At 40.2% G+C, this 72,089-nt stretch overlaps 1 protein-coding gene and 1 non-coding gene across 3 annotated transcripts; both read right to left on the bottom strand.

The window, feature by feature from the left end:
* Positions 1-16,034: 16,034 nt before the first annotated feature.
* On the bottom strand, positions 16,035-16,141 carry LOC122721413. The gene has a single exon (XR_006348092.1). It is a non-coding gene; the product is annotated as a small nucleolar RNA R71 (small nucleolar RNA).
* A 21,112-nt stretch (positions 16,142-37,253) lies between these two features.
* Positions 37,254-46,833, bottom strand: LOC110603029 (ATP-dependent RNA helicase fal1). 2 transcript variants are annotated; one of them, XM_021740676.2, is made up of 7 exons: positions 46,598-46,833; positions 46,418-46,466; positions 46,158-46,295; positions 45,544-45,804; positions 38,002-38,041; positions 37,817-37,914; positions 37,254-37,414 (listed from the first exon to the last, which is right to left on the bottom strand). In XM_021740676.2, exons 1-7 carry the CDS (start codon positions 46,657-46,659, stop codon positions 37,397-37,399), a joined length of 666 nt encoding a protein of 221 aa, XP_021596368.1. In that variant the 5' UTR covers positions 46,660-46,833; the 3' UTR covers positions 37,254-37,396. The 2 variants fall into 2 exon arrangements, with proteins under 2 accessions (XP_021596368.1, XP_021596369.1); XM_021740677.2 differs by having other exon boundaries at positions 45,544-45,777; positions 46,598-46,828.
* Between the last annotated feature and the right edge of the window lie 25,256 nt (positions 46,834-72,089).

Raw genomic sequence — 72,089 nt, 5'->3', positions numbered from 1 at the left:
AAGCAGTGCTAAAATCCAACCTAGTACCCATGGCATTCTGCAGACTCCGCCAAAACTTGGAGGTGAACTGGGGCCCTCTATCGGACACTATTGAAACAAGAACCCCATGTAGTCTGACTATCTCATCGACATACACCTGCGCCAACTTGTCCACAGAATAGCCACTCCTGACAGGGATGAAGTGAGCAGATTTGGTGAGTCTGTCCACAATCACCCATATGGAGTCCAATCTGTTGGACGTCGCCGGTAACCCCACTACGAAGTCCATAGCTATATTTTCCCATTTCCACTCTGGAATAGGTAGCGGGTTAAGCATTCCAGCCGGCTTCTGATGTTCCAGCTTCACCCTCTGACACACTTCGCAGGCTGACACAAACTGTGCCACTTCTTTCTTCATAGCTGGCCACCAATAAACCTTCTTCAGATCTTGATACATCTTGGTGGCTCCGGGGTGAACGCTGTATCTTGCATTATGAGCCTCTCTCATAATGTCTCCTTTTAGCCCTATGTCATCTGGTACACATAATCTGCTCCCATAGCAGAGGATCCCTTTGTTGTCAAATCTGAACTCACTATCTTTGCCTGACTGAACAGTCCTGGCAATCTTCACTAACTCTGGGTCCTCATGCTGTTTCTGAGCCACCTGCTCCAGAAACACGGGTGCTACTCTCATCTGGGCTACCAAAGCACCTGTACCAGACAACTCCAACTGAAGACCTTCCTCAACGAGCTTGTAAAACTCCTTCACCACTGGCCTCCTCTCTGCCGATATGTGGGATAAACTGCCGAGTGATTTTCGGCTTAAGGCGTCTGCCACAACATTCGCCTTACCCGGATGGTACTGAATCTCGAAATCATAGTCACTCAGCAGCTCTACCCATCGTCTCTGTCTCAAGTTCAAATCTCTTTGACTCAGGATGTACTGCAGGCTCTTATGATCTGTAAAGATCTCACATTTAACCCCATAGAGGTAGTGCCTCCACATCTTGAGTGCAAAGATTACTGCTGCCATCTCCAGGTCATGTGTGGGGTAATTCAACTCATGCTTCTTCAGCTGCCTAGAAGCATAAGCAATCACCCTTTCATTTTGCATTAACACACAACCCAAACCCACTCGGGATGCATCACAGAAGACCGTGAAGTCTTCACTGCTAGCTGGCAAAGCTAACACTGGTGCCGAAGTCAACCTCCTCTTAAGCTCTTCAAAACTCTCTTCGCACTGGTCGGTCCACACAAACTTCTGATTCTTCCTGGTTAACCTGGTCAGAGGAGCTGCAATCTTTGAGAAGTCCTAAATGAACCTCCTGTAGTAACCTGCCAAACCCAAGAAACTCCTGATTTCTGTCACTGTCGTGGGTCTAGGCCAGTTAGCCACAGCTTCTACCTTCTTGGGGTGCACCTCTATCCCATTCTCTGACACTACATACCCCAAGAATGAAATGCTCCTCAGCCAGAACTCATACTGTAATACCCGGCTAGACTCCGGTATCGGAATTCCTATCGTCCGGTGGAATCTCGGATGTCGGAGACCTCTAGAAGGGTAGAATCATGTTTTATAAAAAATGTTTTAAGGTGTTTTATGATTTTGAGTATGAAATTAAATGAGTTTTTACATGAAAAGTCCTTGGAGGAAAACCCAGGTTCGACCGCCGATAGTCAAGTTCGGCTGCCGAACATGCATGCGTTTTGGAGGCACGTTAGGCCCCCGAAAGCATGAGTGAGGGAAGTCCAGGTTCGGCCGCCGAACCTCATGTTCGGCCGCCGAACATGGCATGCATGCGGAGGCACATTCGGCCCCCGAACGTGGTCTGGCCAGCCACTATAAAAGGGTCCCTTAGCCGAAAACGGGCGAGCTTTTTCCCATTTTCGGCCAAGGTGAGCTCTCCGCCGTCTCTCACCCATTTTTGATGTTCTTCCTCTAAATCTTTCGAGATTTTCACTTGTTTTCACTTGGTTGTGAAGATTTAAGCTTTTGAAACAAGTTTTGGAGCTTTGGGAACTCAGGAGCTCATTTCCGTGGATCTCCAAGTTTAGGTCGTCTTCCTCTCGATCTTCAAGAGGTAAGAGCCGATCTTAAGCTCCTTATGTGTTTTAAGTAAGTTTATTGCAAGATCTATGGGTAGAAATGCATGTTAGGGGATATGTTGAACCTATGGGTTTTGATGACTTTTTGAACAATGTAGCTTGATTGTGTGTGATTGAAGTGTTGTAGATGGGGTATATGCATGTTTGAGGCCCCTAGGAACTTGTATGCATGCTTTGGTTGAAAAATATGCATGTTTGGAAGGTTTGGAGGCGAAAAGTGCAAAAGGGAGCCAAGTTTCTGCCATTCGGCAGCCGAAGGTACTTTCGGCCGCCGAACATGGCTGGGGAGGTAGGCCTTTCGGCTGCCGAAGTTGCCCCCGAAAAGAGACTTTCGTCTCTGTCTGGCACTTTCGGCCGCCGAAGGTGCCGCCGAACCTAGCTGAGTTTCGTCTCTGTCCAGGACTTTCGGCCGCCGAAGGTGCCGCCGAAAGTGCCCTATTCAGCCATTTCATGCATATTTTCTGTGATGTTTTCATGATGTTTTAGGGGGTTTTTGGGGGATATATTAGAGTCATGTTTATATATGTTGGTCCCTCATTGGAGTCCACCTGTGTAGGTTCGGACCCGAGGAACCAAGGACCCCAGCAGTGAGCCAGCTGCTATAGAGTTGTCAGAGTCAGCCAGAGGTGAGTGGGACTATACTTAACCTTTTAAATTAAGAAATTAAATGTTTTTATCATGCTTCATGCATCATGATTATATTATAGGTTGTTTGCATTAGAATCACGAATTATGTTGCATTGCACTATTATTTATTGTTGATGGGGGATGGACATTGCACGACTCACTAGCCCTTTGTACAAAGTCCTGTGGTGCCCATAATAGGGCCGGGCAATAGCTCCGATCTACGAAGTCCTGTGGTGCCCATAATAGGGCCGGGCAATACGAAGTCCTGTGGTGCCCATAATAGGGCCGGGCATGGAGCTGAGGGATTTTTGGGTCAGTCCGTCCATGATGTGAAATGTTTGTGCAGTGACGCATTCCATGATAACATGTTTTAAAGTATCCCTTTTTAGAGTTCTACTCACTGGGCATCTAGCTCACCCCTCTCCCCTAACCCCCAGGTTTGCAGGTACGGGATAGATAGAGAAGGCAAGAAGAGAAAAAGTCATATGTATGTAATAGTTAGTTTGTGGACATGACAAATGTAAAATGATGAAATGTAAAAATATTCAGTATGTTATGTAATGAGGTTATTGAGGATAGAGTTGTGCTTGACCACAGTATATTGTTAATCCCTTTTGTATGTACATGATCTTATGTTATGATGTTTATGTAAACTAACTCAACACAGGTTGTTTTGCCTTTAAGGCTTGATGAGATCCCACAGAGGGACTATGTTATGTATATGATCAGAGTATGCACAGGTTGAGTTAGTTGATGAGAGTATGTATGAAGAAAAGTTTTAATTTTTATGCATGTTGTTGATCATGTATGGGATTATACAGGTTTACAGGTTATATGTCAGGCTTGCTACGGGTCCCGGCGGCCTTAAGTCGACCCGGATCCTAGCGCCGGTAGCGGTCCGATTTTCGGGTCGTTACAGAATGGTATCAGAGCCTGGTTCATATGGTCGGACCTAGAGTGTCGGGCTCATAGAGGTTATAGAAGGTCAAGCACAATAGGAAAAGATCATGTCCACTAGGATAGGATGTGGAGTCCTGTCTTGCATGATGATGTGAAATGCCATGATAATATGCATGTGCATTAATGATATGCTATGATATGTGATGTATGTGATGAGGGTTCATGTGTGCCCACATGAACCATATGATGCTAACGTTGCTTGTGATGCGTACTGTTTTTCAGAAAACAGGATGAGAGGAACTCGTCGATCAGCAAGATTGACTGGAGTACCACCTGAGGATGAGGGCATGAGCGCTCGTCCTCCTACATTGCCTAGGGCAATGTCAAGCAGGTCCAACAGGGACAGAGCAGTAAGAGACCCTAGAAGGTCTTTGGATCTGGGTAGAAGCAGATCAGTCAGAGGAACAGTTCAGGGAGGAGCGTCAGAGGACATGGGGGATGATATGGACGTAGAACAGAGGAGGGATGGCAGTTTGGGAGTCAGTATGGCAGAAGAAGGAGTGGGAGAGTCCCAAGGAGGCACTCAGGCCTCGGGATTTGTTCAGCCACCTCACTACCCACATTTCTCACAACATCCCGGGTATTCGATGGGAGGTACATCGGATTACCCTAGTTTCACCCCTTATCCCACACAGATGCCATACCCACCATACTACCCACCATACTCTCAGTATCCAATGTATCCACCTCCACCCTACTATCCAAATCCAGCAAACCCTACCTCAGAAAATGTTGCACCACCTCCACCACCTGCAGAACCAGCAGCCCCAGTTGCTCAACCTCCTAGACCTAGCTCAGTCAGTGGGAGCAAGGTCAAGATGACAGACTATATGAAGCTGGGTGCTCCCCAGTTTGAGACCGGTGATGATCCGTTCGTGTACTTGGAGCGGGTCAAGGCAATTACAGATGAGATAGGGGCGAATGACAGTAGAGCCATTCAGATGGCCGGGTTCACGCTTAAGTGCAAGAAGGCACGGGAGTGGTACAAGAATTATGTGAACCCGAGAGTGGACAGCATGACTTGGGAAGAGTTTGCAAACGAGTTTGCAGGATGGGCATTCCCTGATAGTTCAAGGGAATTGAAGATGATAGAATTCGAGCAGTTGAGGCAGACTGATGACATGAGTGTAGACGAATATACCGACAGGTTTATGGAGTTGCTGCCATTTGCAGGGCAAGACCTTAATACAGACCAGAAGAAGTCAAGGAGGTATATCATGAAGCTCCATCCCAGGTATTCCTCCTTGGTACAGTCAGCAGATAGAGAGAGTTTTCACGCCATAGTAGACATGGCTAGGAGAATGGAGGCTAGTGCCATCATTCAGGGGACAGTTAAGCAGACAGTGGCACAAGCTTCTGGTTCTAAAACTCCGGGTGGGGGAAGGTTAGATCCCTCTACCCTGAGTGCAGCAGCTTCAGGCAGTAAAAGATGGAGTAAACCCAAGGGTAAGAAGAACAAGTTCCGGAGTAAAGTCAAGTCCAGTCTGGGATTTGGGAGTGGCTCAAGCTCTGGTGCGGATAATGCAATTTGTGCAAGGTGTGGTAGGCCACACAAGGGAGTATGTCGGTTTGGGACGAACGCCTGCTTCAGATGTGGTCAGGAGGGGCATATAGCTCGAGATTGTCCAAGAGCGGCCCCAATGGCTCAGTCCCAGCAGACAGCTTCAGGCAGTGTAGCGCAGCCAGCAGCTCCAGCAATGACTCAGGCCAGTGGCAGAGGCAGAGGGAGAGGGGCAGCCTCTTCTTCAGCGGGTTTCAGAGGTGAAGGTCCATCAGCTCCGGCACGGATCTTCACAATGACACAGCAAGAGGCAGATGCATCTAACACTGTGGTGGCAGGTAACTTAATTATTGGTTGTTCAGATGTATATGCCTTGATGGACCCTGGTGCATCTCATTCATTTATTGCTCCGAGAGCCGTCCAGAGGTTGGGGTTGATGATCTCTGAGTTAGAGTGTCCTCTCTGGGTCAGTGGACCCAAGTGTGATCCATCAGTGGCAGAGTCAGTCTGTCAGTGTAGTCCAGTTTTTGTTGAGGGGAGATGCATGTCCGCCGACCTTGTGGTTCTAGATTTGACAGACTTTGACGTCATTCTAGGGATGGACTGGTTATCTACCCATGGAGCTACCTTGGACTGCAGGGACAAGGTAGTCAGGTTCAGAGGTCAGGATGGATCAGAGGTTGTCTTCAAAGGAGACAGGAGGGGTACACCTAGAGGTATGATCTCAGCTCTTCAGGCTCGTAGGTTGCTTAGGAAGGGATGTCAGGGGTATTTGGCTCATGTGAGGGAGTTAGATAGTCATGTCAGAGAGCCCGCCTCAGTGCCTGTGGTGAGTGAGTTCTTAGATGTTTTCCCAGACGAGCTGCCAGGTTTACCACCTGTTAGGGAGATAGAGTTCGAGATTGAGTTAATGCCTGGTACCAGACCGATCTCTATCCCTCCCTACAGGATGGCACCAGCTGAATTGAAAGAACTGAAGGAACAGTTGCAAGAGCTGGTAGATAAGGGTTTCATCCGACCGAGTACTTCACCTTGGGGTGCTCCGGTTTTGTTTGTGAGGAAGAAGGATGGATCCCTTAGACTTTGTATCGACTACAGGCAGTTGAACAAAGTCACTACCAAGAACAAGTACCCTTTGCCGAGGATCGACGATCTATTCGACCAGCTAGCAGGAGCAGGTTGTTTCTCCAAAAAAGATCTGAGATCGGGGTACCATCAGTTGAGGATCAGGGAAGAGGATGTGCCAAAGACAGCTTTCAGGACCAGATATGGGCATTTTGAGTTCCTTGTGATGCCGTTCGGGTTAACTAACGCCCCTGCAGCATTCATGGATCTCATGAATAGAGTGTTTAGTCAGTACCTGGACCACTTTGTTATTGTCTTCATAGATGATATCTTAGTGTATTCCAGGAATGCAGAGGAGCATGCCCATCATCTGCGGTTGGTCTTGCAGACTGTGAGGGAACATGGCTTGTATGCCAAGTTCTCTAAATGTGAGTTCTGGCTAAGGAGCATTTCGTTCTTGGGGCATGTAGTGTCAGAGAATGGGATAGAGGTAGACCCCAAGAAGACAGAGACTGTGGTTAACTGGCCTAGACCCACTTCAGTGACGGAGATCAGGAGTTTCTTGGGTTTGGCAGGTTACTACAGGAGGTTCGTTCAGGACTTCTCAAAGATAGCAGCTCCTCTGACCAGACTGACCAGGAAGAATCAAAAGTTTCTATGGACCGACCAGTGCGAGGAGAGTTTTGAAGAGCTCAAGAAGAGATTGACTTCAGCACCAGTTTTAGCTCTGCCATCTAGTGGTGAAGACTTTACAGTCTTTTGTGATGCGTCCCGTGTGGGACTGGGTTGTGTGCTTATGCAGAATGAGAGGGTGATTGCTTATGCTTCTAGGCAGCTAAAGAAGCACGAGTTGAATTACCCCACGCATGACCTTGAGATGGCAGCAGTAATCTTTGCACTCAAGATGTGGAGGCATTACCTCTATGGGGTAAAATGTGAGATCTTCACCGATCATAAAAGCCTGCAGTACATCCTGAGTCAAAGAGATTTGAATTTGAGACAGAGGAGATGGGTAGAGTTGCTGAGTGACTATAATTGCAAGATTCAGTATCATCCGGGTAAGGCGAATGTCGTGGCAGACGCCCTAAGCCGGAAGTCACTAGGCAGTCTATCCCACATCACGGCAGAGAGGAGACCAGTGGTGAAGGAGTTTTACAAGCTCATTGAGAAAGGTCTACAGTTGGAGTTGTCTGGTACAGGTGCCTTGGTTGCTCAGATGAAAGTGACACCCGTGTTTCTGGAGCAAGTGGCTCAGAAACAGCATGAGGACCCAGAGTTAGTGAAGATTGCCAGGACTGTTCAGTCAGGCAAGGACAGTGAGTTCAGATTTGACAATAAGGGGATCCTCCGCTATGGGAGTCGTTTATGTGTACCAGATGACATAGGGCTAAAAGGAGACATTATGAGAGAGGCTCATAATGCAAGATACAGCATTCACCCCGGAGCCACCAAGATGTATCAAGATCTGAAGAAAGTTTATTGGTGGCCAGCTATGAAGAGAGAAGTGGCACAGTTTGTGTCAGCCTGCGAAGTATGTCAGAGGGTGAAGCTGGAACATCAGAAGCCGGCTGGAATGCTTAACCCGCTACCCATTCCAGAGTGGAAATGGGAGAATATAGCTATGGACTTCGTAGTGGGGTTACCGGCAACATCCAACAGACTAGACTCCATATGGGTGATAGTGGACAGACTCACTAAATCTGCTCACTTCATCCCTGTCAGGAGTGGCTATTCTGTGGACAAGTTGGCGCAGGTGTACGTTGATGAGATAGTCAGACTGCATGGGGTTCCTGTTTCCATAGTGTCAGATAGAGGGCCCCAGTTCACCTCCAGGTTTTGGCGGAGTCTGCAGAACGCCATGGGTACTAGATTGGATTTTAGCACTGCCTTCCATCCACAGACAGACGGACAGTCAGAGAGGACCATCCAGACCATAGAAGATATGCTGAGAATGTGTGTGCTGGACTTTGGCGGTTCTTGGAGGCAGCATCTACCTTTGGTGGAGTTTGCCTACAATAACAGCCATCATGCTAGCATCGGGATGGCTCCATATGAAGCTTTATATGGAAGGAAGTGCAGATCACCTGTTTGCTGGGAAGAGGTAGGAGAGAGGTCCTTAGCAGGACCCGAGCTAGTAGAGATCACCAGCAGGGTGGTGCCCATGATCAGAGAAAGAATCAAGACTACTACAAGCAGACAGAAGAGTTATGCAGACATCCGCAGAAGGCTAGTAGAGTTTCAGGAGGGGGATCTGGTATTGCTTAAGGTGTCTCCAATGAAAGGAGTGGTTCGCTTTGGGAAGAAAGGTAAGCTGGCTCCGCGGTACATCGGACCCTTTGAAGTCTTGCAAAAGATTGGGAATGTATCGTACAAGCTGGATTTACCTGCTTCAATGGAGAGAATCCATCCGGTTTTCCATGTTTCTATGTTGAGAAAGTTCGTGTCAGATCCGGGCAAGGTTCTTAGTGAGCCTGATGTGGAGATCCAAGAGGATCTCACCTATGTTGAGCAGCCAGTACGGATCCTAGACACCCAGATTAGGAAGCTGAGGAACAAGGAAATCCCGATGGTGAAAGTCCTGTGGAACCACCACAATATAGAAGAATGCACTTGGGAGACACGGGAGTCTATGCTCCGGCAATATCCTCATCTCTTTTAAGGTTAGTCTCTATGTGTTTTATGCGTACGAGATGTTGTATGCCTTGCATGTGCTAGTTGAGGAACATTCGGGGACGAATGTTCTTAAGGGGGGAGAATGTAATACCCGGCTAGACTCCGGTATCGGAATTCCTACCGTCCGGTGGAATCTCGGATGTCGGAGACCTCTAGAAGGGTAGAATCATGTTTTATAAAAAATGTTTTAAGGTGTTTTATGATTTTGAGTATGAAATTAAATGAGTTTTTACATGAAAAGTCCTTGGAGGAAAACCCAGGTTCGGCCGCCGAAAGTCAAGTTCGGCTGCCGAACATGCATGCGTTTTGGAGGCACGTTAGGCCCCCGAAAGCATGAGTGAGGGAAGTCCAGGTTCGGCCGCCGAACCTCATGTTCGGCCGCCGAACATGGCATGCATGCGGAGGCACATTCGGCCCCCGAACGTGGTCTGGCCAGCCACTATAAAAGGGTCCCTTAGCCGAAAACGGGCGAGCTTTTTCCCATTTTCGGCCAAGGTGAGCTCTCCGCCGTCTCTCACCCATTTTTGATGTTCTTCCTCTAAATCTTTCGAGATTTTCACTTGTTTTCACTTGGTTGTGAAGATTTAAGCTTTTGAAACAAGTTTTGGAGCTTTGGGAACTCAGGAGCTCATTTCCGTGGATCTCCAAGTTTAGGTCATCTTCCTCTCGATCTTCAAGAGGTAAGAGCCGATGTTAAGCTCCTTATGTGTTTTAAGTAAGTTTATTGCAAGATCTATGGGTAGAAATGCATGTTAGGGGATATGTTGAACCTATGGGTTTTGATGACTTTTTGAACAATGTAGCTTGATTGTGTGTGATTGAAGTGTTGTAGATGGGGTATATGCATGTTTGAGGCCCCTAGGAACTTGTATGCATGCTTTGGTTGAAAAATATGCATGTTTGGAAGGTTTGGAGGCGAAAAGTGCAAAAGGGAGCCAAGTTTCTGCCATTCGGCAGCCGAAGGTACTTTCGGCCGCCGAACATGGCTGGGGAGGCAGGCCTTTCGGCTGCCGAAGTTGCCCCCGAAAAGAGACTTTCGTCTCTGTCTGGCACTTTCGACCGCCGAAGGTGCCGCCGAACCTAGCTGAGTTTCGTCTCTGTCCAGGACTTTCGGCCGCCGAAGGTGCCGCCGAAAGTGCCCTGTTCAGCCATTTCATGCATATTTTCTGTGATGTTTTCATGATGTTTTAGGGGGTTTTTGGGGGATATATTAGAGTCATGTTTATATATGTTGGTCCCTCATTGGAGTCCACCTGTGTAGGTTCGGACCCGAGGAACCAAGGACCCCAGCAGTGAGCCAGCTGCTATAGAGTTGTCAGAGTCAGCCAGAGGTGAGTGGGACTATACTTAACCTTTTAAATTAAGAAATTAAATGTTTTTATCATGCTTCATGCATCATGATTATATTATAGGTTGTTTGCATTAGAATCACGAATTATGTTGCATTGCACTATTATTTATTGTTGATGGGGGATGGACATTGCACGACTCACTAGCCCTTTGTACGAAGTCCTGTGGTGCCCATAATAGGGCCGGGCAATAGCTCCGATCTACGAAGTCCTGTGGTGCCCATAATAGGGCCGGGCAATACGAAGTCCTGTGGTGCCCATAATAGGGCCGGGCATGGAGCTGAGGGATTTTTGGGTCAGTCCGTCCATGATGTGAAATGTTTGTGCAGTGACGCATTCCATGATAACATGTTTTAAAGTATCCCTTTTTAGAGTTCTACTCACTGGGCATCTAGCTCACCCCTCTCCCCTAACCCCCAGGTTTGCAGGTACGGGATAGATAGAGAAGGCAAGAAGAGAAAAAGTCATATGTATGTAATAGTTAGTTTGTGGACATGACAAATGTAAAATGATGAAATGTAAAAATATTCAGTATGTTATGTAATGAGGTTATTGAGGATAGAGTTGTGCTTGACCACAGTATATTGTTAATCCCTTTTGTATGTACATGATCTTATGTTATGATGTTTATGTAAACTAACTCAACACAGGTTGTTTTGCCTTTAAGGCTTGATGAGATCCCACAGAGGGACTATGTTATGTATATGATCAGAGTATGCACAGGTTGAGTTAGTTGATGAGAGTATGTATGAAGAAAAGTTTTAATTTTTATGCATGTTGTTGATCATGTATGGGATTATACAGGTTTACAGGTTATATGTCAGGCTTGCTACGGGTCCCGGCGGCCTTAAGTCGACCCGGATCCTAGCGCCGGTAGCGGTCCGATTTTCGGGTCGTTACACATACTTAGAGAACTTGGCATACAAGCCATGTTCCCTCAAGGTCTGCAGAACCAACCTCAGATGATGGGCATGCTCCTCTGCGTTCCTGGAATACACTAAGATATCATCTATGAAGACAATAACAAAGTGATCCAGGTATTGGCTAAATACTCTGTTCATCAGATCCATGAATGCTGCAGGGGCGTTGGTTAACCCGAACGGCATCACAAGGAACTCGAAATGCCCATATCTGGTCCTGAAAGCTGTCTTTGGCACATCTTCATCCCTTATCCTTAGCTGATGGTACCCCGATCTTAGATCTATTTTGGAGAAACAACCCGCTCCTGCTAGCTGGTCGAATAGATCATCGATCCTTGGCAGAGGGTACCTATTTTTGGTAGTGACTTTGTTCAACTGCCTGTAGTCGATACAAAGTCTAAGGGACCCATCCTTCTTCTTTACAAACAAGACTGGAGCACCCCAAGGTGAGGTACTCTGTCGGATGAAACCCTTTTCTACCAGCTCCTGCAACTGCTCTTTCAACTCCTTTAGCTCAGCTGGGGCCATCCTGTAGGGAGGGATAGAGATCGGTCTAGTTCCAGGCACTAACTCTATCTCGAACTCTATCTCCCTAGCAGGTGGTAAACCTGGAAGCTCGTCTGGAAAGACATCCTGAAACTCTCTAACAACTGGCACCGAGGCTGGCTCCCTGACCTGACTACTAAGCTCTCTCACATGAGCCAAATACCCCTGACATCCCTTCCTAAGCAACCTACGAGCCTGAAGAGCTGATATCAGACCTCTAGGTGTACCCCTCTTGTCTCCTCTGAAGACGACCTCTGACCCGTTCTGATCTCTGAACCTGACTACCTTGTCCCTGCAGTCCAAGGTAGCACCATGGGTAGATAGCCAATCCATCCCTAGAATGACGTCAAAGTCTGTCAAATCTAGAACCACAAGGTCGGCGGAGAGGCATCTTCCCTCAACAAAAACTGGACTGTACTGGCAGACTGACTCTGCCACTAACGGGTCACACTTGGGTCCACTGACCCGTAGGGGACACTCTAACCCAGAGACTATCAGACCCAACCTCTCAACGGCTCTCGGAGCAATAAATGAATGAGATGCACCCGGGTCCATTAATGCATACACATCAGAACACCCAATGACGAGATTACCTGACACCACGGTGTTGGATGTGTTAGCCTCCTGCTGAGTCATGGTGAAGATCCTGGCTGGAGCTGATGGACCTTCACCTCGGGAACCAGAAGAAGAGGCTGCCCCTCTCCCTCTACCTCTGCCACCGCCCTGAGTTGTGGCTGGAGCTGCTGGCTGTGCCACACTACCAGAAGCTGTCTGCTGGGGCTGGCCCATAAAAGGTGCTCTAGGGCACTCCCGAGCCATGTGTCCCTCCTGTCCACATCTGAAACATGAATTGGTCCCAGCTCGACACACTCCTCTGTGCGGCCTCCCACACTTTTAGCATTCTGTACCGTCTGAACCTGAGCTCGAGCCACCACCGAATCCCAAACCAGATTTCAACTTACTCCAAAACTTGTTCTTCTTCGGTTTCTTGGTGGTGTTATTCCACCTCTTGCTACTTGAGCCCTAAGAAGAGAGACCTGGCCCTCCTCTGCCTGGGGTCTTAACCCCTGAAGACTGGGTCACTGACTGCTTCACTGACCCCTCAACTATAGCACTCGCCTCCATCCTTCGAGCCATATCCACCACAGTGTGGAAACTTTCCCTATCAACTGACTGAATCAATGAGGAGTACCTGGAATGCAGCTTCATAACATATCTCTTGGCTTTCTTCGAATCGGTATCTAGAGCTTGCCCTGAAAAAGGCAATAGCTCTAAGAATTTATCCGTGAACTCCTCCACGCTCATGTGTTCTGTCTGCCTCAGCTGTTCAAACTCAATCATCTTCAGTTCTCTGGAACTGTCTGGAAAAGCCCATCCCGCGAACTCATTCGCAAATTCCTCCCATGTCATGCCGTCTAGTCTCGGGTCCACATAACACTTGAACCATTCCTGTGCCTTCTTGCACTTTAAGGTGAACCCTGCCATCTGAATGGCCCTGCTATCATCCGCCCCTAGCTCATCAGTTATTGTCTTCACTACTCTCAGATACTCAAAGGGGTCATCCCCTGACTTGTATTTGGGAGCATCCAGCTTAAGGTAATCTGTCATCTTTACCTTGCTCCCACCGGCTGAGCTAGGTCTGGGAGGTTGAGTAACTGGGGCTGCTGGTTCTGTAGATGGTGGAGGTGGGGGTGCAGCATTCCCCGAGGTGGGGTTTGCCGGGTTTGGATAGAAGGGTGAGGGTGGATAAGCTGGGTACTGTGTGTAAGGTGGATAGAAAGGTGGATAAGGCATGTAGGTAGGATAGGGGTTAAAGTTGGAATAATCCGACGTACCTCCCATCGGATACCCTGAACCCTGTGGGAAGGGTGGATAATGGGGTGGAAAACCATACCCCGAGGCCTGAACGCCTCCCTGCGACTCCCCTGTCCCCTCTTCCTCCATGCTAACTGATCAAGCATAATTTAGCCACATTTTTATCATATCTCTTACTGTTTATTTACACATTTTTCTAGCTTAATTTGTGTTTTTGTTATGTTTTTACAGAAAAGGAAGAAATTGAAAAGTTGGAGAAAAAGTGAAGAAAAAGCTGGAAAAGTGATTGGGTCAAAGTGATTTGCCCAAATCACTCGCAGGAACTGGCCAAGTCATTCGCAGAGTCAGAGGCAAAAACTGGACTGAATCCCAGAGAGCGATTGGGGCAGATTGAGCAAGTGACTTGCCCAAGTCACTCGCAGAAACTGCCCAAGTCACCTTGACAGCAGAAGTTGACAGCAGAGGCGGGAAAAGAGCAGAAAATCCAAATTCAAAGAAAAGAAGTCCAAGTCCACTTCAAACACCACAAGATCAGTCCCAAGAGCCACGCCCTTCACTTAGAGAGTTCCATTCTCAATCAAATACAAAATCCAAAGAGGAATCAAAGACTACAAAGAAGACCAAATCAAATTGAGATTCCAAAACCCTAATCAAATTGGAATTGGGATTCTCCAGCTATATAAGGGCAACATCCAAACCAGCATCCTATCATCATCTTTTTCAGCATCTGCCATCCTCGGAAATTCTCCAACAACACAGCAGAAACTTTCCTTTTTTCTTTTCTTCTTTATTTTTGTGTATTTTAGTCACCATGAGTGGCTAAATTCATTATGTTCTAGTTGAAGTTGGAAAATTCAGATTTGTGATGAATTGGGAGATTTAAATCTCCATTGTTAAACTTCTAGTTATTTTCAATATTTATGCAATTTGATCTTTCTATAATTGTTGCTTTGCTTTTAGAATCAATTTAGGCCTATTGCTTTTAATTGCTTGAGTAACAATTGTTTGAATAATTTAAATCCGTAATTGCTTATATTATTTGAACACAAATTTAATCAAGTTGCATGATCTAAACTTGACCACGCGGTTGGCAAGGTTAGAATTAGGTTTCTCTAAATCTTAATGCAGTTAACAGTTGTTCGATGCCAAAGGCCCCAAGGACGTTCCTTGGCAACTTGTTAACTAATGTTTGATTAGCGAACGTTTCCTAATCAAACTAGAACTAAGGAGGAATTTGGATTGTGAGAAGCGTCTTCCACATCCTAAACTAATTTATTGAGATAAATAGGAGTATTAAAGAATCAATGATCAATTCTAAACAATCTGAAATATATCCATACTTCAACTAGAAGCTTTTCTCTTATTGATTTACTCATCTTTAATTTATTGCTTTCTTTTGCTATTTAGTTTTAATTCATCAAATCAAACCCCCCTCTTTTAATTACTTGTTATTACTTGCCTTAGTCATCAATAGGAAAATTCGTAGTGTCAAATCCCTGTGGTTCGACCCTATTGCCACTATCTACAAGTTAATTGTTGATTGTTTAATAGGTTTATTTTTGACGGCTTCGACAACCGCGTATCAAAAATTGGCGCCGTTGCCGGGGATTTGATCTAACTAACGTATTTTCCTTTTATGACCAGGGCTGATCGTAAAGAAGCTCTTCTTTACGATTTAGAAATTGAACATACTGCCAAGAGCTTGAGAAAGCAAGCAAACTTGAGGAACCAAGCCTCAAAACCATCTACATCAGCATCGGCAACAAATCTGGTGTCCACCATTCAATCTGCTGCACAAGTTACTGAGGAACCTGCTGCTGCATTTGCTGAATAAAGTTGCTAAACCAATTGTTGAAACTGCTGTACATGCTGCACTTTTTGAATCTATTGCTGCACAAGCTGCTGCACTCAGAACCAGCCCCTAAAATTGCACCAAAACCAGCCCAAAAACCAGAAATTTTTGCCAACAAAATCCCAGAACCAGCCCCTAAAACAGCAACTGAACCAGCTGCTATAAAGACAGTCATAACAGCACCCGAAGAGGCAGAAAATGCAGCAGCTACTGCTCTTGAACCAGCTGCTGTCCTTGCTGAATTTGAAGCTAAAAATGTTGAGGCAAGAGCTCCAATGGCACAAGAAAGAACTCTTTGTGAACTAGCAACACCCTTGGATGATCAAGCACTATGGTGCATCACTTACCCACCTTTGGCAGCCCCTTTTGAGCTCAAAACCGGATTAATTCATCTTCTTCCAAAATTCAGAGGTCTTAAAAATGAGGATCCACACAAGCACCTCAAAGAACTTCACATTGTGTGCTCAACAATGCGGCCTCAAGGTATTTCCGAAGAGCATGTTAAATTAAGAGCTTTTCCCTTTTCTCTTGATGATTTTGCCAAAGAATGGTTGTTCTATTTACCACCTGGATCCATCACTTCATGGGATGGGATGGTGAGAGTCTTCTTGAGAAAATACTTCCCAACCTCAAAAGCTATTGGCATCAGAAGAGAGATTAGTTGCATCAAGCAAAAGGATTATGAAGAGCTATATGAATATTGGGAAAGATTCAATCGATTGTGCATAAGCTGCCCTCAACATGACATCTCTGATAAGTCACTCATTGAATACTTCTATGGAGGTTTGCTACCTTCAGAAAGAAAGTTCATAGACGCAGCATGTGGAGGATCAATTGAAGACAAGTCACCTCAAGCCATAAGGGATTTAATTTCCACCATGGCAGCAGCCTCACAGCAATTTGGAGACCAAGAACAGCCACCAAGAAGGGTGAATGAGGTGAGTACATCCACTTTAGCATCCCAAATTTCTGATCTCACCAATGTTGTCCATAGCCTTGTTGTGGGTCAAGCCCAACAAATTCAGCAGATTCAGCAGCCCAAACCATGTGGAATATGTGCAAACTTGAGCCACCCTACTGACCTATGTCCCTCCCTTCAAGAAGAGGACCAACAAGTAGGAGGATTTAATGGGCAAAGAAGTTATGCAAGGGCCAATCAATATCCAAGCTACCAGCAAAGGAACCAAGCTCAAACTGCACCTCAGAATCCCAATGCACCTCTTGAAGAGATTGTGCAGAATTTAGCAAATACTGTGCAAAGTCTTGAGAGACAAGTGAGTCAAATGGCCTTTTCAATGAGCAAATTGGAGTCTCAAGGGAAGCTACCCTCCCAAACTGAGATAAATCCAAGACAAAATGTTAGTGCCATCACATTGAGGAGTGGAAAAGAGCTGCAAGATAGCAAAGTTGAGAAATTGAAGAAACAAGCCATGGAAGAAAATCTGCCAGAAAGTGATCAGGGCAGTGATTTGCCCAAATCACCCAGACAATCTGCCCAAATCAGTGAGCAGACAGACTTGACAGAAAGTGATTTGCCCAAATCACCAAACGATTTGCCCAAATCACTAGATCAGGCAGAACCCAGTCAAGGGCAGAAACAGCAACCAGCAGACAAATTCAAGGTACCTCCTCCCTTTCCCAAGAGATTTGCAAGATCACAAAAAGAAAAAGAAAAGAAAGAAATACTTGCAACCTTTCACAAAGTGGAGATCAACATACCTTTGCTTGATGTTGTCAAACAAATACCAAGGGACACCAGCCAGGAAGATGAGGAAAATAGGAAAAATTTGAAAGAAACGGAAGAGACAGCATGCTGCACAGACTGTTCCAAAGGTGATTTGCCCAAATCACTTGTACAGATAGAATCTGATTTGCCCAAATCACTTGAACAGGTAGAAATCAGATCAACAATGCAGACAGATTTTGATTTGCCCAAATCATCAGTGCAAGCAGAATTCGATTTGCCCAAGTTCAGTACCAGATTGCAGCTACCTTTTATGGAGAAATATGAATTGGAGTTCAAAGTGCTGCCCAATCACCTCAAAATTTCAAACATAGGGGCTAGAGGCACACCTCACTTGAAAGAGGAGAAATTAATCATGCTATTTCATGAGTACATGAAAGAAATAGGATGGATTATAACCAAAATGAAAGGTGTGCTACACTTCTTACTTAATTCTGTGGGAATCCTTTTCCCTCCCCCTATTACTTGAGCCTTGATCAAATCAGAAAAGTCCAGCCCGCGACTTTAAACTAGGGCGCTACTGGGAGGCAACCCAGCAGAGGTGATTTGCGCAAATCAATGGGAAAATCAGCAGAACTTAACTACAGCAGAGGTGATTTGGCCAAGTGATTTGCCCAAATCACTGCCCAAATCAGCAGAACCTCCAGCAGCTGATCAATCTGCAGAATCTCGCCTTGACAGAATGGAGGCCCGAACCATACACATGGAAGGCATGCTGCAGCTGCTGGTTCAACACTTCATACCTGCAGACCACCATCACAGCTGATTTGGCCACTGATTTGGCCAAATCACCACCCTAGGGAGTCCCTTTCTCTCTTATTTTTCTCTTTATATGTTTTGCATTGGCCATGAGCGTGTGTTCAGGATGAAGACAGCTAATCAGACAGCATCCTACCCCAGCAGAAGAACCAGCAGATGTGAATCACTTCCTGCCCACAGAACAGCAAAGACAGTGATTTGGCTGGGTGATTTGCCCAAATCACTGAGGCAATTTGCCCAAATCACCCCAGGCCAGGAAGTCCCTTTCCCTTTCCTTCTTAATTTATATGTATATATGTTCACACATTGGGGACAATGTTTGCAATATGTGTGGGGGGGTGTTTGGAGAACATTTTGCACAGTCTTCACTTGCACAGTCCTCACCATGTTTAGTTTTCTTTTACATTCTTTTTGTTTCTTTTTGCATTAGTCTTACCTCTTTCACACAGTTTTCTTTTACATTCTTTTTGTTTCTTTTTGCATTAGTCTTACCTCTTTCACACACCAGAAAATTTTTTCTTCCACACATATGCACACACACACAGAATTTTTTTTTTTTTTTAGCCTATTGCTCTACTCAGCATAGATGACTAAGCCAAAAGAGTTCCTTACCTCATGACCCCATTAAATTATCCAACCCTTTAAACCTAAATTGAACCATGCACAGTGTGTAGCCCTTACTTAGGAAGTTCTTTTTCTTGAATTGAGTCCTTGAAACTGCTGTGGCCAATAGGAAAGGAAAATAAAATACATGCAATAAAAAGTTAGTGTAATTCTCTTAAGTTGATTTGCCCAAATTGTTATAAAAAGGAAAAAGAAAAAGAAAAACTCAGCAAATCAAAAAGCACAAAACACAACCTGTTCCTATGATCTAAGGCTATGAACTGAGCTAACAGTCACTTGGACAAGTGACCAACTGAGTAACCGGAGGTGTATTACCCATGTGCACCGTCGCGTAAAAAGGTTGGTGACTTTTTCAGGCATCAAAAATAAAGTTCCGATGGCCTAAGATTATGAACAGAGCTAGTAGCCACTTGGACAAGTGACCAACTGAGTAACCGGGGGTGTATCACCCATATGCACCATCGCGTAAAAAGGTTGGTGATTTTTTCAGGCAAAGTTAAATAAAAAAAAAAGTGCTGATAATTAAAAATGCTTAAAATAGGGCAAGTCACTCTTAAGGGATTGCATTAAACCTAATATAAAAGAATAAGCATGATCAAATAAAAAACTTTCCCTTGGCCATGGTGTGTGATAGGAAACAAGGAAAGAAGGGGGGTAACCTTAGTACATGCATCCTACACTGTAGTGTTTCAAATTAGGAGTCTAGGGGGGGCTGATTAAGTGGTACTTAGGATCAAAAGAAAAAGGGGCTTGATTGACTAAGTTGTTTGTTGCTTGAGGACAAGCAAAAAGCTAGGTGTGGGGGTATTTGATCAAGCATAATTTAGCCACATTTTTATCATATCTCTTACTGTTTATTTACACATTTTTCTAGCTTAATTTGTGTTTTTGTTATGTTTTTACAGAAAAGGAAGAAATTGAAAAGTTGGAGAAAAAGTGAAGAAAAAGCTGGAAAAGTGATTGGGTCAAAGTGATTTGCCCAAATCACTCGCAGGAACTGGCCAAGTCATTCGCAGAGTCAGAGGCAAAAACTGGACTGAATCCCAGAGAGCGATTGGGGCAGATTGAGCAAGTGACTTGCCCAAGTCACTCGCAGAAACTGCCCAAGTCACCTTGACAGCAGAAGTTGACAGCAGAGGCGGGAAAAGAGCAGAAAATCCAAATTCAAAGAAAAGAAGTCCAAGTCCACTTCAAACACCACAAGATCAGTCCCAAGAGCCACGCCCTTCACTTAGAGAGTTCCATTCTCAATCAAATACAAAATCCAAAGAGGAATCAAAGACTACAAAGAAGACCAAATCAAATTGAGATTCCAAAACCCTAATCAAATTGGAATTGGGATTCTCCAGCTATATAAGGGCAACATCCAAACCAGCATCCTATCATCATCTTTTTCAGCATCTGCCATCCTCGGAAATTCTCCAACAACACAGCAGAAACTTTCCTTTTTTCTTTTCTTCTTTATTTTTGTGTATTTTAGTCACCATGAGTGGCTAAATTCATTATGTTCTAGTTGAAGTTGGAAAATTCAGATTTGTGATGAATTGGGAGATTTAAATCTCCATTGTTAAACTTCTAGTTATTTTCAATATTTATGCAATTTGATCTTTCTATAATTGTTGCTTTGCTTTTAGAATCAATTTAGGCCTATTGCTTTTAATTGCTTGAGTAACAATTGTTTGAATAATTTAAGTCCGTAATTGCTTATATTATTTGAACACAAATTTAATCAAGTTGCATGATCTAAACTTGACCACGCGGTTGGCAAGGTTAGAATTAGGTTTCTCTAAATCTTAATGCAGTTAACAGTTGTTCGATGCCAAAGGCCCCAAGGACGTTCCTTGGCAACTTGTTAACTAGTGTTTGATTAGCGAACGTTTCCTAATCAAACTAGAACTAAGGAGGAATTTGGATTGTGAGAAGCGTCTTCCACATCCTAAACTAATTTATTGAGATAAATAGGAGTATTAAAGAATCAATGATCAATTCTAAACAATCTGAAATATATCCATACTTCAACTAGAAGCTTTTCTCTTATTGATTTACTCATCTTTAATTTATTGCTTTCTTTTGCTATTTAGTTTTAATTCATCAAATCAAACCCCCCTCTTTTAATTACTTGTTATTACTTGCCTTAGTCATCAATAGGAAAATTCGTAGTGTCAAATCCCTGTGGTTCGACCCTATTGCCACTATCTACAAGTTAATTGTTGATTGTTTAATAGGTTTATTTTTTACGGCTTCGACAACCGCGTATCACTAACATCCAGATTCCCATCCCTCCTCTAATCCTCTTCCATAACTTCCCTCACATCTGAAGAACTTCCTCCTCTATCTGTCCCCCTTCTGCTAGCATCAAAAGACCTTCTAGGGTCCCTTGACACTCTTTCTCTGTTTGCTCTACATGACATTGCCCTAGGCAATGTAGGAGGACGGGCGCTCGTGCCCTCATCCTCAGGTGGCACTCCAGTCAATCTTGCAGATCGACGGGTTCCTCTCATCCTGTTTTCTGAAAAATAGTACACACCACACAAACATTAGCATCATATGGTTCATGTGGGCACACATGAACCCTCATCACATATATGTCATTCATATCACAACATCAATGCACATGTATATAATCATGGCACTTCACATTATCATACAAGACAGGACTCCACATCCTATCCTAGTGGACATGATCTTTCCTATTGTGCTTGACCTTCTATAACATCTATGAGCCCGACACTCTAGGTCCGATCCTATGAACCTAGGGCTCTGATACCATTCTGTAACGATCCGAAAATCGGACCGCTACCGGCGCTAGGATCCAGGTCGGTTTAAGGCCGCCGGGACCCGTAGCAAGCCTAACATGCAACCTGAAAACCTGTTTAATCCCATACATGATCCAGAAAAATACATAAAAATTTAAAACCTTTCTTTCGTTCACACACCAAACTCAACCTGTGCATGCACTGTACATAAATATAATCATGACCCCCTCTGTGGGATCTCATCAATGCCCCAATGGGCGATACATCATAAGTTGAGTTGGTTGCATAATCAACATAAAATATCTAAGATCATGTATTGAAAGGGATATCTAATACATATAGTCAAGCACAACCTCTAATCCTCAAAGTCATTACAAGACTAAAACTGTACTTTTACAAAACATTAATACATTTATCATGTCCACACTATCTATTACACACACATGCCTTCATTACTCTTACGGACCTCCTGGTCTACCCTGTACCTGCAATCCTGGGGAAAGGTGGGAGAGGGGTGAGCTACTAGAGCCCAGTGAGCAGAATAATAAAAACATTTAGATCATATGGCATCATGGAATGCATCACATCACAGCTAATCACATCAAGGATGAACTTGTCACCGATAGCCCTCAACATAGTCCAACTGTGCCAGAACGTAGAATGGGTCCTAGTCTTTCTCTTACATAACATAGCATAACATAACAGTCCAACTGTGTCAGAACGTAGAATGGGTCCTGGTCTTTCCCTTACATGGTGCCAGCGAACGTAGAATGGGTCCCACTGGTCTTACATTCCGTACCGTACATATCGCATCGTCACATCATAGATTGAGGGCTATGGATCATCCAACGTTCATCCACATCAATCAACAATAAAGTATGCAATGCAACATATTCGTGAATTCTAATGCAAACAACCTAGTACATCTCATGGCATTCATGATGCGTGAAACATGGTAAAAAGTCCATTATTTGCTTTAAAACATAATGAGTTATTCCACTCACCTCTGGGTAGCTCTGACCAGACACTGGAGCAGCTGACTCACTGCTGGGGTCCTCGGTTCCTCGGGTCCGAACCTACACAGGTGGACTCAAATGAGGGACCAAACAAACATGAACATAACTCTAAACTACTCCCCAAAAACCCCCTAAAACATCATGAAACAATCATAGAAAAACATGCAAGAGAGGGCTGGACAGGGCACTTTCGGCGGCAGGTTCGGCGGCCGAAAGTCCCTCCAGAGTCGAAAGTCAGGCAGGTTCGGCGGCACCTTCGGCGGCCGAAACTCCCAGACAGAGGCGAAACTCATGCATGTTCGGCGGCACTTTCGGCGGCCGAAACTCCCAGACAGAGACGAAAGTCTCCTTTTGGGGGCAAGCTTCGGCAGCCGAAGGCTGCCTCCACAAGCATGTTCGGCGGCCGAAAGTTCCTTCGGCTGCCGAACCTGGTTTCTCCCTTAGTGGCAGAAACTCAGCTCTTCTATACACATTTGCCTCCAAAACTAACCAATCAACCATAAACCTATTCTACAACATTCCCAATCACACACAAACAAGCATACAAGTTCCTAGGGGCATCAAACCAACAAAAACCCCAACTACAACACAACAAGCAACTCACATTGTTCATAAACACATATAAAACCCATAAACCTAACCATGAGTTAAACATGCATTCTACCCCATAGATCCACTTAAAACCTACTTAAAACATGCAATGAGCTTAAGATCGGCTCTTACCTCGTGGAGATCGAGAGAGAGACGACCTAAACTCGGAGATGGAAGGGGTTGAGTTCCCTTGAACCTCAAAGCTCCAAAACTTTGCTCAAAGCTTGAAAATCTTCAAAACAAAGTAAAAACTCATGAAAATCGAGTAGGATTGGAAGGAAAGAACTCAAAATTGGTGAGGGACGGCGGAGAGCTCACCTTGGCCGAAAATGGGGAAAAAGCTCGCCCGTTTTCGGCTAAGGGACCCTTTTATAGTGGCTGGCCAGGCCACGTTCGGGGGCCGAACGTGCCTCCGCATGCATGCCATGTTCGGCGGCCGAACTTGAGGTTCGGCGGCCGAACCTGGACTTTCCTCACTTATGCTTTCGGGGGCCTAAAGGCGCTCCCGAAGGCATGCATGTTCGGCGGCCGAACTTGAGGTTCGGCGGCCGAACCTGAGTTTTCCTTCAAGGTTGTTTTTATGCAAAAACTCATTTCCATTTTACTTAAAACCATGAAATACCTTAAAACATTTTATGAAAACATGTTTCTACCCTACTAGAGGCTTCCGACATCCGAGATTCCACCGGACGGTAGGAATTCCGATACCGGAGTCTAGCCGGGTATTACAACTACATCCTTAACCAACCAATATGTTTAGAAACATAGATAATTAAGTGATTCCTATTTGGAGAATATCACAAGAAATTCTTGATAAATTAACTAAGTATGGAGGAGATCCATATTAGAACGCCACAAGGTTAAATATTGATAAATTACTAAATAATGGAGAAGAACCAAATATTATTCATAACATCATCTTTTATTTATGGGCTAATTGTGGCTGCCACCTTAAGGGTGTTTTTATAGCCTCTAAATCCTAATTTTATTGTAGGAAGATGTAATTACAATATAGGAAGGGGATCTAGTCAAATAGTCAAACCTAGATTTAAATATCATTTTTCTAAATTGTTTTATAGAAATCTCATTTCTAAATGGGCTATACGAATTTGGCTTCTAATATAGATCAAATTAATTTAAAATAAATCCCACAAAATACTAAAATACCAAAATAACAAAATTGACCTAAATGCAATTTAACTATATATGTATTATGCGATCTGAAATTGTATTGCGTGTCCACATGTGTTGAAGAATGTGTTGCTTATTTCCTTATTCTCCCATATTTCACAAATATAGTTCTCATTTTGTAAGTTTTGAATTAAACGATAGTAACTTGATTTGTTATGATTTGAAATTTTTTATTTTAAATTTTTAAAGTATCGTGTCATTTCTTTACTCATATCAAGACAACGGTAAAGCTTTCTTTGTTTCGGGTCTCCCATCATGAGTTGCGTCCTCTAGTAGCCTAAGAAGATCTCTTGGTTAGTTTTAGTTTAAATTGATGTATTGGATGCTTAGGAGCTTGTTGATATGGACCCTTAGAGCCAAAGGGCTCTTTAATCGTTGGCTTGGAAGGATTATGTATTGAAGCTGTTTCTGCCACCTATTTTTTGTGTTGATGATATTCTACAATTGGCTAAAAAAAAAAAAAATAGAAATGAGACAATCAGCTGCACCCATTCCCAAATTTTGAGAGTTACAGAGTCATGAAATTCCAAGGCCGCCTTGCTTAATAAAACTTTTAAAAAAATAATTCTTAAACCATAATTTGAGAAAAATTATTTTTTAAAATAAAGTGAATATAAAAACTACCACACTCTTGCAATAAAACTTATTGCACTTTAAGAAGTGCGGTAAAAATTTAAAAAAATATATTTAAAAAACTTACGATTAATACCTTATTGTACTTGAGGCAAGGTATTATATATATATATAGAACTGTAAATGAACCAAACCATTCGTGAGCTATTCGAGACTCGACTTGATAAAAACTCGATCGGACTTGATTTAATTTTTAAATGAGCCGAACTCGAGCTTAATGTTTAGGCTCGTTTATTAAACAAGCCAAACTTGAGCTCAGAAATATTTGGCTCGTTAAGATTCGGAGCTGACTCGTTAAGTGGCTCGTGAACAGGCTCATTAAGAGATTCATGAACAACCTCGTTAAAAGGCTCGTGAACAAATTCATTAAAAGGTATTGAAGGTTATTGAAACAATATCCCCTATCCCATATCGAAAACTTATAGAAATGAAGGGGTGAAACTTCTCTATAAATAAATATTTCACTTTTTATTGTATTTTAAATTAAGAATTTGGTTACAATAAACTTTAATTAAATTATATTTAATTTTATTAAACTCTCTTTTAATTTTTTAATTTAAAATTTTAATATTTAAAAATTTAAATTAGTTAAATTTTGTTAACGAGTTTTTTTAATTGAGTTTTTTTAATTGAATTTTTCAGTTCGAACTTGAATTAGACTCGTTATTAGTTTAAATAAACTTTTTAATCGAGTTTTCGAGTTCGAACTTAAATTAGACTCGTTAATAGTTTAAATAAATTTTTCACGAGTCGAGCTCGAAAATTTTTTAATAAACGAACCTGAGTTTTACAAAACTCGATTCGGCTCGATTCGATTACACTCCTATATATATATTAAAATTAATTTATATTATGATCTTCAAATTTAATAAAATTTACAAGTTAATCTATACTTAGTTAAATAATAAATAATTTAATTTTTAAATTTTTATTTTATTAATAAAATATTTATTCTCTTAAATTTACCGTTAATAAAATAAATAAATAAATTTTAACCCTTTTAATATGTGAAAATTTTTTATAGCATTCTTATATCAAATATTTTTTCAATTATATAAACCCTAAATTCTTTAACTTTTGATTTATATTAAAATATTTTTTTATTAAATATTTTTTCTATTACAGAGTCTGAATAGCTTAACTTTTAAATTTATTAATTTTTAATTTATATTAAAATATTTTATTACAGTCTTTTTCAACTCTGTTAAGCTAACAAATTATTTTTATATAACTTATTTTTTAAAATATATTACAATTGATAGATATATGAAGTAAAAAATAAAATAAAATACAAACTTTAAATTAAATTATTTCTATTAACATGATAAATAGAAAAATATTTAATGTAATACCGTTACAAAATGTGAAATAATTTAATTTCTAAAATTTTATTTTATTAACAAAATAATTATTTTATTAAAATTCATTGTTCGACTATAATAATTTAATCGTTTGAATTTTATTTTTAACAGTAATTTAGTTTTTAAATTTAAAAATATATAATTTTTAAAAAAAATTACTTATTATTTTAACAGAGTCAATAAAAATATTCAATATAAAGCTGCAATAAAATATTTTCATATAAAATAAAAAGTAATAAATTAAGAGATTAAAGATTTGGGACTATATAATGAAAAAATATTTAATACAAAATTATTATAAATATCTAAATATAAATTAAAAATTAAAAAATTTAGAATTTAAAAATTTAAGAGTTTATATAATAGAAAAATATTTGATATAATATTATTATAAAATACATTGATATATATTGAAAAGTTTTAGAATTTATTTATTTTTTATGAGTAAAAGTGAATTTAAGAGAATAAATATTTTATTAATAAAATAAAATTTTAAAAATTAAATTATTTATTATTTCGAAAGTATAAATTAAATTATAAATTTTATTAAATTTTATGAACCATAATATAAATTACTATATACCGTGTGCAGGGGTAAACATCTGGGCCATACAGGATTAAAGTAGCGCCTCTACTAACAGCTTAAGCTTTTGGTAGAATGGTATGCGCCCTTATGGAAGGGTATTTAATATGGCCAAGGATAGTGCCAAAAGTGGGCCCGGTCCCCAATGTGGCACCCAACGTGGAGACGTTACTGTATGCAGGGGTAAACATCTGGGCCATATAGGATTAAAGTATCGCCTCTACTAACAGCTTAAGCTTTTAGTAGAATGGTATGCGCCCTTATGGTATCAGAGCCAAAGGTTTTGCATGGGAAAGAATCCATTATTAAAAGTCTTGAAAAAATATGTTTTGTGTATGCCAACCGAATCCGTTTAAGCCAAGGTTTTAGGCGTCATAGGGTATAACAGGCAGTGGCCGCGATATAATTCAAGATTTTTGAAAATGGATCCTTTTTTGTGTAAATCGGCTAGTACAGTAAAATCTGATGATTCAGAGTTTTCAGAAATTAAAAGAGTAATAAACAAAAATGAGTTAATATTGAAAGATTTTGTAAAAGCCATAGATGAATGAGAAATTCCTAAAATAGATAAGGAACATATTTATAAAATCCCAAAGTTTAATGTTTTTAAAACAGATTACGTAATAAAAACAGAAGAAAGAGATTTTCAGTTAAGTAAACCTTTTGAGAAAATAACTCTTTTATCACCAAAAACATTAAGTCATCATAGGAGTAAGAAGTATAAATATATTCATATAATTAAGTCATCATAGGAGTAAGAAGTATAAATATATTCATATAGGATTAATTCAAGTAGGTATAAAACCTTTAACTAGAGAAGGATTAAACACTAGCATATTAGCAGTAGTTAGAGATGCAAGATTTTTAAATTTTCAAGATTCTTTATTAGGATCGGTTGAAACCAGTCTAAGTGAAGGACCTATATCCTTTGAAGTATATCCAGACATGACAATCTCTTTAAATGATTTGAACATTTTAGATAGTATAGTTTTAGAAATAAAAACTCATAATTATAAAATGAAACAAATATATAAAGTCCATTATAAAGCTATGAATTCAGCATTTGGAACTAAGTATAAGTTATAGCCTAAAATAAGAGAAACAAGATTCTTACAGACGGATTTAACTAAAAAAAAATGCGGTAATTCCTAAAACAATTCAGTAGAAGTGTAAGTAGTAGATATACAGAATCATCATCTTCAGTAATTACAGAAGATATAGGAAGAGTATCAAATATACTATCAGTAATATATGCTACATATAAAGGAGATGAACCTAAACCTATAATCCAAACTATAGGAAAACCTAGATATTCTACATCAAATATTCCAGATGGACATCTTAAAATGAAAGGAATAGATTATAGTTCTTCGGTTCCCCAGACAGTATATAATCCAATAGAGAATTATTTAAATCAGCAGGCTGAAATAGCACATTCTTCACCATCATCACTAGCAATATCTGCTATAACAGAAAATATAAATAATATAAATAGGGAATTAAATGTTCTTAGTAAAGAAAAAATTGAAAAGAAATTTTTAAAAGAAATAACTAAGACAAAAAATTTAAAAAAATTAAATAAAATTGTTAAAGAAAATAATTTTGAAAAATTAAAAGAAGAATATTTTGAATATGTTAGTAAAACAGGAAAAATAAAGTTCTTTGAGTGGTTTGAATTAAAAAAGGTAAAAAGTATAAATCCAATAACAGTAAGAGATAAAAGGCCAGAATGGATTATAAATGATGAGGTAATTCAAAGTGATTTTCCACCTAAGACGATTAGTAAAATAAAATATGGAGAAAATGAAATAATTTGTGCACCATATAAAATAGCTAAAGAAATTGATACATATAAAAAGATCATAGAACATAATAATTGTAGTAATGCAAGTTTAATATGTATAGGTACTCAGTTAAAAAAGATAGAAAAAATTTTAAAAGATAAAGAGGTAGAAATATAAGAGAAAAAAGAAATAAAACCACATATTTTTAAGCCATACCAGATATCTAGTTCAAGTCAAAAGGAATTAAAAGTAAATAAAAATGAATTTTTGCAAAGTCTGAAAGACCAATTAAGATAGAAACTTCAGAATCTAGTAAAAATATAATTCCAGAGACACCCCAGTCTAGAAATATAAATATAATAGAGGAAGAATCAGGATTTGAAACTGAGCAAAGTCAGCCAGATTCAGAAGATATAAAACAATTTGAAATAAATCCTATATCACATAGAGAAATAGTAAGTAAAGCACTAGATCTAGGACTATTAGATAAACCAATTAGTACCTCCCAGTTTAAGTATAATGCCTCGACAATTTATGAATGGAATATAGATGGATTATCTGAGTATAATATTTTAAGTTTATTACAGCAAATGACTATGGCAGCTAATGCATATAAAACCTAGTATTTTGTTTCAGATAGAGCAATAGCTGAAATAATTATAGCAGGTTTTACAGGACAGTTAAAAGGATGGTGAGATTACTACTTAACAGACATGCAGCAATTAGAAATTTTGAACTCAATACGGGTAAATAGTGATGGTGAGCTCATATATAATGAGTCAGAAGAAACTATTCAGGATGCGGTATCAACCTTAATTCTAACAATTTCATTACATTTTATAGGAGACCCATCTCTTTTAAAAGATAAAAATGCTGAACTATTGAGTAATTTAAAATGTAAAAAATTAAGTGATTTTCAGTATTATAAAACTACATTTTTTACTAGGTTAATGTTAAGAGAAGATTCAAATTAAGATTTTTGGAAAGAAAAATTCCTAGCAGGACTTCCTTATTTTCTAGGAGAGAAAGTTAAGAATAATATAAAACAACAATTTGGTAACCCAATACCATACAGAAAATTGACATATGGCCAACTAGTAAGTATAATTCAAAAGGAAGGATTATAGATTTGTCAATATTTAAAATTGCAAAGGACTTTAAAATATGAAATGCATAAAACTAAGTAGGAATTAGGATCTTTTTGTAAACAATTTGATTATGGCATAAGGCAGGATAAAAATTGCAATGGTCAATGCTCTAAAACCAAACCAAGAAAATATTATAAGAAGGATAGTATTATAAGAAAAAAATATATAACAAAACCTAGTAAAGAAGAATACTATAAAAAAAAATTATAAACCTTATAAAAAATATAAAAAGAAAACCCCTGTAAATAAGACACAGAATAAGAAATTATTTAAAGATTTAACATCTTACAATTGTGGACAGAAAGGTCATACATCTAAGTTTTGTAGGTTCAATAAAAAATTAAATAAGTTAAAATTAGATGAAGAAATAATAAATAAAATTCAAGAATTATATATAGATTCAGAAAGTTCAGAATCAGAATTAATAGAGAGTGAAAATCAGATAGATGAGTTAGGAACTAGCTCATCAGAAAAATCAATAAATATACTAACTAAAGAACAAGGTTCATTATTGGAATTAATAAATAATACAGAGGATAATAGTACTATGGAAAAATTTATTAAAACATTAATTAAAAGTTTTGATGAAACAGAATAAGTGAAGAGTATCGTTCCTAAGATAGAAAAACAAACTTATGATTTCACTGAAATATTAAATAAAAATAAAAAACCTAAAGAAACAGTATCTATAGAAGAATTGCAAAGAGAAATTAAAATAATAAAGACTGAAGTAAAAAATTTAAAACATCAACTCCAAAAAGATTCAAAAATGATAAAATTTTTGGAAGAACAATTAATTTCAGACTCTTCTTCTTCTTCATCTGAAAAGGAAGAGAAAGATGACCAGAATGAAATAAGTCAATTAGATAGTAAAGAAGTAGATAATAAATTTATATTATTATTATAAGAAATAACATCTAGAAAATATTTAATAAAAGTAACAATTAAATTATCAGAGGAATTTATAATAGATACAATAGCATTATTTGATACAGGAGCAAATCTAAATTGTATAAAGTCAAGTCTAGTACCCAGAAGGTTTTGGAATAAAACTAAAGAGAAATTAACAACAGCAAATAAAACTAGTTTGAATATTCTAGGAAAAACAGAAGTTTTAATAGTAAATCAAAGCTTAGAATTAAAAACTGTATTTTTGTTGTTACAACAAATAAATCATATGGTAATATTAGGAACACCATTCATAAATCTTATAACACCGTACTCGGTAGAAGAAGATTGTATAAAATTTAAAGTAAAAAATAAAACAGCTAGATTAGAATTCACAGAGAAACCTAAAAGAAAAAATTTAAATTTAATAAAAGCACATTCCATTAGGACAATGGAAATAAATTCGATAATAAAATCTAAAACAGAAGACTTAAAATATTTAAAAAATAATGTACATTTAACTAGGATTAAAAATCAATTAGAAAGTGAAAATATAAAAATTAGAATAGAAAAATTAAAAAATTACATGGAAAAAGAGTTATGTGCTGAACACCCCAATGCATTTTGGACCAGAAAACAGCATATAATAGATTTACCATATGAAGAAGGATTTGATGAAAAATCAATTTCAATTAAGGCCAGACCAATTCAAATGGCACCAGAATTATTAGAACATTGTAAAAAAGAAATCAAAGAATTAGAAGATAAAAAATTAATCAGTAAATCAAGAAGTCCTTGGTCGTATGCAGCTTTTTGTTAGTTATAAATTGTAAGCCATTAAATACAGCATTAAAATGGATTAGGTACCCTATCCCTAATAAAAAAGATCTTTTAAATAGATTATATAATGCAAATATTTTTAGTAAATTTGATATGAAGTCAGGTTATTGGCAATTCCAAATTCACCCTAAAGATAGATATAAAACTGCTTTTACAGTCCCATTTGGACAATATGAATGGAATGTAATGCCTTTTGGATTAAAAAATGCACCGTCCGAATTCCAAAGAATAATGAATGATATCTTTAACCCTTATTCAAAATTTTGTTTGGTTTATATAGATGATGTCTTAGTATTCAGCCAAAGTATAGAAGAAAATTTTAAACATTTAAAAACATTTTGCATGATCGTAAAAAAGAATGGATTAGCACTAAGTAAAACTAAAATGAATCTATTTCAAACTAAGATTAGATTCTTAGAACACTATATAGAACAAGGTATTATCCAACCAATAGAAAGAACAATAGTATTTGGAGAAAAATTTTCTAACGAAATAACTAATAAAACTCAATTACAGAGATTTTTAGGTTGCCTAAACTATGTTATAGATTTTTATCCAAATTTAAATAGAATGATAAAACCATTACATGATAGACTTAAGAAAAATGCTGGACCGTGGACTGAGAAGCATACCAGCATTATAAGACATATAAAATCTTTAGTAAAAGAAATTCCTTATTTGTATATCCCAAATCCTAATGCATTTAAAATTGTGAAAACATATGTTTCAGACATAGGGTATGGAGGAATTTTAAAACAAAGGATAGATGATAAAGAAAAAATAATCCAGTTTACCTTAGGACATTGGAATTCAGCTCAATTGAATTATTCAACTATTAAAAAAGAAATATTAAGTATTGTAATTTGCATAAATAAATTTCAGTATGACTTGTTAAATCAAAAGTTCTTAGTCAGATTTGATTGTAAATCAGCAAAGGATGTTTTAAAGAAAGATGTTAAAAATTTTGCTTCTAAACAGATTTTTGCTAGATGGCTAAGCGATTTTAAGCATTTTTTATTTTGATATTTAGTATATTAAAGGTAGTAAAAATAATATTCCAGATTTTCTAACTAGAGAATTCTTACAGAATAATGGGAAGAAAGAAGAATAGACAAAAGGAAGTAAAATCTAGCCCAGGTTCTACTCCTAAAGCCTTATCAAAACATTCAGAAGACCTGGCTAAAACCATAAAACCACAAGTAAAAAACCCAAGCCCATCAGATATAAAATCAAGCCCATCAGATTTAAAAAGATGGATTGAAGAATTAAGTCAATCACCAGAGGTGATTAAAGCCTCGCAGAATATAGCCTCGCAGAATATAGCCTCCTCCTCAGGAGACTCAGGTATGGCCTCTAAAACTAAAGCGATCGTACTCGCTCATGGTACGGCTAGTCTGTCTCAAACGGTAGACAGTAAAGACGTATCAAATCCGTTAATGGCTGTGGATTTGCCAAAAATCCAATCTACTCATGGGTATAATATAAGTTTTCATAAATGGATCATACAAAATATTTCTGATTTTGAAATTGTTATTGAAAATGGTTACAACGATGTAAACCCATGGGGAGTTGTTAAAAAATATTATCCTGAGAATTTGTATTTTACAAAGGATTTTTCAAAATCTCAGGAATATTATCATAGTATTTTGGAAGATACTGAGTCGGTAAAAATAAAGCATAATTTTGATAAAAATGATAAAAATATAATAGCCTATTCTTCCATACAAATAAAAAGGGTTATCCATCCTAAGGATTGACCAACCTCGAATTTGTATACTGGTCTAAATTTAAAACCTTAAAAAAGCATTTTACTTCATATAATTATTTTGATTATATAGATGCTTGGCAAAATGTTTTCAATATTCAAAATCCAAACCACACTCACTCATGGCTAATATATTTTGATCAGTAAAAAATTAAAGAAACCACCAGATTTCCAAACTGGTTTTTAAAGTGGTGGCAGTGTAGAGGTATTTCTGAAGAAATTCTTTCATCTGAAGAAATTCTTTCATCCGAAGTATCTCAAGTATACCAGTATTTCAAAAGTAATTATAAACCCAACCTGAGTGAAACCTATATACCCCTTTAATGTACTTTTGTATAAACTTTTTTATTCCTTGGGTATACCAATGGTTTTTTGATTTTCAGTATATGGCGGGAACTTCTATTCCATCCATAGTAAAAAAGCATAAGATTAAATGGTGGGGATCATTCAAGAATACCACCACAGTAATGACTGTTAAAGAATGGATAGTCAAAAAAGCACAGTTCCCAGCTTTATCCTATGCTAATAAACTATCTCTGCAAGAAAATCTTTCATTCGGAGCACAGAAAGCCCAATGTCAAGCATTACTTGCAGCAGCTAAAACTCCTGATGAGTATAAGATTATTTGTCAACAAATGTTCAATCAGCTTACTTCAGGAGAAAAGGAAGAAATAAAGCAATCCTTGAATAAAGAATCATCAAGCAAGTCCTCCAGTAAAAAAGTTTCAAAGAAGCAGTCCAAAAGAAAAATTAAAAAACAGTCAAGTTCTGAATCGGAGTCGACAGTGTCATCCCAGACGTCATCCTCCAGTAAAAACCAGACATCTTCATACTATGATAGTAATGAAGACGACTGTTATGGAATTCTTCCCCCGGTAAAAATCAAAAGTAAAACAAGCAAAAGAAGAGATAAACAGAAAGCAAAAGTAAAAAAGGAAAAGAAAGAAAAATTGAAGAAATGTAAGAAAAAGAAGGACACCTCATCTTCATCCTCATCATCAGAATCAGAGTAAAAGACAAGAATAGTAAAAGACATAGTAGACAAACTATTCATCCACAGTAAAAAGGAGCAGCAGTGGCAGACAAACTATTCATCTACAGTAAAAAGAAGCAGACAAGTTAATATTCATGAACAGTAAAGGCAGCGTGAATCAACAGTAAAGGCTTAAAATTTTCTATAAAAGTGAGCCTCTCCCCTTGTGAAGGCACACATCTGATATACTTCCTCTCTCTCTATTTTCTCTATCTTCACTTCCTCTCTATTTTCCTTTGTAAATTCTCTTCTGGTTCCCATAAATTCTATATGAGTTCTTAAGATTTAAATATAGTAAGTTTTATTTTGTTAAAGTTTATTTTGCTACTTATAAAGCCCATGTTGACGACACTTTTCTCTTCTTCCTCCACACTCTGACTTAACTCTGGGGATCCCAGGTTAAGGTTGCAGGAACCCTAGCCTTCATAATAATTTTAAAATATCATAAGTATGCTCTGTGGTTGCAGCTTAGTATGATACTCCACATCAGAAAAACTGTTATAATTTGATTGTTTTATTAAAAAACCAATGATATTATACTTTCTTGGTATATAGACTGGAAAACCAGATCTCTTCGATCCGGCAATTGGTGTGCCGTAGAAGAAACTTGGGATACAAAGTCACGTACCATTGAAAGTTAAATAGTTATATGTTTTATATTGACTCTGAATTCTGTATGATCGATCCATTGTGTTTGTTGTATCCCAAGTTTCTTTCATTAGGGCACATACCATTCTACCAAAAGCTTAAACTGTTAGTAGAGGCGCTACTTTAATCCTATATGGCTCAGATGTTTACCCCTGCACACGGTAACGTCTCCACGTTGGGTGCCACTTTGGGGACCGAGCTCACTTCTGGCACTATCCTTGGCCATATTAAATAAGGTCATAAGGGCGTATACCATTCTACCAAAAGTTTAAGCTGTTAGTAGAGGCGCTACTTTAATCCTATATGGCCCAGATGTTTACCCCTGCACACGGTAACGTCTCCACATTGGGTTGCCCACTTTGGGGACCGGGCCCACTTCTGGCACTATCCTTGGCCATATTAAATACCCTTCCTTCCCCGCAGCTCGAACCCGTGACCTGGCTCTGATACCATAAGGGCGCATACTATTCTACCAAAAGCTTAAGCTGTTAGTAGAAGCGCTATTTTAATCCTATATGGCCCAGATGTTTTACCCCTGCACACGGTCCACGTTGGGTGCCACATTGGGGACCTGGTCCACTTTTCAAAATAATTATATCTTTTGAAAATGGATAATTTTTTGTGTAAATCGGCTAGTACAGTAAAATCTGATGATTCAGAGTTTTTAGAAATTAAAAGAGTCATAAATAAAAATGAGTTAATATTGGAAGATTTTGTAAAAGTCATAGATGAATGGGAAATTCCTAAAGTAGATAAGGAACAGATTTATAAAATCCCAAAGTTTAATGTTTTTAAAACAGATTAAGTAATAAAAACAGAAAAAAGAGATTTTCAGTTAAGTAAACCCTTTGAGAAAATAACTCTTTTATCACCAAAAACATTAAGTCATCATAGGAGTAAGAAGTATAAATATATTCATATAGGATTAATTCAAGTAGGTATAAAACTTTTAACTAGAGAAGGATTAAACACTAGTATATTAGCAGTAGTTAGAGATGCAAGATTTTTAAATTTTCAAGATTCTTTATTAGGATCGGTTGAATAGTGAAGGACCTATATCCTTTGAAGTATATCCAGACATGACAATCTCTTTAAATGATTTGAACATTTTAGATAGTATAGTTTTAGAAATAAAAACCCATAATTATAAAATGAAACAAGGATCTATTCCGATAGCATTAATATATAAAATCCATTATAAAGCTATGAATTCAGCATTTGGAACTAAGTATAAGTTACAACCTAAAATAGGAGAAACAAGATTCTTACAGACGGATTTAACCAAAATAAATACGGTAATTCCTAAAACAATTCAGTGGAAAGATATAATCTTGCTAGATAAATGGATATTAGAAGGTATAGTACCTCCTCCAGAACAAGATGCTTGACATTGGGCTTTCTGTGCTCCGAATGAAGGATTTTCTTGCAGAGATAAGTTTATTAGCATAGGATAAAGCTGAGAACTGTGCTTTTTTTACTATTCATTCTTTAACAGTCATTACTGTGGTGGTATTCTTAAATGATCTCACCATTTAATCTTATGCTTTTTTACTATGGCTGGAATAAAAGTTCCCGCCATATACTGAAAATAAAAAAACCATTGGTATACCCAAGAAATAAAAAAGTTTATACAAAATATATAGATTTCACTCAAATTGGGTTTATAATTACTTTTAAAATACTGGTATACTTGAGATATTTCGGATGAAAAAATTTCTTCAGAAATACCTCAACACTGCCACCACTTTAAAAACCAGTTTGAAAATCTGGTAGTTTCTTTAATTTTTGACTGATCAAAATATATTAGCCATGAGTGAATATGGTTTGAATTTTGAATACTGAAAACATTTTGCCAAACATCTATATAATCAAAATAATTATATGAAGTAAAATGCTTTTACCACTTATAAACTGCTATAACGTATTAATTTTAATTTCTTTTAAATTTATTTTTGTTTTCAGTATATTTTTATTATTTATTTAAGTTTTACCACAGTGAGGTAATCTCTACCTATTCACCCCGATCTAGAAAATAATATTTTCAGACCGGAATTTAGAAATTAAATTATTTTTAAACCCTTATTAGGAAATAAAGAAAGCCGAAATTCCAAATAGCAGAATCACCAGCGGCTTCCACAAAATGGTTGGCACTCTTGCCATTTGCTAAACAGATAATGGCTTGGAATTCTAGCAGAGAATAATGTTCTTTGTCAAACTTTGAACTCAAAAATTATTCAAAGGACAGAATTTTAGATAAAGCGGAACCTGGATCCAAATAACAGTCGCCTCCTGAAAAAATGAAGAGACTTTGAAAGTCATACCCACAATCTAAATCATGTGCTTGGATCTCATATAAGATTTCTTTTTGGAACTGTCAGTAAATGGTTCTCAGACGTTGCTTCCTTCCTTCCCCACTTCAGTTACCATATAGATCACCCAATTTTCCCCAAGTCTTAGGGATGAAACAAGACTACACGGAATCATGCAAACTCAGGCTGACAAAAATTTTAATATTGCTGAAATTACTCACAAATTATCCAAATAATATATTAGGATGTCAACTGTTAAAAAGACTGAAAAGATTACAGGAAGTCAAGCCTTATTTTTGCTCCGTAGATATTGTCGAAAACAAATCATCTTCATAAAATCTCAGATATCTGCAACATGAACACATTCATGTCAATTATATTCAGTTTAGAATTTCGTGTCAGATCTCGTATTAATTGAAACAAAAAAATATATATATATATATATCCTGTTGCAATACATCCAAGTAAATGCATATGACAAGCTCACTAGTTTAGAAAAGGGGAAAAAAATGCTAAAGACCAGTACCCACCATAGAAGTTTCTTAAAATTAGATAATTGTAAAATGATAACAGGTCCAATAAAATAGTTGTCACCCTACTAGAACCCCTTTTTGCTTTTAAATGATAAATAGAAGGCCAACTCTTAGCCTACAAATGTGATTATTGCATCTTTATATTCTAAGTTAAATGGTATGCCACCCTGATATTTTTCAACCTCAAAAAAAAGGAAACAACAAAAAGCAAACATACATTTATAGGCATTTCATCTATGACAAGGCTGCTGCTCTCTTCAACACTTTTAAGAGTCACCACTTCTCCCCCAACAACCATATTTATCACAATCCCATCTGCAAATGTTTACATAGAGTTATTATGAATTGCAAAGCTATATTACATAATATAAGTGACCAAACACTGTAGATTGAGAGAAACACCTGCTGCCAAACAACAAGCCATGCGTCTTGCATATGTTTCCTGAAAGCATGCCAAACAATTTCAATGATAAGAAACTCCAAGCAGAATCATTCAGTTATTAGAACCAATAAAAAAGAAAATACAGAAACATGCATGGGGAAAAAACAAGTAAATAGAAGTCTTGATGAAACCGAATGTGGACTAAGATCCCCATCCCCAATCCAACAGTGGCAGAGGCAAGCATGGAACTGAAATTGCCTTTGTGCCACTTCTATAGGAAGCAGAACAATTAGTCGATTGAGAAACCAAGTACTTAGAGCATCTTCTGTTGGACATATTATTGTCGAGTCTGTTGGTTAAAACAACTAGTGACCCAATCCCTCACCCAAATACATATAAATATATTGAGAATTGTGGGGGAGGAGGGTAGAGACTAGAGAGAGAAATCCAAACCCAAAAAAATTTGAGTCACATTCAATTGATAGTAGGTTGATCAGAAAAATATGTGGACAAAATTTGAGTCACACTCAATGGATAATAGGTTGATCATATGTAGCATCTATTCATATGGGTTACTGTTTACTCTCAATCAGTCAAACAAATAGACCTATTGTTTAATGGTGTTAAGACGTGCATAAAAAACCTCAAAGAACAACAGGCCACAAGAAAATGAAAATGTGTTTATGATTATCTTCCAAACCGAGAAGTAATCAGACATCACTCAATCTAAGCTGCTGAACTCATAAAACATAGTTATGAAATTTGGACCAGCGTGGGGAACCAGGCCTATGGCAAACTCCAAGTTACCCTTGAAAAAAGGAAATTACAAAACCCATAAATCCTTATCACAGATCACAAAGGTCAACCAGGTTTCAACCTTTTTTTTTCTTTCTATTTTTCTTTTACAAAACTACACCACCTTCTACATGTATTAGTAATTGTTTAGTGTAATACATTGCATTCTCGGCATGGCAAACAATACAAAATAACCATGTTTTATTTTTTCAGTGCCCTAAACACAATATTATATAAGTTTCTGATAAGACAATGGACCAAACTTCAAATGCAGGACCCAGCAAGCGAATATGGAGGGTATATTCTAAAAGGCAAAAGAATCAGAATAAGGCTAATGTGGAGATGAAACAGTTACAGGAGTTGCACGAGTAACATGTGAGGGCCTTAATATAGATAGAGAAAGGTCAGTGATGGGATTCATCATATTCTGTTATTGAGAATTTTCCAGCTTATTGCTTGGGGGAACCTGTCCATTGTAATCAGCTGTTAGTAGCTTTTGTTTTGAGTTGAATGAAATTGGCCATTAGTGGCTTTCTTTACTGAGTTTTTCCTTCTCTCTTCTCATTTAAATTCTTTACTCCACCACATTGGTCCTGCCCTACAACTTGAATGACTCAAACTTGAATGAAGAATAGGGTGAAAATGGTGAAGAATTTGGCACTTATAGACTATAGTTTGACCAAACTCCGGTTAGAAAATGAGCAACTCCACTCAAAATTAGCATCTATTGAAGAACTGTCGACTACCATTGCAAGAGGTAAAACCATTGTGGATGAACCCTCATTTGCTACCCCCGCTGTTAACTGTTATGGAAATGCATTATCCTTCTATTTGATAGATTCTGATCAAAGTGGTTGCAACAAATAAGATCAGTAACTTAACTCTAATTTGATTTTTTAGTTGCTATCTTTAGTTTAATTTTTAAATTTTAAATTTTAATAGAAAATAGGAAGTATTTTAAATTCAAATGTTGATGCAATTTAAATGTAACCTTCACTGTAAAAAGGCACTTAAGATCATTGAATAAGACATTCAGAAAATATTATTCATCAGTTTATGAGATTCAAAAATTCTCCTAAACGAGTTCTCAATTTATTTCACACTAGGTTCCTCAAAGAAAAGTACAAACATGAACAAGGGAAAATCGGTCTGGCGAGAGGAGGATTTTTCAGTTAATCGACCTGTGATGAGATCCTATTTAAGGGCGCATAACAATTTGGCATCAGAGCCGGTCATCATGGGCGATTCAACAAATCTGAAAGAGAAGTTGAACTCTTTCATACAACAAAATGCTCGATTCAACGACTTGGCTCATTAAGTTTCGGAGCTCATCCACACCTTCAATATAGGAGCAAACCAAAACCAAGAGTTTGAGTAGCGGTCAACAAAATTTTGTCCAACCAAATAATGATCGTTCTTAAGGGTGCATAGTGCCTAGATATACAAAACTTTATTTTCCCTCATTTGATGGCTCCAATGACCCACTTGGATAGCTTAATCGCTGTGAACAATTTTTTCAAAATCAACAAATAGTGGAAGCAGATAAAGTCAGTCTAGCTGCCTTCCATCTTGCTGGTGAGGCTCAATTTTGATTTTACAGACTTGAATAGGAAGAACCTGGAATGACATAGCAAGAGTTCAAGGAGAACTACAACTTGCGATTTGGTCCTCCACGTAGCAATCTCTTAGGGAAGTTGGTGAATTTGAAGCAAGTTGGATCAGTAGATTATCAACTGTTGAAACCAACTTTTTACTACAGGATTGTCTGAGACTATTCGGCTTAAGGTGGAACTAGAAAACCCTCCCAATTTAGTTACGACAATGAATTTTGCTCGAATATTTGAGAAGAAACAACAATTGGGTCGGATGATGATAGCTTACGTGTCATTTTAAGGGTTTGCACCGTCTACTAGCAATTTAACTGAAGAGTCTAAGGAAAATAATAATGTAGCATCTTCAAGTGTTGGAAGCACCTCAACTCCATTTGTGAAAAGACTTAGCAGGATAGAAATGGCTGAACATTGAGCTAAAGGCCTTTGCTACAACTGTGATGAAACATGTACTTTTAACCATCAGTGCAAAAATTATTTTGGATGGAGTTGAAGGATCTAGGATCTCCTATTGTTGAACCAGATGACTGAAAACAAGCTTGAGGATAAGCTTTTTCTCCAAGAAGGGGATAATGTTATAGATATGCATTATCCTTCTATTTGATAGATTCTGATCAAAGTGGTTGCAACAAATAAGATTAGTATCTTAACTCTAATTTGATTTTTTAGTTGCTATCTTTAGTTTAATTTATAAATTTTAAATATTAATAGAAGATGGGAAGTATTTTAAATTCAAATGTTAATACAATCTAAATGTAGCCTTCAATATAAAAAGGCACTTGAGATCATTGAATAAGACATTCAGAAAATATTATTCATCAGTTTATGAGATCCGAGAATTCTCTCAAACGAGTTTTCAATTTATTTTATAATAGATTCCTCAAAGAAAAGCAAAAACATTACCAAGAAAAAATCAGTCTGGCGAGAGAAGGATTTTCCAGTTAATACGAGATCCTATTTAAAGGCACATAACATTAACCCATCTCCTTCTTCCACTCCAAATCCTAACACCCCAACCATAATAATCCAATATTTCCTCTCTCTATTAAACAAGTTGAGCTACCCACTTTTGAAGGAAATTATGCTTTAAGCTAAGAGCCAATCAGTATTTTGAAATTCACTAGACTCAACAAAAAATGAAAGCCTCGTAGGCCTTAGCATATATGGAAGGTGATACTTGGTACTTTTCATTGGCTCCACTACATTTGCTTTCATAAGTCGTAACCCAAATATTACTTGGGAACAATTTTCTAAAGAGCTTGTCGTTCGATGACGGTGATGCAATAATCTATCCTTCTAAATGCCTAGCTGCAATCAAATGAGTTTATTGATCTTTTTGTTTCTGCAGCTGCGCAAGTTCCATCTCATTCAGAGTAGCAATATCTAGGTTACTTCTTGAATGGTCATCTGGAGGAGATTTGGGTGTGTGTTCATCACCACGAATCCACTTAATTCATTGCATCATGCTCTTGGCCAGAGAAATTAAACAGGAGTTGGTTTATGCGAGTCTCCTTAAACTTTCCGCTACCAAAGACTATTCTAAAGGCCCTATCTAATGGGCATTGCCCACCACTACTACTATATCCTAAATTTTCTCCACCTACAGGCTATTTTAGCTTACCTTTCCCGAAAGTAAAACAGTTTCTAAACCATCCATTCCAAACCCTTCTACACCTTATTGTCTTCAAGTAGCATTAAAAATGTTGGGAGAGCTAGTAGGACGCCTCAGCCTTTAAAAGTTTATTCTCAAATGAAGAAAGGGGAGAATAGGGGGAAGGGAATCTCAAATGCTTGGGGAATAGTGCTGCAGCAATAGTTGGAGGGGAGGACACATATAGCATGGTTGTTACCAAAAGAGAATCTTCTCTAATATTAAAGGACAGAAAGTAGGAGTAGGGGGCATCTTTGAAAAATTACGGAAAACCTTTTTTTGAGCAAAAAGACACTCTGCACGGAAGGACCTCCCGAGGGTTGGTTGGAACCTTATTTCCATTTATTCTTTGATCTTAGTATTTGTCTTCTTATCTTTTTCTTTACTTGCTATTCAAATTCCCGAATTTGTGTTGTTGGCAATCAAGAAGTAGACTGATTGTAATCTCTTTTGCTGTGGATATTCTCTCTTTAATCAATACAGTCCTGTTCTCTACTCTTTCAAGGGAACTTCTCCTTACAGTTTCTATCAATCTCATTTTCTATTTCTTGTTTCAAGTTGTGTTAATCCCTTGAAGTACCTTTCTATTCAGTTGGGGGCATTTCTCACCATGCACGCTTAAGCTACAAGGTACAATCCACGCCAGCCTATTTTGCTTATGGTTGACAATGGAGCCAGCCACTATTTTATATCTCAGACATAGGTCTCTTGGTTATCTCTACCTGTTAATTCTACTTCTAGTTTTGTTGTTTGACTGGGCAACAGCTATTGCGCTAATTTTTCGGGATGTTGTAAATATATCATTGGATCTGATGCTTCCAATTGAGGTGTGGGTGCTATTCTCACTCAAGATGATAAACCATTGGCTTACTTCAGTAAAGCCTCATTTGATCACACCTTGTTTGTTCTACATATGAGAAAGAATTAATGGCATTCATACTCACCATACAGCACTGCAGGCCATACCTTATGGGGGCATAAATTTACTGTTTGAACTAATCATAGAAGCTTGAGACATCTCTTGGAGCAGCATATCATCCAACCAACACAATAATGCTAAGTTTCTAAAATTTTGGGCTATAATTGAATACAAGCCAGGTAAAGCCAACAACACAGCAGATGCACTATTACAATGGGAGGAAGACACTTCCTTAAAACTAGCTGCCATAACTCGATCTTTTTGGTTTGATTTAGACTCTTTATCTACTGCAATTCAACAAGTTTCTACTCTCATAGCTATTGTGGCCCAACTTTAACGGGCTACTTCTCCACCGTCGTATTCCTTGGAGGTCGACTAGTCATTCCCTCTAATTCTCCTTGGATTCAAATGTTATTACATGAACTTCATGCTACTCTAGCAAGGGGTCATTCAAGTGCCTTTTGAACTTATCATCGCATAGCCTCATCTCTTTATTGGCGGGCATAATGACTTTAGCCAATAAATTTGTAGCTAAGTGCATTCCTTGTTAAAAAGATAAATGCGAAGAACTTTCACTTGTGGGGCTTCTACAACCACCGCTTGTGCCTCAACAAATTTGGGAGGTCACATCCATTGATTTTATAGCTGGTTTGCCTAAATCACAATGGTATGATTGCATCTGTGTAGTCATTGATAGATTATCTAAATATAGGAACTTCATTCCTTTAAAACATACATTCACTACCAAGGATGCAGCGAATATATTTGCCAATCAGTAATTAAATTACATGGCATCCCTAAGTCTATGTCAGCGATCGAGACCTATTGTTTCTTAGTAATTTCTAGTTGGAGATTTTTCATGCTATGCATACTTCACTCAAGTTTAGTTCCTCCTACCATCCTCAAACCGATGATTAGACAAAAGTTCTAAATTGCTACTTGGAGCAATACTTGAGATGCTTTGTTGCTGATCAACCTAAACAATGGCTCCATTGCCTTCATTAGCCAGAGTGTTGGTATAATACTACTTTTCAATATGCTGCAAAAATGACACTATTCCATATAGTCTATGGTCGACTGGCCCCTTCTATCATCCAATTTATGCCTAGTGAAACAAAGTTCAAACTATCTCTCAAGCACTAACTAAGAGAGATGCCATTCTACGTCAATTAAAGGACAACCTGATTAAGGCTCAAGCATAGATGGTTAAACAATAAACATGCCAACCATCACAAACGAGATATCCAATTTCAAGAGGGTGAATTTGCTTTGGTATCCCTGAATTGTAATGGCAACATTCAGTGGCCTCACGCACTACTCATAAATTATTAATGGTTCCAATTTGTCCTTAAAAAGCAAAAAAAAAAAGAGGGGGGATATTTTTATCTATTTTGTGTTGCCTTGGTGGCATGGCGGAATGGTAAGGCGGGGGACTACAAATAATCCCTAAGGTTCTTTGGCCCCTTCACTCTTCTCCAACATATCGGGTATGGTGCTTATAAATTGCAATTACCACCTACTTCCAAACTACATCCTGTTTTTCATGCTTGACAGTTAAAAAATTTGTTCCTCCACCATCTACAATTTTCATTCCCCATTATGTTGCTTCTAAGCAAGCACCTCCATTTTCCCCTCAAGCCATTTTTTCCCAACAAGCTGATACACGGAATGGCAGCTCTATTGAATGTTTGTTGGTTAAATTGGCAGGGCGTCCAAACAAGGAAGCTACCTAGATTGACCTTGATGAATATGTGGGGCAATTTCCTAATTACAACCTTGAGGACAAGGTTGTTTCTTCAGCAGCTGGCAATGATAAAACACTGGACCAAACTTCAAATGCAGAGTTCAATAAGAGAATGAGGAGGGTATATTCTAGAAGGCACAAGAATTAGAATAAGGCTGATGTGGAGGAGAAACAGTTACGGAATTGCATGAGTAACATGCGAGGGCCTTAACATAAATAAAGGGATAGGTCTGTGATGGGATTTGTATTTTGTTATTCAGAATTTTCCAGCTTATTGCTTGGGGGAACCTGTCCATTGTAATTAGTTGTTAGCAGCTTTTGTTTTGAGTTGAATGAAATTGGTCATTAGTGGTCTTACTGAGTTTTTTCTTCTCTCTTCTCATTTAAATTCTTTACTCCACCAGTTTCTCTAAAAGGTAACTCCAAACTACTGATTCGGATAATGCAAATCTATTACCGGTGGATAGCCTTAGAAGAATACTTGTCCATGAAAAATAAATTGAGTAATATTAATTGAAATCTAAGAGAAAATAAGACAAGTTGAATAAATATTAAAGTGAAATATTATGATATATAAGCTAACATACTAAAATTAATTTATAGAAGATTATACTTATCAAGGTAATACTAATTTAATACATTAATATTCAATTAATATTAGTAATTAATACAAAAAATTAATTGCAAAACGAATATTTAAATTTAATATTTTTTTGAATAGTACATAATATTAGTTTTAACAAACTAATATTAAAAAATTAAGATAATAAAATCAATGTATAAAAGACTAATAATTAATAAAAAAAAAATTTCAAACACGGTAACAAAAAATGGCAGTTTTACCTTCTTCATTGGTAACTCATAATTAATCAGAATACGTGCAGAAATGGGTGACTCCCCAGAAGCAAGAAGCGGAAGGCAAGCATCTGTTACAACTATCATATGAGATTTATCCTCAGCTTTTCCAATTTCAGTGCCCTCTCCTGACTGAGCAGTGATATTATGGTTCCATCTCAATGTTGCTTGCTTAAAATTCTCCAATACTAAGATTCGTTCTGATTCAGCTAGATCACTGTACTGGAAGGAGTAACACATTTGAAAGCCCTATTATCAAACATTTAGAGCATGGAACAATATAAAATCCCTAATGCGACTTACTGTATGGAAACAATATACAATCCAAAATAACTACACTAAGGAGAAGATCACCAATTTCAAACAATCTGACCATTACACAAGCTTAAGGAAGAAAAAGATGAAGGAAAACAAATAAGAATCTATGCACTATTTCACAAGTCCAGAAAATTGACACTAATACATAGAAATAAACCACATTGAACTCCATAAAGAAATAATTCTCTTCTACTTATTAGATTATTGGAATCAAATACATTGAACTTTAAAATCAAAAAAACAATGAGAAACCCTTTAAAAAATGGGGCAAAAAATTTCAGTACCAGAGAAGCTAGAGAAATGTAAGGAAGGTCAGAGACAGCCGAGCAGACAGCGTCGAGCTCGTCCCTAGAGCTGCAGCACACCACCATCGGCAGCCCAGAGCGGCGCCCCGCCACCCCTAATAAATCCACCAATGTAACCTGACAACTCAAAGTAAGCCGATTTCTTTCAAAAATTAACAAATTTTACAACAGAAACAGAAAAGAAGAATTGAAATATCGGTAATGAAAGATTGAATGGAGGGAGGGAGAGAGAGAGAGACCATTTTGAACTGGAGTCTGTCAACGGCGACATAGAAGTGACGCTGTTGACTGCAACAGAAAAGAAAATGACAATTTAATACAAAGAAAAGAAATTACATATAAAGAAGGATAAATTTAAAATAAAAAATATATATATAATTTAAAAGAGGAAAAGAAAAGAAAGAAAAAGAAGAAAGTGCCTGAAGTGTGAAGGGGACTGAGAAGGAGGAGAAGCGACTTCAATTGCATCCATTATTGCCATTTCTCTCCAAGCATCAACTTTTCTTTAAGAAAAAAAAAAGAAAAAAAAATTCCGCTAACTAACGCGCATAAATTTTATGTTGTTTTATATTGGGGGTCAGGGGACGTCGGCGTGCGGTTTCTGGTCCCGATTCCGATTCCTGTGAATTCCAAGTTTCATATTGTTTTCTTTGTTGTTCTGTCGTGTTGCCCATGGCAATGTAGCAGTTTTATGAGAAATTTTTTATTTAGTTTCCATGTGACAAACAATTTTAAAAATTATATTAAAATATTTTAAATTTCAAAAAAATTACTAATTAATATTTTTTATTAATTTTAATAGTTAAATATTTAAATATTTAATTTTTATAATAAAATAAAATTATTATTAATTTTGAGCTTTTAAAATATTTATTATTTAATATGATATTATGAGATTTAAACAATAAGGTTTACAATAGTCGTCTAAGTTTGGGTTGAGAGTAAAGTGTTCCTCTCTTTTTATTTCTTTCTCTTTGTCTGCTAGCCACGCATAACGACTTCTCTATTATAGTGCCACCTGCCTCTGTCACGCAGATCCGTACGTACGAAAGCGTCAGACGTCCTCTCTATGCCAGGCGGCCATTTAATTCCCTCGGTGCGCGTGGGAGCAGGGCTTCGAAATGACTGGACTTACTGTCCCTCCCCACGTCACGTCACTAGACTGAGCCTGTAGTGAGTGGACCTAGATCGTGAGTGACTCGGTCTGTTATGTGGGCCTAAACCGGAGTCGAAAATGTTGGACCAGTCTGTCAGGGAGGTTTCATGGGCTTTAGGCGAGCACTGCTTTATGAGGCTTGGCCTCATACTGAGATGGTGAAGCCCAGCAGTCATCAATTGCCCCTTTACCTTCTCAGCAGTTATTGCATGAATGATGAGGGGTAAATTCCTAGGACTCTTTATGACCGCGCGGCTCAAGGATGGTTCCCATCAAAACGTCTCTTCCTTGCTTTACTGTTTTCAAAATTCAAAAAACCCCTAAATTTTTACAGAACTCTTTTTCTTTACTTGCTCTATGTGCACCTCGTTTCTTCACATTTTCTTGTGAAATCATTTTCAAGGTACGTACTCTGTTCTGCCATGGAAGTTCCTAAACTTCCTGATGTACTGAACCTAGAGTCTAGTGTCACCTCTTCCTCCCTCATGACCCTCTTTTCTTGAGAGTATTTGGAAACCCCTCTGTTTCGGATTAGGGCTCCTCATCGCAATGAGAGGATTGTTCTTCCCGATCCTCCTCCCTCTAGTCTCATTGATCCTCAGAGGGATCGTAGTCTAGTCTTCTTTGTCAAACAATGTGAGTTTGACTTAACTTTTTCTTTCTCTCCGTTCTTTGTCGACGTTTTTCGATATTTCGGAATAACTCCCCGTATGCTTTCCCCCAACTCGATTCTCTTCATGTGCTCTTTCGAGTCTGTCTGCCTCAGCTGGGGTTTCACCCCCATAGCTCATCTGTTTTCCACCTTTTTTGTCTGGTTCGTGCAAGCCAGTGTTTTTATTATTTTGCTCCCCGAGGAGGATTGTCTATCTTCTCGAGGCACAAGGATTCCATCAAGGCCTAGGCAAAGGGGTTCACTGTGGTAGAGCTAAAGGGAGGTCCGGGACTGTTCTGGTAGGTGGATCTCCCCTGGAGGAATGTGCCTCCAGGCTGCAATGACCTTCCTCAGCTGACCTTTTCTGAGCATATCGGCCTTCTCAGACTGACTTCTGTTGAACGAAAGTATGTTGTTGAGAAGTGTATGTTTGTGTCTAGTCTCCAGGACTGCAAGAATGTCGGTATTTGCTTTGTTGATGTGTTGTTCTCCCTTATTTCCATCTTTTATCATGTACACTTCTAACTCGTTTGATTTTTGTTCCTTTGTACCTTCCAAACTCCCCATGGAGAAGATCAAGCCCCCGAAGAATTTCATCTTGTCTCAGCAGAGCATGAGGGCTGCTCTAGACGCCTTTCGAGCCGGACTGTCGGTGGCTAATACAACTCGGGAAGTCGCCGAAATCATCTCTCCCCGGTCCACTAGTCAAGCCATTCCTCCTGCTCCGACCTCTTCTCGTTCTTTGGCACCGGGCTCCAAGGGTCATCATACGGGAGCTTCTAAGGCCTCCAGTTGCAACAGATCTCACTCCTCTTCCAAGTCTTCACAGCTCCAAAATCTAAGCCGACCTCAATCCTGACGTCTCAGGAACTCGTCGTCATCGAGGAATTTGCTGAGGACGCCTTGCGGGGAAAGGATGTGGTCGCTTCTGTTACTGGAGGAATTCTCCAGGAAATCAGTGAGGTCCACTCAGCCGTTGAGGGTGCTTCCGAGGGTGGGGCCGAGGTCATCCCAGTCGGCCAGGGTGTCTCTGAGGAAAAGGCAAAGGCTAAGGCCGTTTCAGCTGCTTCTCACTCGAAAAAGACCTCGGCTGGCAATGGTATCGTTGTCAAGGAGGCCACTGGCAAGCGAGCTCCTCCCTCAGAGGTTCCTGCTATGGCTCCAGCCTCGAAGAAGGCTCGCGTGTCTAAGCAGCCTGCTTCAGCTCTCCTTCCTGCCGAGAAGGAAAAGATGTCTGAGGAGCCATTGTATTCTGCCCCGGACAATGAGATTTTGAATGTCGATGAGATCACTTCTCAGTCCCCAGCAAGCATTGTTGCCGAGCTGTTACGGGAGAGGATGTTCGGTGGGGTCACTGATGCTTCAGACCCACGCTTACTTACTCTCACCGGCCTTTTAGCCTGCTCTACTCGGGAGCAGGTGGCTTTTCGCTCCCGGACTCGAGGGGAGCTAGGGGACATAGTCAGGGAGATGCTCCTCATTGTGAGCTATTTTCTCTTTTCCGGTTTGTTTTTTGTTTTTGTTATTTTCTAATTTTATTGTTGCCTCTTCTTTTCACCAGGTGATGGGTATCTTCATGGAGATCGATGCCCGTGATCGGTCGTTCTAGAGCACCGTGGATTGCTAGATTGAGGAGGCTTGTCATAAGGAAAATCTCGTAGCTACGGGTGATGCCCGAGGCCAGCTCGCCACTGCTCAGGGTCGCTTGAAGGACCTTGAAGATGAGCTAACTTGGACACGAGATGTTGTTAGGAGGGCTGACGAGAGGGCAGCTGTGGCAGAGTCTCATTATGATGAAGTTTCGGCTCAGCTGTCCTCTCTGGAGGAAGCCCGGCGAGAGAGAGATGAAGTTGTGGCTCAGAGGGACGAGGCCTAGCATGAATGTGGGGCAGCCAAAGTAGATTGTGACGACGCCCAGGCCCATTTTGAGACGGTAATATCCCAGAAGGAAGAGGCCCTAGCTCGGGTTGTCGTTCTTGAGTAAGAGCTCAGCAAACTCATCGAGGATCTGAAAGGTCTGACCTTGGCTGCAGAGGAATCAAAACTTGAGAATCAGCAGCTCTACCAAGAGGTTAAGGCCTTGGAGGGGAGGTGTTCTACTCTACTTGAGGACGCTAAGCTCACTGAGGACAAGGTCCAATTGGATGTGAGGAGTGCCTACAAGAGTACAAGGGCTCTGTTGAGCTAAAAGCTGAGATCGATCAGGCTTGCCAGAGATGTCTGCAAGAATACAAGGACTCTTTGGAGTTACAAACTGAAATCAGGCGAGGCTGTGACGATCATCTTCAATGTTACAAGGACTCTTCTAAGCTGAAGGCCAAGATTGAGGAGGCCTGTGAGGTGCGACTTGCGGAGTTCACAGCTTCTAATATGATGAAGAACGAGATATGGCATAGAGCTTTCCACATGTTCGCCTCTGGATTCAACCAGGGTCTGAAAGAGGCTAGGGATGCCCCCTCCACCCCATTAGCTCAGCTCCGAGCTCCTGAAGTAGATTCCGATGGAGAGGAGGTGCATTATAGGGAGGACAATAATCCCTTACCTAAGGGCACTCCTTCCTTGCCAAATGGGCCTCAAGAAGAGGGTGATGGGCCTCAGGTTGAGGGCAATGATGCCGGGTCGCTTGCAGGGGATACCGGACTCCCAGGGGACAGCAACGTACTTAGTATAGATGACAATGTAATTACTGAGGTCGAGCCTCTTAGTATTATTTTGCCGGATGTAATTGTTAATAAGTGAATAAATAAAGACTATTGGTTTATTTCTTATGCTTGTGTTGTCTTTCCTCTTTTTTACTTCTGTCCTTTCTCTCTACTGTCTAAGTTTTTATGACGATCTGAGAACATGTGTCTTGGTGATGGATGAGGTTTGACTATGGCTTGTACTTTTATTTATACTTAGATTGTTTTTACTTGAACTGCTTCATCGGCTTTACCGATCTGTCTATGTCTCTTTGAGGTTGGAGTCTTTTTCTTCTACTGGACTTATAAAGTTTTCCTATCTCATAGTAGTAAAGGAGACTTTGACAATATGTGTTCTCAACACATCCTTAACTTACTTAACTCTGAGTAACTGGTTAGACCTCTTCTTTTATGACTTTGCTAATCGAATTGGCCTAATCTGGGGCTTAGCTTCAAGCTGAGTTCGGTCATACATAACATTTAGGGAGATAAGCTGGTTAAAATAGATTTCTTACCTTAGGCAATTTTCAATCTTTGTCTCCGTTGTGAACTCGGCGCATCTAACCCCTTTTCCATGCCCCTTCCTAGCAATCATCCAGGTCTGGTTCGTACACTCAATTGTTACCTTTCGTACTTTGTTTGAGTTCTTCGTCCATTATGGAATAGTCCGAGCTGAATAGCAAGTTCATCTATTTAATTGAGCTAAGGGGTGGTTGATTTTTGCTTCTTGAAGTGTTTTGTCTAGTGGGGTTAGGCTGGCCTTTTTTAGTTTCGTGTTGAGGCCAGCTCAACCTCCATTATTTTCATTAGCCGACCTCTGCTGTCCTTTTAGCTTGGTCTCGTATCACTTTGCTTGCCACTTGGCCTTTTCAAGCCTATTTTATCGTTTTTGGACCTTTCGGCCTTGTGTGGGATTCAGGCTCTTTGGTCTTACTGTCGCTTCATCATCCCACCTAGTTTTATGGTGCCAGGGGTCATTTTCCGAGCCCGGTCACCTGCCTCACTGAGGTCTTGTGCAAGATTTAGGCTCTTTGGCCTTACTGCGCTTCATCATCTCAGCCAGCTTTGTGGTGCTAGGGGTCATTTTCTGAGACCGTTCTCCTACCTCACTGAGGTCTTGCGCAAGATTCAGGCTCTTTGGCCTTACTGTCACTTCATCATTCCAGTCGGTATTGTGGTGTCGGGGATCATTTTTCGAGACCAGTCACCTACCTCACTGAGGTCTTGCGCAAGATTCAGGCTCTTTGGCCTTACTGTCACTTCATTATCTCAGCCGGTTTTGTGGTGCCGGGGGTCATTTTTTGAGACGGTCACCTACCTCACTAAGGTCTTGCGCAAGATTCAGGCTCTTTGGCCTTACTATCGCTTCATCATCCTAGCCGATTTTGTGGTGCCGGGGGTCATTTTCTGAGACCGATCACCTACCTCATTGAGGTCTTGCGCAAGATTCAGGCTCTTTGGCCTTACTGTCGCTTCATCATCTCAGCCGGTTTTGTGGTGCCGGAGGTCATTTTCCGATACTGGTCACCTACCTCACTGAGGTCTTCTAGTGCCTGTTCTTTTTTTTCTTTTTAAAGAGAATTCAGACACATAATGATAAAAATAACATTTTTTGACATGAATAGCCTTGTTTATTTCATTCATGTTTATTAGAGTACAGGTGTTCATTTACACTGTCTGTATATTCAAGGAAAATACCTCTTCAAATGCTGGATGTTCCAGGTGTGGGGTTCTAAATTTCCTTATAGGTCTTCAATTCGATATACACCCGGTTTAACGACCTTGGTTATTCTGAAAGGGCCTTCTCAGGTCAGTGCTAGCTTTCCTACTGCAGCTCTCTTCCCTGTGGCTTCCAGCTTTCTTAGTGCTAGATCTCCTACCTTCGAGCTCATTTCCCAGACCTTTTGATTGTAGTAGCGAGCTACCTTTTGTTGATAAGCAGCGGTGCAGATTTAGGCTTCTTCTCTGATCTCTTCTAAGACATCTAAGTTACTCCTCAACTTGTCATTATTGGTGTCCTCATTATTGAACTGGACTCGGTGAGTGGGGACTTGCAGCTCAATGGGGACCACAGCTTTAGTGCCAAATGCCAATCAAAAGGTGTTTCCTTCGTTGGAGTCTGAGGGGTGGTCCGGAATGCCCACAGGATGCTATTGAGCTCATCTGCCCAGTTCTTCTTTGCTCCAGCCAGTCGCTTCTTCAATCCTTGGAGGATAGCTCGGTTTGTAACCTCCATCTGGCCGTTGGTTTGAGGGTGGGCCACCGAGGAGAACTTGTGTCATATACCCATGTTTCTTGTGAACTCCTTAAAGGCCTTGCAGTCAAACTGCTTGCTGTTATCTAATATGAGCACCCTCGGTATCCCAAATCTGCAGATGATGTTGCCCCAGACGAAGTCTATCATTTTCCTTGTTGAGATAATGGGGATTGCCTCAGCTTCTAGCCACTTTGAAAAACATTCCACAACTATTACTACGAACTTTTTCTGTCCTGTGGTCTTGAGGAAAGGTCCCAGGATATCTATACCCCATTGTGAGAATGGCCACGGGCTGGATATGCTAGATTGAGGGGTGGCTGGGACGTTGATTGCATTAGCAAACTTCTGGCACACATCACATCTTCTGACAAATTCTTTTGTCTCCTTCTTAACTGTGGGCCAGTATGAGCTCCGCACATTCCTTGATGAATCTCTTCCATAACCCTGGTTGCCTTTTCAGGGCCTACACATAAGAGCCACGGGCTAGACTTCCCCCTTCTGTACAGGGTTTCCTTTACTGCCTGGTAATTGACATTGACAGCTCGGACTGCAATTTTCCTTGCCTCGGCTTTATCTTCAAGGAGTTTTCCCTTTTCTAGATATTCTAGGTATGGGGTCATCCAGTTCTCCCCCTCCCTCATCTCCATTATTGCGGCAGGCCTCTCATAGGCGGGGATGCTAGTGTGCTATATGTACACCTCATCTGGAAGTTGTTCCAATTCTTCTATAGACAAACGGCTGAGCAGGTCCGCTTCCTCATTCTCTTCTCTGGGTATTCTCTTATACTGCACTGTAAATCCCTGCTCGCCGAGCTCGGCCTCTACAGTTTTTACCTTTGCTTGGTACTTTTGCATAGTGGGATCTCTTGCTTGGTATGCCCCCGTTACCTGATTTGTAACACCTGGCTAAATTTCGGCATCAGAATTCTAATTTTTCGATGGAATCCCCGTTGGAAATCGGAATCTCGAAGCTGGAATCTCTCTAGAAGGGTAAAACAAAGTTGTCTTAAAATGATTTTTGGTTTTGTGTTAAAAGAAAGAAAATAGTTTTAAAGGAAAATTTTTCGAGCAAGTCCCAGGTTCGGCCGCCGAAGGTGGCTCCTTCAGGCCGCGGAAGGTGGTTCCTGTTCAGCTACCGAAGGTGGTTCTTCCAGCCACCGAAGGTGGTTTTTGAAGATTTGAGTTTGAATCTAAGTTTTAAACATTGGAGACCTCCGGAGATCGTTTTACCTTATTTCCAAGTTGGGGTTACCGTCACCCTTTAGATCTCCAAGAGGTAAGCCTAGATCTTTACTTTTCCTATGTTTTAAATAAGTTTTAAGAAGGGGTTAAGGGTTAATAATGCATGAAATGGTTAGATCTAAAGTTTTAGGGTTTGAGTTGGGTTATTAATGAATGTTTGCTCTTGTATTGTTTTTGTTGTTGCTTGTTGGGGATTAGGCTAGTTTTTATGTCCCTTATGAATGTTTTTGAGTTGTTGGGTGTGAGAACAGGAGTGTTTGGTGGCTGTGTGCATAGGGCAAAATTGGGTTCTGCCTTGCTGGAGAACCCAGGTTCGGCCGCCGAACCTGCTTATGGAGGTAGCCTTTTGGCCGCCTAACCTGCCTCCGAAAGCATGGAATTTCGGATCTGTGCAGGGTTTAGGCCGCCGAACCTACCCCCGAAAGTCCCTGACTTTCGGATCTATGAAGAACCTTCAGCTGCCGAACCTGCCGCCGAAAGTCCTTTGCCCAGCCTTTTTTTGCCTGCTTTATATGAATGTTTTGGTATGCTTTAAGGGGTTTTGGGGGAGTTGTTTAGAGTCTTGTAATAGTTATGTTTGATCCCTCATTTGAGTCCATCTGTGTAGGATCGGACTTGGGAGACTGTAGAGGCCTACAGTGAGTTAACTACGTCAGTTTAGGCGAGCGTCAGCCAGAGGTGAGTAGAACTGAACTAATCTATTGATTTAAAGTAATTAAAATTTTAAGCATGTTCACACGTCACGAATTTCATGTATATGTATTAGGTTGTTTTGCATTAGAATTCACGAATATGATGAATTGCATAATTTACTGTTAATGTGGATGGATATTGGATGACCCACTAGCCCTCGAGTATGATATGTTATGACGGATATGGAAAGACCAGGGCTACCCATTCTACGCCCCTGGCATTATGGATATGTTGTGATATGTTTAAGAGGAAGTCCTGAGGAGCTCCGTCGAGGGCCGGGCACTATTAGAATTTGTAGAGGGTTACTGGTGACAAGTCCATCTTGATGTGATTTGTTTGTGTTGTGACGCATTTCATACGAGCATATGTTTATTAAATTGTTTTTATATTCTGCTCACTAGGCTCTTGTAGCTTATCCCTTTCCCCTAACCCCAGGTTTGTAGGATCGAAGATAGCTCGGGGGAGTTGGCATAGTAGCTGGTATCGTCTAATATAATAGAATAGTTGTGGACATGTATTGTATAATGGATTAGAATTGTGCTTTGCCCTAATTTTTGTCCTTGTAATCCCTGTTAACATGATCTTTATGTAAAAGTTTTAATTATGAGTTATGTTTGAACCAAGCTTGAGGCATGTGATGTTTACCATACTAGAGCATTTGATGAGGGCTCTAGTATAGGTTTTATGTTTTTCAGTTTGATATTGTAACGACCCGGGAACCGAACTGCTACCGGCGCTAGGATCCAGATCGACTTAAGGTTGCCAGGACCCGTAGCAAGCCTACTATACATCTTGTACATCTGATACAATCCCATACATGATCACACATTTTCATAAAAACTTTAAACTTTCACATATACCAAGCTTGACCTGTGCATGCACTGAACTGTAAACATAAAACTCCTTACTGGAGCCCTCATCAAATGCTCAAGTTGGGTCATCATCTCATACATCAAGCTTGGTTCAATATACCATAACATTAAAACATTTACATCAAGATCATGTACAACAGGGATTAACTATAAACATTAGGGCCAAGCACAAAACTAATCATCATTACATTATTTTACATTACATCATTTTACAATTCATTACATTACATGCCATTTCATCATGTCCACTACTATTCTATTACATAGACACTTCTTTTACTCTTGACGACTTTTCGGTTGATCCTGAACCTACAAACCTGGGGGTTAGGGGAAAGGGGTGAGCTACTAGAGCCCAGTGAGCAGAACAATAAAATAATTTATAAAGATATGCTATCATGAAATACGTCACATCACAAGTAAATCACCTTAAGATGGTATTGTCACCAATAGCCCTCTTCATATCCAATAATGCCCGGCCCTCAATGAAGCTCCTCAGGTGTAATATCTGGCTAGACCCCAGCATTGGAATTCCTATTTTTCGGTGGAATCTCGGATGTCGGAAACCTCTAGAAGGGTAAAATATGTTTTTCTAAAATGTTTTAACATGTTTTTATGGTTTTAATGAAGAAAGAAATTGAGTTTTGAAAGAAAAGGTTTTGGAGGAGAAACCCAGGTTCGGCCGCCGAACCCCATGTTTGGCCGCCGAACATAGTGGATGTAATACCCGGCTAGACGCCGGCATCAGAATTCCTACTTTCCGGCGGAATCTCCGTTGGAATCTAGACTTTGAGGATGTCGGAGGGTGCTAGAAGGGTAAGAGACAGGTTTTCTAAAATCTTTTTAAGTGTTTGAAGGTTTTAAACGAGAAAGGATTTGCATTTTGAAGAGAAAAGACCAAGGGAACAAAGTGCGGGTTCGGCCGCCGCAAGTGGTGTTCGGCTGCCGAAAGTGCCTTAGGTTTGGCCCTCGAAACTCCAAGTTCGGCCGCCGAACGTTGCATGGTTTTGCATGCATGTTTGGCCGCCGAAGCTGAGGCGGTCAGCCGCCTATAAAGGGTCCTCAGTCGGTGAAATGGATCAGTTTTGCTTCCTTTTCACTACCAGAGGTGAGTTCTTGTTCCCCTTGGATGGTTTTCATAGTTTTTCATTAAATCTTTCAAGGTTAAGTGAGTTTTATCCTTGTTTTGAAGGTTTTGTACTTTGAGCAAGGTTTTGGAAAGTTTGGAGCTTAGATCCTCCATAGCTCTACGTTTGGATCACACCAGCCTTTGTTCTTCAAGAGGTAAGTGTAGATCCTTGGTTTTTATGATGTTTTACATGAATTTTGTGAAGGGAAAAGGGAGTTTATGCATGAGTTTGCATGAGTTGTGCATATTAGGGTTTATGGACCCTTTATGCTTTATAAATGAGGTTGTTTGGTGGAGTTTAAGTTGTCTTAAGCTCCTATATGCTTGTGGTAGAAGTTATGCATGTTTTAGAGAGGTTGGTTGCATGTGGTGAGGGTTTGGAGGTTTGAGAGGCATGTTGTGCACGAAGCTGAGTTCTGGATGAACTCAGGTTCGGCAGCCGAAGGAGGATTCGGCCGCCGAACGTGCTGAGGAGGTAGCTTCGGCTGCCTAAGCTTGCTCAAGCTTGCCCCCGAAAGTTTGGACTTTCGGCTCTGGAGGAGAGGTTCGGCCGCCGAAGGTGCCGCCGAACATGCTTGAGGTTCGGCTCTGGAGAGAGCATTCAGCCGCCGAATGTGCCGCCGAAGATGCTCTGTTCAGCCTTCCTTTGCATGATTTCCATGATTGTTCTAGGATGTTTTAGGGGGTTTTTGGGGAATTGTTTAAGAGTTGTTTCTCAGTTGTATAGAGTATGTTTGGTGCCTCATTTGAGTCCTCCATTGTAGGATTGGACCCGAGGAACCGAGGTGTTTAGCAGTAGTAGCTGCTTTAGAGTTCGAGGTGGCCCAGAGTTAGCCAAGCAGTGGCTACAGGTGAGTGGAACGAAACTTAAGATGTGAAATTGAGACCTGAAATGCTTCTAGCATGATCCATGCATCATTGAATGCCATGTTATGTATTAGGTTGTGTTGCATTAGAATTCACGAATATGATGCATTGCATAAGATGTTGTTTGTGATGTGATGCATTTCATGAAAGCATGTAATTAATGAACTGTTTTACTGTTCCTCCTCACTGGGCTGTAGTAGCTCATCCCACTCCCTTAACCCCAGTTTTGCAGGTTCCGAGATAGCTGTGGGAAGTCAGAGTCAGCAAGAGTAAAGAGTACAGTTCTGCATGGTTGTATGTATGTAATAGAGGAGTGGACATGATGTAATTCAAGGATTAGTTTGTAATGTAATGTATAGATATATATACTGTTATATAATGGATAGAATTGTGCTTTACCCTAGTGTCTTTGCCCTAGTGTGGTGTATAATTAATCCTTTTATACATGGATCCTGTTTTGCGTTTCTTGATGAGAAATGTGTGAAACCAGGCTTAATTTATGGCTTTGGTGAGATGCCAGTGTGTTGTGTTGGGAAGAAAGGGAATCAAATCCCTTGATCCAAGAGCATACCAGTGAGGGAAGAAAGGGTTTCAATCCCTTGACCCACAGCAGTTAGTAGTCACTGGTATAGGCCCTGAGGGCCGATTCAGATTTGCCTATCTGAGTAGCAGTAGTTAAGCCTGGTAGTTTTACAGGATTGTTGAGTATCTTTAATCATGTATGGGATTTATCAGGTACACAGAGAGTATAGTCGGCTTGCTATGGGTCCCGGCGGCCTTAAGCCGATCTGGATCCTAGTGCCAGTGATGGTTCGGGCCGTTACAGAGGGGTACCGGTTTTCGGGCTGTTACAGTGGAGTTGTGGAGGCACTTTTGGCTTCCGAAGGTGGTCTGGCCAGCAACCTATAAAAGGCCCCCTGTCCGAAAATGGGTGAGTTTTTCTCTCTATTTTCGGGCAAGGTGAGTCTCCGCCACCCCTTTTGTCGATCTTGTGTTTTCTCCTCAAATCCTTTAAGTTTTGACAAGTTTTAACTTGGTTTTGAAGATTTTTAAGCTCATAATCAAAGTTTTGAAGCTTGGAGACCCCGGAGCTCGATTTCTCCCATCTTCGAGTTTGGATCACCTCTCCTCTCGTTTTTCAAGAGGTAAGTGGGGATCCTACCCTTCTTTTATGCTTTGTGTAAGTTTTGAGGGGTTTAGAGAGTTTTAATACATGATTAGGCTAGTTGTAAAATGTTAGGGTTTATGTGAGTTAATGATGAAATGTATGTTTATTGTTTGTTAAAATGTGATGTTGTTGGGGTATAGGTTAGTTTTAAGCCCCTAAATGCTTGAGGATGTGATTTTGCATGTTTTTGCATGAGTTGGTTTGGTTGGAAGGATTGGTTGGCTGAATGTGGAAGAAAAGCTCGAGTTCTGCCATTCTGGAAGAACTCAGGTTCGGCAGCCGAAACCATGTTCGGCCGCCGAACCTGCCTGAGGAGGCAGTTTTGGCTGCCGAACCCTGCCCTCGAAAGTTTGGACTTTCGGCTCTGGAGGGGACTTTCGGCCGCCGAACCTGCCGCCGAAGGTGACTGAGTTTCGGCTCTGGAGGAACTTTTGGCCGCTGAACCTGCCGCCGAAAGTGCCCTGTTCAGCCTCCCTTTTTATGAATGTTTTATGGTGTTTTAGGGGGTTTTTGGGGAGATGTTTAAAGTCATGTTAGTGTATGTTTGGTCCCTCATTTGAGTCCATCTGTGTAGGTTCAGACCCGAGGAACCGAGGACCCCAGCAGTGAGATAGTCTGTTCAGAGTCAGCCTGAGGTGAGTAGAATGGATCTTTATGTTTCAAAGCAAATAAATTTCAAGTATATTCATGCATCACGAATGCCATGATATATACTAGGTTGTTTGCATTGGAATTCATGAATATGTTGCATTGCATACTGTGATGTTGATGTGGATGGATGTTGGATGACCCATTAGTCCTCGTTATGATATGATGACGATGATACGGTATGGAAGTCCAGTGAGGCCCATTCTACGCCCCTGGTATGATGTAAGAGAAAGACCAGTGAGGCCCATTCTACGCCCCTGGCACCATTGGAATGTGTAGAGGGCTATTTGTGACAAGTCCATCCTTGATGTGATTTGTTTGTGATGTGATGCATTTCATGAAAACATGAATTTTAATATATTGTTTTACTATTCTGCTCACTGGGCTCTAGTAGCTGATAGAGCATATTTTAGCCCATATTTTCATGATCTTATTGATGTTTATTTGCACCTATTCTACCTAATTTTGTGGTTTTAATCATGTTTTGCAAGTATTAGGTGTGAAGAAACAATTTGGAGAAAATGCTCTTAAAAATGCCAAAAGAAGCCAAAACTAGAGAAGCAACCTTCGGAGGCAACTTTCGGAAGCCAAAAATCAATGACCTTCGGCGGCCGAAAGAGGACTCCAGAGACGAAAGTCGACCACCTTCGGCGGCACCTTCGGCCGCCGAACCTTGTGTCCAGAGCCGAAAGTCCAGCCTCCGAAACTCACTTTAGGCAGCTGAAAATGCACTCCAATGCACACTTTCCTTGTTCAAGAAGCCATATCCCAAGTTGCCATATTTGAGGAGCCAAACAAGGGAAGTATTTTGAGATCCAAATCTTCAAGATTCACATTCAAATATTGGATTTCAAGATCAAGCTTATTAAGGAAGCCAAATCCAAAGATCACATGTTTCCCACTTAGTATCATGCACATTCAAAATTCAAAAGGAGGCTCCACCTTCCTCATTAGTGCATGGGCAATCTCTTGGACTTAATGTACAGCATCTTGAGGATCTTGGACAGCTATGAAAAGACCAAAGTGCCCCCAATTGCCTTCTATCACATGTGACTCGTTTTTGCCTTCACTCATGCACAAACAAGGCACATGCAACACCAAGGACACTTTGGACAGCCTCTAAAAGTCTCCTGGACTTCCATGAAACCCTAGGCAGCCTCTCAAGACATATTTAAAGGCTCCAAGAAGACAAGAAGATAGATTTAGTTCCACCTCTTCTCCAAGAATCGGCAGCCTCTCCAAGGCTCCCACTCCACCTTAGTTCTTCATTTTTTTTCTTCTTTTCTTTAATTTCCTGTTTTGGTTCAGCCATGAGTGGCTGAAACCCTTCTTTCTAGTTGAAGTTTGGTTGAAACTAAGGTTGTTTAAAGGGTTGTGAGATCTGAACAGAAACTTTTGTCTTTGATTTTATTCAATATTCATGCAATTGTGCTTAATTCTAAAGATTGCTTTGTTGTTTTGATCAAATTGGCCACTTGATTCTTGATTGCAAAGTTAATTTATTGTTGGATTAGGATATTTGTTAGTCTGTAATTGTTGGAAATATTCTGTCCATTGAACACTTGGTGTAAAAACCCAAGGAATTGTATGATCTAACATTATCTCATGCGTTTGAGTAGTTAGGGTTTGGATCTTTCTTGTTCTTCATGCAATTGGCAATTGTTTTGATGCCTAAGGCCCAATGACGTTCCTTGGCAATTTGTTGATTAGTAATTGATTAGAGGACGTTCCCTAATCAGTTTGTTCATAAGGAAAGACATGGTGGTGAGAAGCGTCTTCCACCCCCATAACCAACCTATTGAATCAATCAAGATGACCATGTTTCAATGATCAACCCAAACAACCAAAGTTGATCCATATCTTCAACTAGACTTTTCTCATATTGATTTCTTGTTTTATTTTGATTACTTGCTGTTTTAATTGCTTTCAATAGTTGTTAGACAAATCAATCTAAAAACCCCCCTTTTTTACTTTCCTTGCACTTGTTTCTATTTCTCTTTGATTACTTGCTTTCACTTGTGCTTTCAATTAGTTCTATTGGTCTTGATTGAGATAAATAAATAGGTAATCAATTCTCTGTGGATACGATCCTTCACCACTATCTACAGTTGTAAATTGTAGGTAACCAAGAAGGTTATTTTTGACCGGCTTCGACAATCGCTCCTGTCAGTAGCTCACCCCTTTCCCTTAACCCCCAGGTTTGCAGGTTCGGGATAGACCAGGAAGTCAGCAAGAGTAAAGGTGTCATGTATGTAATAGTTAGTTGTGGACATGAAAGATAATGTAATGTAAAGTATTGTGTAAAAATGTTATGAGGTTTAGTATTGTGCTTGGCCCTCATGTCATGTTAATCCCCTTTTGTACACGATCGTTATAAAATGTTTTAATGTTAAGAAATGTTAAACCAAGCTTGATGTATGATATAATGTCCCACTAGAGCATTTGATGAGGGCTCTTGTGTGGGGTTTTTATATTATAGTTATGATGCATGCACAGGTCAAGCTTGGTAGATGGAAGGTTTAAAATTTTTATGTAAATGTATGATCATGTTTGGGATTTATCAGGTATGACAGGTTGTATGTTAGGCTTGCTACGAGTTCCGGCGACCTTAAGTCGATCTGGATCCTAGCGCCGGTAGCGGTCCGATTTCGGGTTGTTACAGATTGGTATCAGAGCCCTAGGTTCATATGGTCGGACCTAGAGAGTGTTGGGCTCATAGATGTTTTAGAAGGGCAAGCACAATAGGAAAATCATGTCCACTAGGATAGGATATGGAGCCCTGTCTTGAATGATGATGTGAAATGCCATGATTTTATGCATGTGCATTAATGATATGTTATGTATGATGCGGGTTCATGTGTTTCCACATGAGCCATTTGATGCTAATGTTTTATGTGATGTGTGCTGTTTTTGAGTAAGCAAGATGAGAGGTACTCGTCGATCTACAAGATTGACTGGAGTCCCGCCAGAAAATGAGGGCATGGATGCCCGTCTCCCTGCATTGCCAAGGGCAATGTCCTGTAGATCTAGCAGGGAGAGAGTGTCAAGGGACCCTAGAAGGTCTTTTGATGCAAGCAGAAGAGGAGCAGTTCAGGGAGGAGTGTCAGCTGAGGGGGAAGAAATGGATATTGACCAGAGAAGGGATGGAAGTCTGGGTGTAAGCATGTCTAAAGAGGGCATGGGAGAATCTCAATGAGGCACTCAGGCCTCGGGGTTTGCTCAACTACCCCAATATCAACTTTTCCACAGGGCCCCGGATATTCGATGGGAGGCACATCGGATTACCCCAGTTTTAACCCTTATCCCTCTTTCATGCCTTACCCTCCTTTCTATCCATCATACCCCCAATATCCAATGTATCCACCCTCACCTTTCTATCCGAATGTCGCCAACCCTAATCTAGGAAATGTTGCACCTCCTCTACCACCCCCTGAACCTGTAGCTCCTGAAGTCCAAGTACCTAAACCTAGCTCATCTGGAGGGAGCAGAGTTAAGATGACTGATTACTTGAAGCTGGATGCTCCCAAGTTCAAGACGGGAGATGATCCATTTGAGTACCTGAAGATAGTAAAAATGATCACAGATGAGTTAATGGCAGATGATAGTAGAGCCATTCAAATGGCGAGGTTCACCCTTAAGTGCAAAAAGGCCCGTGAGTGGTTTTAAAAATTATGTGGACCCAAGATTGGACTGTTTAACCTGGGAGGAGTTTGCTAATGAATTTGCAGGATGGGCTCTCCCTGATAGCTCAAGGGAATTGAAGATAATTGAGTTTGAACAGTTAAGGCAGACTGAAGAGATGAGTGTGGATGAGTTTACAGATAAGTTTTTGGAGCTGTTGCCATTTGTAGAGCAAACTTATGATACGGACCAGAAGAAAGCAAGGAGGTATACCATGAGGCTCCACTCTAGGTATTCCTCCCTAATTCTTGCAGCGGAGAGGGAGAGCTTCCACACTATTGTGGATGCGGCACGAAAGATGGAGGCTAGTGCCATCATTCAGGGGATAGTTAAGCAGTCTGTGGCACAGTCTTCGGGTTCCAAGACCCTAGGTGGGGGAAAGTTGGGTCCCTCTTCTTTGAGTGCAGCAGCTTCAGGCAGTAAGAGGTGGAGTAGCACTACCAAAAAGCCAAAGAAGAATAAGTTCTGGAACAGGTTAAAATCAGGTCTGGGACTCGGTGGTGGCTCGAGCTCGGGTTCAGATGGTGCAGAATGTTTGAGGTGTGGTAAGCTACACAAGGGAGCATGTCGGTATGGGACTACAGCCTGCTTCAGATGTGGGCAAGAGGGACACATGGCTCCGGAGTGTCCTATGGCACCTTTTATGGCACCATCCCAGCAGACAGCTTCTGGTAGTGTGGCTCAGCCAGCAACTCCAGCCATGACACAAGGCAGTGGCAGAGGCCGAGGGAGAGGGGCAGCCTCTTCTTCAGTAGGTTCCCGAGGTGAAGGTCCATCAGCCCCAGCTCGGATCTTCACTATGATACAGCAGGAGGCGAACACATCCAACACCGTGGTGTCAGGTAATCTCATCATTGGTTGTTCAGATGTGTATGCTTTAATGGACCCTGGTGCATCTCATTCTTTTGTTGCTCTGAGAGCCGTAGAGAGGTTGGGTTTGATGGTCTCTGGGTTAGAGTGTCCCCTCTGGGTCAATGGACCCAAGTGTGATCCATTAGTGGCAAAGTCAGTCTGCCGATTTAGTCCAGTATTTGTGGAGAGTAAATGCCTTCCAGCCGACCTTGTGGTTCTAGATTTGACAGATTTTGATGTCATTCTAGGGATGGATTGGCTATCTGCTCATGGTGCTACCTTGGACTGCAGAGACAAGATAGTCAGGTTCAGAGATCAGGATGGGTCAGAGGTTGTCTTCAGAGGAGACAAGAGGGGTATGCCTAGAGGTCTGATATCAGCCCTACAGGCTCGTAGGTTTCTCAGGAGAGGTTGTTAGGGGTTTCTAGCTTATGTGAGAGAGCTAGATAGTCAGGTTAGGGAGCCCGCCTCAGTGCCCGTGGTCAGGGAGTTTCCAGATGTCTTCCCAGACGAACTTCCAAGACTACCACTTTCTAGGGAGATAGATTTTGAAATAGAATTGATGCCTGGAACCAGACCGATCTCTATTCCTCCCTATAGGACGGTGCCAGCAGAGTTGAAAGAGCTGAAGGAACAGTTGCAAGAGTTGGTAGACAAGGGTTTCATCCGACCGAGTACCTCACTTTGGGGTGCTCCAGTGCTGTTTGTGAAGAAGAAGGATGGATCCTTGAGACTTTGTATTGACTATAGGCAGTTGAACAAGGTCACTACCAAGAATAGGTATCCGTTACCTAGGATTAACGATCTATTTGACCAGCTAGTAGGAGCAGGTTGTTTCTTCAAGATAGATATGAGATCCGGGTACTATCAGCTGAGAGTCAGGGAAGAGGATGTGCCGAAGACGGCTTTTAGGACCAGATATGGGCATTATGAGTTCCTAGTAATGCCGTTTGGGCTGATCAATGCCCCTACAGCATTCATGGATCTCATGAACAGAGTTTTTAGCCAGTATCTGGATCACTTTGTTATTGTCTTCATTGATGATATCTTAGTGTATTCCAGAAATGCAGAGGAGTATGCCCATCATCTGAGGTTAGTTCTGCAGACCCTGATGGAGCACGGCTTGTATGCCAAGTTCTCCAAGTGTGAATTCTGGTTGAGGAGCATCTCATTCTTGGGTCATGTTGTATCAGAAAACGGAATTGAAGTGGACCCCAAGAAGGTAGAAACTGTAGCTAACTGGCCCAGACCCACTACAGTAACCGAAATCAAAAGCTTTTTGGGTTTGACAGGTTACTACAGGAGGTTCGTTCAGGACTTCTCTAAAATTGCTGCTCCTATGACCAGATTAACCAAGTTTGAGTAGTTAGGGTTTGGATCTTTCTTGTTCTTCATGCAATTGGCAATTGTTTTGATGCCTATGGCCCAAGGACGTTCCTTGGCAATTTGTTGATTAGTAATTGGTTAGAGGACGTTCCCTAATCAATTTGTTCATAAGGAAAGACATGGTGGTGAGAAGCGTCTTCCACCCCCATAACCAACCTATTGAGTTAATCAAGATTACCATGTTTCAATGATCAACCCAAACAACCAAAGTGGATCCATATCTTCAACTAGACCTTTTTCATATTGATTTCTCTCTTATTTTAGATTACTCGCTGTTTTAATTGCTTTCATATAGTTGTTAATCAAATCATCTCAAAATCCCCTTTTTTACTTTCCTTGCATTTTACTTTAGTTCTAATTGCAACTACTTGCTTTCTATTGTGTTTTCAATTGTTTTCTTTGGTCTTGATTGAGATAAACAAATAAGTAAACAATTCTCTGTGGATACGATCCTTCACCACTGTCTACAGTTGTAAATTGTAGGTAACCAAAGAAGGTTATTTTTGACCGGCTTCGACAACCGCTCCTGTCAAAAATTGGCGCCGTTGCCGGGGAATTGATTTCACTTGTTTGTTTATTTTTGTTTTCATGACCAGGTCTGAACATAGGGACACTCTGCCCTTTGATCCAGAAATTGAACGCACCATCAGAAGGCTAGGAAAGCAAGCTTCAACCGCAGAACCTTCTGCCCAACATTCGGCCGCCGAAACTCATCAACATTCGGCCGCCGAAAGTCTTGAATTCCAGCAACCCCATCTTGCACCAATGGCAGAACCTCAAGCACCAGCTGCTGCCCATAATGGACATGCTGTCCAAGGCCAAATAATGCAAGAAAATCCAGCAAATAGGCCACAAGCACCAAGGGAAAGAACCATGAGGGAGTTAGCAACCCCTATAGGTGATTAAGCTCCACTTTGCATCACCTATCCACCTCTTACAGTTCCCTTTGAACTGAAATCAGGTTTGATCCATCAACTCCCTAAATTTAGAGGATTGCCAAATGAAAATCCACATAAGCACTTAAAAGAGTTTAAAATTATTTGCTCATCCATGAGACCTCAAGGGATCTCTGAAGATCATGTTAAACTGAGAGCCTTCCCTTTTTCATTAGATGACCATGCTAAAGATTGGTTATTTTATTTGCCATCTGGATCTATAACTTCATGGGATGATATGGTCCAAGCCTTTTTGGACAAATACTTCCCACCATCTATATCAATTGGCATAATAAGAGAAATCACTAGCATAAAGCAAAGACCAACTGAGGACCTATATGATTATTGGGAAAGGTTTGAAAGACTTTGTACAGGTTGTCCACAACATGATATGTCAGATAAAGCCCTCATTCAATTCTTCTATGGGGGATTGACTCCATCAGAGAGGAAACTCATAACTGTAGCCTGTGGAGGATCAATCCTAGACAAGACACCTAGGGAGATGAAGGAACTGATTTCCAACCTTGCAGCTTCATCCAAGCAATATGATGAGGAGGAGCAAACACAAAGAGGAATCTATGAGGTAAAAACATCCTCTGTTGAATCTCAAATTTCTAAACTAACATCTCTTGTGGAAAAACTTGCCCTTAACCAGGTCCAACAGACTCAAGCACCCCAGCCTCCTAGGACATGTGGTATCTGCTTGTATGTAGGACACCCCACTGATCAGTGCCCTAACCTCCAAGAAGACAGTCAACAAGTCAATGCAATTGGGAGATACAACAACCAACCTAGACATGATCCATACTCCAATGCATACAATCCAGGTTGGAGAGATCACCCCAATTTCAGCTATGGAAGGGCCAACAATAGTCAGAATTATCAAATTCTCCAAAGAGGCCAAACCCAACCAGCACCACCAATGGACACTGATACTAATAATGAGGTTATGAAGACCTTGCATATGATGCAACAACAGATGGGACAAATGGCCATCTCCATACATAGACTTGAAGCTCAAGGAAAGTTGCCATCCCAAACTGAGGCAAACCCCGCACAAAATGTAAGTGCCATTACTTTAAGAAGTGGCAAAGAGCTTCGAGATAATAATCATGAGCAAGAGGTAGAACCAAGGCAACCTGAAGCTTCTTCATCCCAGTCCGCACCACCTCCTGTGCAAAAAGATGATCCAAAGGTAAGTTTTCACATCCCACCTCCTTTTCCAAAAAGATTTGAAAGAACACAAAAAGAAAAAGAAGAAAAGGAGATTCTTGAGACTTTCAGAAAAGTGGAGATCAACATACCACTGCTAGATGCTGTCAAGCAAATTCCAAGGTATGCCAAATTTCTGAAAGAGTTGTGCACCAATAGAAGAAAGCTAGCTGAAAGAGAGAAAGTAAGTGTAGGTGAGGTAGTCACTGCTGTTATTAAAAGAGAACTCCCAACCAAATGCAAGGACAAAGGTATGTTTGCTATCTCTTGCAAAATTGGGAATGTTGGTATCAAGAAAGCCATGTGTGATCTTGGTGCATCTATTAATGTCATGCCTCTCTCCATCTATAAATCTCTCAATGCATGTGCACTAAAGGAAACAAGGGTTGTGATACAATTGGCTGATAGATCTGTGGTATACCCCATAGGTGTTCTTGAAGATGTCTTAGTCCAAGTAGATGAACTTGTCTTTCCTGCTGATTTTTATGTGATTGATACTAAGGAAGATAGTTGCAATACTAGTTCTGACATTCTTCTTGGACGTCCCTTCTTGAGCACTGCTAGGACTAAAATAGATGTGCATGATGGTACTCTTACCATGGAATTTGAAGGGGAAGTCATAAAGTACAATGTCTATGATGCCATGAAATATCCACATGATATGTCCCCTGTTTATGGCCTTGATATTATTGATTGTTTGAGCCAAGATGTATTTAATGAAAATCAAGATTCTGTTCTAGATGATGATCTTTGCAGGATTGAGAATCTGAAACTCAAGGAAACAATCTGCAGCATTCAGCAAGTTGAGATCAAGCAGACAGAAGACATTCGGCCGCCGAACATCTTTCGGCCGCCGAACCCCACTGACTTGCGGAAGCCGAATCCATCGCCAAAGCTCACTCCGCAAACTGGAGAGATTCGGCCGCCGAACCCAGAACCTTTTCGGCCGCCGAACCTCGCCCAGCAGGTCCCAACACAAGCAAGCTCCTCCGAACCTCCTTTGCAACACTTTCCCGAATCTGAAGAATCCAAGGAAGACCTACTTGAACAAATCTTTCTTGCTCAGTCTGATGAGCCATGGTACGCCGATATGGTAAACTACTTGGCCACAGGTAACTTACCTTCTGACATGCCTAAGCACACTAAAGATAAAATAAAAAAGGATGCCAAATACTATGTTTGGGATGAGCCTTATTTGTGGAAACATTGTGCTGACCAAATGATAAGGAGATGCATTCCTGACCAAGAAATAGCCTCTGTACTTACTTTTTGTCATTCATATAGTTGTGGAGGACACTTTGGTCCAAGGAAAACTGCTCACAAGATACTTGAAAGTGGCCTATTTTGGCCCACCATGTTTCGAGATGCTTTTCTATTTTGCAGGACATGTGCTAGGTGTCAACAGACTGGAAATCTGAGCAAAAGAAATCAAATGCCACAGAACCCCATCATGGTCTGTGAGGTATTTGATGTTTGGGGCATAGACTTCATGGGACCATTCCCACCATCCTTTGGATACACATATATCATCCTTGCAGTGGATTATGTATCCAAGTGGGTGGAGGCTAGAGCAACTAAGACTGATGATGCCAAGGCAGTGGTAGACTTTGTGAAGACCAACATCTTTGCCAGACATGGAGTACCAAAAGCAATCATCAGTGATAGAGGAACCCACTTTTGCAATAGGGTAGTGGAAAGCCTTCTCAGAAAACACAATGTGATCCATAGAACATCCACAGCCTACCACCCTCAGACAAATGGACAAGCTGAAGTGTCCAACAGAGAAATCAAAGCCATCCTTGAAAAGACAGTTTCTCCCAACCGAAAGGATTGGAGCTCAAGATTAGAAGATGCTTTATGGGCCTACAGAACTGCCTACAAGACCCCCATAGGTATGTCCCCTTATAGACTTGTCTATGGGAAAGCTTGTCACCTTCCAGTTGAGCTTGAGCACAAGGCATATTGGGCTGTAAAGAATTGCAACATGGACCTCAAGGCAGCTGGCCATCATCGCAAGTTGCAACTACAAGAGCTTGAGGAAATAAGACGAGATGCATATGAGAACTCGTGGAATTACAAAACAAAGACCAAAGCCTCCCATGACAATCATCTTTCAAGAAAACAATTTGAGGTTGGTGATAAAGTCCTACTCTTTGACTCTCGTCTGAAACTGTTCCCAGGAAAGCTACGGTCTAGGTGGATTGGACCATTCATTGTAGAACATGCATACCCACATGGAGCTGTAGACATCCGAAGCACAGAAACTGGGAAAATCTTCAAGGTGAATGGACATCGTCTGAAACCATACTTTGAAGGGTTCGCAGTACAAGTGGTGGAAGAAATTCCACTACAACATCCTTCTGCCTAGAGGATCATGCCAAGCACACCACACCCCAGGGAAGTACTCAGTTTCTTTTGTTCTCTTCTCTCTTCTTTTACATTGAGGACAATGCATGATTTAAGTGTGGGGGTGCATTCTTCATCTTTCTTTCTCCTTCTTCTCTTCTTTTCTTCTCTTTCTTTCTCCTTCTTCTCTTCTTTTCTTCTACGATTTCTCATGCTTTCAGATTGCAAAATTTTTTTTTCTTTTTCCTTTCAGTCTTAAGTTAATTAGTCACAGTTGAATTTTTGTTATTTTTATGCTTTCAATAAAACACACACAACCACAACCTTCTTCTTCCTTTTTGTTTTGCTCTACTCAAACTGATGAACTATGTTAGATGAGTTTATCTTTCCATGACCCCATTGATGTGATAACTCTTTAAACTTATGTTGAATCACTTGCAGTGAGTTATATTCATGTTTGAGAATTGCCTTTTGAATTGTGTAATGACCCGGAAACCGATACCCCTCTGTAACGGCCCGAACCGCCACCGACGCTAGGATCCAGATCGGCTTAAGGCCGCCGGGACCCGTAGCAAGCCAAACATACCTCCTATCACCTGGTCAAATCCCATACATGATCAACACTTTAACACAAAAACATAAACATCTGATGTATAAACCGAGCTTGTCCTGTATGCAACATAACTGAAAACATAAAGAAACCCCTTACTAGAGCCTCCATCACTCTAGCTGGGTCAACATAACATACATCAAGCTGGAATACATCCAAAGAACTAGAACCTAACCTGTGCATGCAACAAACCACAAACATAAGACCTCTACTAGGGTCCTCATCCATAACATAACGTGGTAAACAACACATGCCACAAGATTAGTTCCAACGTAACTCAACATCTAAGACATTACATACATCATGTATTAAACAGGGACTAACCAAGTCTTAGGGCCAAGCACATGTCTAATCCATAAACATAACTCTACTTAACTTTACATTACAATATCTCAGTTTACAAATCAATATCTCACTTTATAATACATGTCCACACTAAAAGTGCTAATCTAAAACTATTACACAGACTTAACCTTAACTCTTGAGGCTTCCCGAACGACTTCAAACCTGCAACACTGGGGTTAGGGGAAAGGGATGAGCTAAAAAGCCCAGTGAGTAGAAACAGAGAAAACAGTTCATTAATTACATGCTCTCATGAAATGCGTCAGAATACAAAGAAATCACATAACCTGATCCGTCTCGGGGCTCATGCAGATAAATATTCCCCACGGACTGTTTTTGAGAGTTCCTTTTCTTTGCTAGCATCCTTTACTCTCAAGGATTAGACATGACCTCAAAAATCCCTCTGTCGGTGCCCGGCCCCCCCAAAGGAGCTCGCATAGGCCTATAACATACGTGACAAGGTGCCTAGTCCACCGAGAGCTCACAAGGACTTTCCTACGTGTACTTGTCCGGCTCTCGAAGGACTCACCCAAGACTCAATGACAGATATGGGCTATTGAAGTCGCCTTGGTCCAAACCTTCCTCCATCAACATCAAATAATGCAATGCGTCACATTCGTGCAACTAGTACAATCATCCTATTACATATAATCATGATGCATGAACATGCTTTAGGCATTTGATTTTCTTAAAATAAAAGATTAAGTTAGTTCTACTCACCTCTGGCCGACGCTGACTGACTCGGCAACAGCTAGCACTACTGGCCTCCTCGGTCTCTCGGGTCCGATCCTACACAGGTGGACTCGAATGAGGTGCCAAACATACTCTAAACAACTCATAAACATACCCCCAAAAACCCCTCTAAACATCATTTAAACATACATAGGAAACATCCAAGAAACGGCTGGACAGGGCACTTTCGGCGGCACCTTCGGCGGCCGAAAGTCCCTTCTAGAGACGAAACTCGGGTAAGTTCGGCGGCAGGTTCGGCGGCCGAAACCCTTGGACAGAAACGAAAGTCCCTCCTTCGGGGGCACATTCGGCAGCCTAAAGACTGCCTCTCATGCAGGTTCGGCGGCCGAAACTCCTTTCGGCGGCCGAACCTGGTCCCCTCTGGACGACAGGTCCGATTCTGCCAAGCCAAAAACCAAACTCAAATATACCCAAATCCTCACATACTCTCTCC

This window comes from Manihot esculenta, chromosome 12 (genome assembly GCF_001659605.2).
Source record: "Manihot esculenta cultivar AM560-2 chromosome 12, M.esculenta_v8, whole genome shotgun sequence".
Taxonomy (NCBI): Eukaryota; Viridiplantae; Streptophyta; class Magnoliopsida; order Malpighiales; family Euphorbiaceae; genus Manihot; species Manihot esculenta.
Note: the sequence above shows the minus strand (reverse complement) of the source record. Positions and strands in the feature narration are given on the sequence as shown.

Coding starts and splice junctions, on each gene's coding strand:
- LOC110603029 (XM_021740676.2), bottom strand. CDS start 46,659: ATGGCAATAATGGATGCAATTGAAGTCGCTTCTCCTCCTTCTCAGTCC. Junction 46,467..46,597: donor CAGTCCCCTTCACACTTCAG/GCACTTTCTTCT, acceptor TTTCTGTTGCAG/TCAACAGCGTCACTTCTATG. Junction 38,042..45,543: donor ATGAGTTACCAATGAAGAAG/GTAAAACTGCCA, acceptor GCATGCTTTCAG/GAAACATATGCAAGACGCAT.